Source organism: Macaca nemestrina, chromosome 5, assembly GCF_043159975.1.
Source record: "Macaca nemestrina isolate mMacNem1 chromosome 5, mMacNem.hap1, whole genome shotgun sequence".
NCBI classification, from domain to species: domain Eukaryota; kingdom Metazoa; phylum Chordata; class Mammalia; order Primates; family Cercopithecidae; genus Macaca; species Macaca nemestrina.
Window position 1 is genome coordinate 4,665,631 of NC_092129.1, and position 71,037 is coordinate 4,736,667.

Below are 71,037 nucleotides of genomic sequence, written 5' to 3' on the forward strand. Positions count from 1 at the left end.
GGCTGGGTGAAATGGCTCACGCCTATAATCCCAGCACTTTGGGAGGCCGAGGCGGGTGGATCACCCTGATGTCAGGAGTTCGAGATCAGCCTGGCCAACATGGCAAACCCTGTCTCTATTATAAATACAAAACGTTAGCTTGGTGTGGTGGAGGGCACCTGTAATCCCAGCCACGTGGGAGCTGAGGCAAAATAATTGCTTGAACATGGGAGGCAGAGGTTGCAGTGAGCCGAGATCCACACCACTACACACCAGCCTGGGTGACAGAGCAAGACTCCATCTCATAAATAAATAAATAAATAAATAAATAAATAAAAAGAAATAAAAAGAATATAGCAATCCTGAGACCAAAAAGTTTAAGAACCACTGTTCTAGACTATACACGAATCCTTGATGGGCCTGTTACACAATGTGCCTGGATGACAATGGAAGGACATGTTATCATCTCTTGGTGGTGTTTCCAAATTGTTAATAACATTTCTTTTTTCTTTTTTTTGAGATGGAGTCTTGTGCTGTCACCCAGGCGGGGGTGCGGTGGTGCGATCTCAGCTCACTGCAACCTCTGCCTCCCAGGTTCAAGTGATTCTCCTACTTTAGCCTTCTGAATAGCTGGGACTACAGGCGCACACCACCATGCCCAGCTAATTTTTGCATTTTTAGTAGAGACCAGATTTCACCATGTTGGCCAGGCTGGTCTTGAACTCGACCTCAAGTGATCTGCCTACCTCAGCCTCTCAAGGTGCTGGGATTATAGGCATGAGCCACTGCGCCTGGCCTATAGATAACATTTCTTAACAAATATTTTCTGGAACGTCTGTGTCATGGAAGAAATGTTGATAAGGACTTGGCATTGGACTGTGTCACTGTTTATGCATTAACTGGCTGTGTCTCCCTCAGCACACACTGAACTTCACAAAGCCTCAATCTTCTCCTTTGTGAAATGGGCATAAATACTTGTTTCATCCAGCCACAGGGTTGTCAGAAAACAAAACAAGATAACTAAAGTAAAATGTATTCTAATAAAAAAATTGCTACTTAAATGTAAGTTGATTTTTAAAGCATCTATAGGAGGGTATCCAGGGACAAACTGCTTTTGGCTGAGTGGATAAAGGGATACAAAAATAATAAATGAACAAATGATACTAAAACAATGAATGCCTACCCTAGTCACAGCACAGGGGTGTGTAAGAATTATAAGACACAGCTGTGTTCTGAGGAGTTTATAATTTGTTGAAGAGAGTGATAAATCAGTATATGAGAGTATATTTTCAATGGCTTTAGCCTTCAAGGAAAATAAAAGTTCAGATAAATAACTGAAGGCCTTAGATGAAAGGGGCCAAGTTTCAAGAAAAAGATGAAATATGAGTTGCATTTTGACAAATGAAGAGGATGTGAAGGGCAGAAGGAGCAGAAACTACCAGCAGAGATGCTAAGATGAAAGGTTAGTGTACCAGTAGAGACAGTCAGACTGGGGAAAAGCCTAATATCTAGTATTCTGAGCCATGCGCCCTGGCTGGCTTTGGTTCTGGTGCATTTTCTATTCCTGTTGCTTGTCTGGTGCAGAGCAACCTTCAGTCTCTTCCCCTGTACCTCCCTTTAATGTTCTTTCCCCTGATGCTTCTGTTTGATGTTGATATTAACAGACATGTACAGAAAGTTAACACTATGATGAGCCAATTAGCCATCCCACACACATACTTATTAGGACAATAATGAAAGCCAAAAGATGATGACATCTGGTTTACTTCAAGCTAGTGAAGACAAGTCATAAGCCATCATTTTAATCTGGTCCGGGTAAACAATTTGTGGTTTAACTAGTTTCCCAAGCCAAAATCAGCTCCAAGGGTACAAGTAAATTACTTTAATGACTAACTATATTTTGAAGAAGGAACAAGATAGTATTTAGACTAAATAGACTCTACTTTTTAATCTGTGGCCAAATGCTTGAAAGAGATTAAAGGAAAATGCAAAGATAAATCAATACAAGGAAACAAAATAAAATAAGAAACAAAATAAGAAAGCTCTTTTATTCCTAAACCTGATTTTTAAACATTAATATGGACTTGTGATGTATTTTCTTTAAAACAAACATAAATCAAGGCTGGGCACGGTGGCTCACCCCTATAATCCCAGCACTTTGGGAGGCCAAGGCAGGTGGATCCCCTGAGGTCAGGAGTTCGAGACCAGTGGAGACAGGGTTTCACCCTGTCTCCCGGGAGGCGGAAGTTGCAGTGAGCTGGGATCGTGCCACTGCACTCCAGTCTAGGCAACAGAATGAGACTCCATCTCAAAAAAAAAAAAAAAAAAAGGAACCAAAAAAAAGAAAAAAACCCATAAATATAACAAATGAGCAAACAAAATTTATTTCCTAGCTCTATCTGCTGAAAAGAGTTAGAAACAAGGACCAACCCAGTGGCAATAAGCACCCCTTGGACCAGGACTATTACCTCTAAATACAAATTTCAACTAAAAAGAATGAGGGTTCCTTTTAACAAAATAAGGCAGGAGTAGCAATATGTGTATTAACTGATATGAAATTTGAGGCTAAGCATATGACAGTACAAAACAGGACTTTAATGACAAAAAGATGAATTTTATAAAGAAAATCAAAAGAAACTGTATCAAGAAAAATAAAATTTTATAAAGAATGTCAGCCGGGCGTGGTGGCTCACACCTGTAATCCCAGCACTTTGGGAGGCCAAGGTGGGCAGATCACGAGGTCAGGAGATCGAGACCATCCTGGCTCACACGGTGAAATCTCATCTCTACTAAAAATTTTTTTAAAAATTAGCCGAGCGTGGTGGCAGGTGCCTGTAGTCCCAGCTACTCGGGAGGCTGAGGCAGGAGAATGGCGTGAACCTGGGAGGCAGAGCTTGCAGTGAGCTGAGATTGCGCCACTGCACTCCAGCCTGGGTGACAGAGTGAGACTCTGTCTTTAAAAAAAAAAAGAAAAAAAAAGAATGTCATGGCCAGGCACAGAGACTCATGCTTGTGATCCTTTGGGAGGCTGAGGCGGGTGGATTGCTTCAGCTCAGGAATTTGAAACCAGCCTGGACAACAAACTGAGATCGTATCTTTATTTTGTTTTGAAAGGCGCAGAGAGGCAAGTTGTATTGAAAAAGCAAGACCTATCTGAGTGCTGACTTCAAAAGACTCATCTCATACTTAATGACACCCATAGGCTCAAAGTAAAGGATTGGATAAATATTTATTATGCAAATGGAAAACAAAACAAAAAAAAGCCAGGGTCACTATTCTTATATCAGATAAAACAGACTTTAAACCAACAAAAGTAGAAAAGGACAAAGAAGGGCATTAAATAATGAAAAAGATTTCAATTAAACAAGAAGACTTAACTATCCTAAATATATATGCACCCAACATTGGAGCACCCAGATTCATAAAACAAGTACTTCTAGACCTATGAAAAGACCTAGACAGATATACAATAGTAGTGGAGGTTTTACACACCCCAGTGACAGCATTAGAAAGGTCATTGAGGCAGAAAACTAACAAAGAAATTCTGGACTTAAATTGGACACAACCAACTGGACCTAACTGACACCTACAGAACACTCCACTGATCAACCACGGAATATACATTCTTCTCATCTGCACAAAGAACATACACCAAAATCAATCACTAGCTTAGCCATAAAGCAAGTCTCAATAAATTCAAAAAATCAAGATCATACCAACCACAATCTTGGGCCACAGTAGAATAAAATAGAAATCAACACCAAGAAGATCTCTGAAAACCACACAATTACATGGAAATTAAAAAACTTACTCCTGAATGACTTTTGGGCAAACAATAAAGTTAAGGCAGAAATTTAAAAAATATTTTAAATAAATGAAACAAAGACATAACATACCAAAAATCTCTGGAATGCAGCCAAAGCAGTGTTAAGAGGAAAGTTTATAGCACTAAACGCCTACCTCAAAAAGTTAGAAAGATCTCAAATTAACCATCTAACATAATTCCTAGAAGAATTAGAAAAACAAGAACAAACTAAACCTAACACTAACAGAAGAAAATAACTAAAATCAGAGCAGAACTAAACCAAATTGAGACCCAAAAATCCATACACAGAATCAAAAAAACCAATAATTGGTTATTTGAAAAGATAAACAAGACTGACAGACTGGCCAGGCGCGGTGGCTCAAGCCTGTAATCCTAGCACTTTGGGAGGCCGAGACGGGTGGATCACGAGGTCAGGAGATCGAGACCATCCTGGCTAACACAGTGAAACCCCGTCTCTACTAAAAAAATACAAAAAACTAGCCGGGCGAGGTGGTGGGCGCCTGTAGTCCCAGCTACTCGGGAGGCTGAGGCAGGAGAATGGCGCAAACCCGGGAGGCGGAGCTTTCAGTGAGCTGAGATCCGGCCACTGCACTCCAGCCTGGGCGACAGCACGAGACTCCCTCTCAAAAAAAAAAAAAAAAAAAAAAAAAAAAAAAAAAAAAAAGACTGACAGACCACTAGCTAGAGGAACAAAGAAAATGAGAGAGATTCAAATAAGCACCATTAGAAATGACAAAGGTAACATTGCATCCAATACTACAGAAATAAAAAAGGTCCTCAGAGACTATTATCAACAACTCTATGCACACAAACTAGAAAATCTAGAGGAAACGGATAAATTTCTGGAAGCACACAACCTCCCAAGATTGAACCAGGAAGAAATGGAAACCCTGAATAGAACAATATCAAGTTCCAAAATTGAATCAGTAATAAAAAACCTACCAAACAAAAAAAGCCCTGGTCCAGATGGATTCACAGATGAATTCTACCAGGTGTTCAAAGAAGAGCTAATACCAATCCTACTGAAATGATTCCAAAAAATCAAGCAGGAGAAACTCCTCCCTAATTCATCCTACAAAGCCAGAATCACCCTAATACAACAAAAGAAGTGAAAACCACAGGCTAATATCCCTGATGAACACAGACAGAAAAATCCTCAACAAAATACTAGCAAACCAAATCCAGCAGCAACATACATAAATCAACAAAAGTAATACATCACATAAAGAGAACTAAAGACAAAAACCACATGATCATCTCAATAGACATGGAAAAAGCTTTCAATAAAATCCAACATCCTTTCATGATAAAAGCCCAACAAACTAGGCCTCAAAGGAACATACTTCAAAATACGAGCCATCTATGACAAACTGATAGCCAACACACTAAATGGGAAAAAGTCAGAAGCATTCGCCCTGAGAACCAGAACAAGAGAAAGATGCCCACCGTCACCTCTCCTATTTAACGTAGTCTTGGAAGGGCTAGCCAGAGCAATCAGTCAAGAGAAATAAAAGGCATCCAAACAGGAAAAGAAGAAATCAAACTATCTCTCTTCACTGATAATATGATTCTATACCTAGAGAACCATAAAGACTCAATCAAAAGGCTCCTGGAACTGATAAATGACTTCAGTGAAGTTTCAGGATACAAAATCAAGATACAAAAATTAGTAGCATTTCCATATACTAATAATGTACAAACCGAGAGCCAAATCAAGAATGCAATTCCAGGGCCAGGTGTGGTGGCTCACACCTGTAATCCCAGCACTGTGGGAGGCTGAGGTGGCCAGATCACTTCAGGTCAGGAGTTCGAGACCAGCCTGGCCAACATGATGAAAAGCTGTCTCTACTAAAAATACATTAGCCTGGTGTAGTGCCAGGCACCTGTAATCCCAGCTACTCAGGAGGTTGAGGTGAGAGAATGGCTTGAATTCAGGAGGTGGAGGCTGCAGTGAGCCGAGATGATGCAACTGCACTCAAGCCTGGGCAACAGAGTAAGACTCTGTCTCAAGAAAAAAAAAAAAAAAAAAAAAAAAAAGGCCAGTTGCAGTGGCTCACATCTGTAATCCCAGCACTTTGGGAGGCCGAGGTGGGCGGATCACCTGAGGTCAGGAGTTCGAGACTGGCCTGCAACATGGTGAAACCCCGTCTCTACTAAAAAGTACAAAAATTAGCCAGGCGTGGTGGTGGGTGCCTGTAATCCCAGCTACTCAGGAGGCTGAGGCAGGAGAATTGCTTGAACTTGGGAGGCTGAGGTTGCAGTGAGCCGAGATTGTACCATTGCACGCCAGCCTGGGCAACAAGAGCAAGACTCCATCTCAGAAAGAAAAAACAAACAAACAAAAAGAATGCAAGTCCATTTATGATAGCCACAAAAACAATAAAATATCCAGGAATACATCTAACCAAGGAGGTGAAAGATTTCTACAAGGCAAACTATAAAACTCTGCTGAAAGAAATCATAGATGAGGCTGGGTGTGGTGGCTCATTCCTGTAATCCCAGCACTTTGGGAGGCCAAGATGGGCAGATTATGAGGTCAAGAGATTGATATCATCCTGGCCAACATGGTGAAACCCCAACTCTACTAAAAATACAAAAATTAGCTAGGCATGGTGGTGCGCACCTGTAATCCCAGCTATTCAGAAGGCTAAGGCAGGAGAATCGCTTGAACCTGGGAGGTAGAGGCTGCAGTGAGCTGAGATCGTGCCACTGCACTGCAGCCTGTGAGACTCCATCTCAAAAAAAAAAAAAAGAAATTATAGATGACACAAACAAAGAGTAAAGCATTTGATGCTCATGGATTGGAAGAATCACTATTGTTAAAATGGCCATAGTGCCCAAAGTAATCTATAGACTTAATGCTATTCTTATCAAACTTCCAACATCATTTTTTCACAGAATTAGAAAAAAACTATCCTAAAATTAATATGGAACCAAAAGGAGCCTGCATAGCTAAAGCAATCCTAAGCAAAAAGAACAAAGCTAGAGCTATCATACTATCCAACTTCAAACAATACTATAAGTCTACAGTAGGCCAGGCTTGGTGGCTCACGCCTGTAATCCCAGCACTTTGGGAGGCTGACTGGGGCGGATCACAAGGTCAAGAGATCGAGACCATCTGGCCAACATGGTAAAACTCCGTCTCTACTAAAAATATAAAAAATTAGCCAGGTGTGGTGGCATGCGACTGTAGTCCCAGTTACTCAGGAGGCTGAGGGAGGAGGCGGAGGTTGCGGTGAACCAAGATCGCACCACTGCACTCCAGCCTGGGCAACAGAGTAAGATTCTATCTCAAAAGAAAAAAAAAAAGACTACAGTAAACAAAACAGCATGGTACTGGTACAAAAATAGACACATAGACCAATGGAACAGAGTAAAGAACCCAGAAATGAAGCCGAATACCACATACTTACAGTCATCTGATCTTCCACAAAGTTGACAAAAATAAGCAATAGGAAAAGGACTCCCTATTCAAAAAATAGTGCTGGGATAGCTGGCTAACCATATGCAGAAGAACGAAACTAGACTCCTATCTTTCACCAAAAGTTAACTCAAGATGGTTTAAAGATTTAAAAGACCTCATACTATAAGAATCCTGTAAGAAAACCTAGGACTCACCATTCTGGACATTGACCTTTGGAAAGAATTTATGACCAAGTCCTCAAAAGCAATTGCAGCAAAAATGAAAGTTGACAAATGAGATCTAATTAAAGAGCTTCTGCACAGCAAAAGAAACTATCAACAGAGTGAACAATCTACAGAATGGGAGAAAATATTTGCAAACTATGCCTCTGACAAAGGTCTAATATCCCGAATCTACCATAAAATTAAATAATTTAACAAGCAAAAAACAAATAATCTCATTAAAAAGTGGGCAAAAGACCTGAATAGATACTTCTCAAAAGAAGAGATACAAACAGCCAACAAACATATGAAAAAATGCTCAATATCTGTGATTGTTAGGGAAACGCAAATCAAAACCACAACACCAACCAGAATGGCTATGATTAAAAGTCAAAAACCCTAGCTATGGCAACATGGTGAGGCCTCCATCTCTACAAAAAAAAAAAAATTTTTTTTTTTTGAGACGGAGTTTTGCTCTTGTTGCCCAGGCTGGAGTGCAATGGTGCAATCTCGGCTCACCAAAACCTCCGCCTCCCGGGTTCAGGCGATTCTCCTGACTCAGCCTCCCAAGTAGCTGGGATTACAGGCACACACCACCATGCCCAGCAAATTTTGTATTTTTAGTAGAGATGGGGTTTCTCCATGTTGGTCAGGCTGGTCTCGAACTCCCAACCTCAGGTGATCTGTCTGCCTCGGCCTCCCAAAGTGCTGGGATTACAGGCATGAGACACCTCGCCCGGCCTACAAAATTTTTTTAAAAATTAGCCAGGTGCTGTGGTATGTACCTGTGGTTCCAACTACTTGGGAGGCCCAGGTAGGATAATTACTTGAGTGCAGGAGATCAAGGCTACAGGCGGCAATGTTCACGACATTACGCTCCAGCCTGGGTGACAGAGTGAGACCCTGTCTCAAAAAAAAAAAAAAAAAAAAGTCAAAAAACAACAGATGTTGGCAAGGCTGTGGAGAAAAAGGAACATTTCTACATTGTTGGTGGGAATGTAAATTAGTTCAGTTACCGTGGAAAGCAGTTTGGAGACTTCTCAATGAATTTTAAAAAGAACTACCATGCTCAGGTGCGGTGACTCACACCAGTAATCCCAGAACTTTGGGAGGCTGGGGCTGGTGGATCACCTGAGCTCAGGAGTTCGAGACCAGCCTGATCAACATGGTGAAACCCCATCTCTACTAAAAAATACAAAAATTAGCCGGGCAAGGTGGCAGGTGCCTGTAATCCCAGCTACTTGGGAGGCTGAGGCATGAGAATTGCTTGAACCTGGGAGGAGGAGGTTGCAGTGAGCCAAGATCATGCCATTGCACTCTAGACTGAGTGACAGAGCAAGACTTCATCTTAAAAAAAAACAAACAACAACCAAAGAAACTACCATTCCACCCAGAAAAAATCCTGTTACTGGCTATCTATCCAAAAGAAAACAAATCATTCTACCAAAAAGATACATGTACTCTCATGTTCATCACAGCACTATTCACAATAGCAGAGACGTGGGATCAACTTAGGTGTCCATCCACGGTAGACTGGATAAAGAAAGTGTGGTATGTACATACCATAGAATACTACACAGCCATAATGAAAGAATGAAATCATGTCCTTTGCGGCAACATGGATGCAGCTGGATTATTCTAAGCAAATTAATGCAAGAACAGGAAACCAAATACCATACCAAAAAGTGGGAGCTAGGCTGGGCGTGGTGGCTCACGCCTGTAATCCCAGCACTTTGGGAGGCCAAGGCAGGTGGATCACCTGAGGTCAGGAGTTTGAGACCAGCCTGACCAATATGGTGAAACCCCATCTCTACTAAAAACACAAAAATTAGCTAGGCATGGTGGCCCACGCCTGTAATCTCAGTTTAGGCAGGAGGATAAGACAGGAGAATTGCTTGAATCCGGGAGGTGGAGGTTGCACTGAGCTGAGTTTGGGCCACTGCACTCCAGCCTGGATGACAGAGCAAGACTCCATGTCAAAAAAATAAATAAGTAAGCGGGAGCTAAACCCTGGGCACCTTGTTGACAAGGTGGCAACAGCAGACACTGGAGACTATTATAGAAGGGAGGCAGGGAGCAGAGCAAGAGTTGAAAAACTAACTATAGGGTACTACGCTCACTACCCAGGTGACAGGATGAACATACCCCAAACCTCAGCATCATGCAGTATACCTGTGTAACAAACCTGCACAGGTACCCCCAAATTTAAAATAAAAGCTGAAAGTTTAAAAAAAATACTTATTAAATATCTATTAAATTAACTGTTTTGTTTTGTTTTTGAGAGGGAGTCTTGCTCTGTCACCCAGGCCGGAGTACAGTGACAACATCTCGGTTTACTGCAACCTCCACCTTCTGGGTTTAAGCAATTCTCCTGCCTCAGCCTCTTGAGTAGCTGGGATTACAGGCACCTGGCACCATGCCTGGCTAATATTTTTTTATTTTTAGTAGAGACTGGGTTTAATCCTGTTGGCAAGGCTGGTGTTGACCTTCTGACCTCAGGTGATCTGCCTGCCTCGGCCTCCCAAAGTGCTGGGATTACAGGCGTGAGCCACGGAGCCCAGCCAAAATTAAATGTTAATGTAATTTTAAACCATTATTTGTAATGCAGAAGGGCTTATCTAAAGCAAAACATCTCAGTTACGTAGTAAAATCTCAGAAGTCTAAAATGCCTTGCTTACCTTTTTAAGATAAATAATTATAAAACAGCTCAAGTTAAGGAAGGAGACCACTACTACTCCTGCTGCCCTCCTCCCCCTACCTTGCCTAGTTCACAAGACAAAAGAGAGAAAGCAAAAAGTTAGAAAGAAACAAAAGTAAGATAAATAGCCAGACAACCTAGGCACCACCACCCGGCCCTAGGAGTTAAACAAAGTAATAATAATAACACCAACCCCTGACCTAAACTACTTGTGTTATCTGTAAATCCCAGACACTGTATGAAAAAAGCGTTGTAAAACTTTTTGTTCTGTTAGCTGATGCACATAGTCCCCAGTCACGTGTTTCCCACGCTTGCTCGATTTATCACAACCCTTTCATGTGGACCCCTTAAAGTTGTAAGCCTTTAAAAAGGTCAAGAATTTCTTTTTCGGAGAGCTCGGCTCTTTAGATGCGAGTCTGCCCATGCTTCCGGCCGAATAAAAAACCTCTTCCTTCTTTAATCCGGTGTCTGAGGAGTTTTGTCTGCGTCTCGTCCTGCTACAAAACAAGCAGCCTAATATCCACATGTGTATGAATACATGTGTGTATGTGTGTGCGTAAGTTCATGGGTCTTTATCTTTTCCTTTTTCAGAGTAAATATGCTTTGAAAATTTGACATCCATGATTAAATGTAATACGTTGCTTTGCTTCACATTTCATAGTAGCATGCTATTTGATCTGATTTATTCTTATTGTCCAGTTCCAAAAAGTTTTTTTCCCTGTGATTCCAATTAGTTAAGTCACACTTGAAGAACAAATTATATTGTGAGAAACACGTGATCGGTCTTTTCTGTTTCTCTCCTGTCCTCCTTTTGTCATAGCCACAGCTCAGAATAAAAGAGTTCCACAAAATGTGTACCACAGTGGCCAGGCTGGCATGGTAAGGCCAGATGTGCTGGGACACCCTGACCAACATGGTCAGACTCCGTCTCTACTAAAAATACAAAAATTAGCTGGGCGTGGTGGCACATGCCTGAATGCCCAGCTACTCCAGAGGCTGGCACAGGAGAACTGTTTGAGCCTGGGAGACAGAGGTTGCAGTGAGCTGTGATTGTGCCACTGACTGCGCTTCAGCCTGGCTGACAGAGTGAGACTCTGTCTCAAAAAAAAAAAAAAGAAGAAGAAGAGAAAGGGCAGGGAAACACTCAGCAGTTGGCCTCACTTTCTCAGTAAATAAGTAATTCAGAATGCAAAGGAGTTTTTAAGGTGAGATTCTTTCAAGTGTGACAAAGCTCTTTCGAACTTGAGAATCCTAAACTGTGTAGCTGTGCCATTGCTCTGCCATTGGAATGGCCAGCACCAGATATGGGCTGTTCCTACAGCCTGGGTTCCAGAGTGAAAAAGACTGGGGACCACAGTGGCGTCTGACCCACAGCCAGCATGGAATGTGAGCAAATGAATGATAAATGATCAACTTCTGTTGAAGTGAGACACTGAGATTTGGGGGCGGTGTATTATTGTAGCATAACCCAGCAAAAGCTGGCATGGAAACAGGAAACCTGGAGCTAAAGCCGAGAAGAGTTTTGTGGTGAAAGTATCTCGGTCTCTTCAGAATTAACAAGGATTTAAGGATGTCTGTTCACAGACATGGATGTTGCCATCCTGTCCCCCTCCCCTCTCCTGAGGACATGTTTCTACACAAGCCAGCAGCATCTTTTAAATCTCATAGTTTTACCCATTTACACTATGTTGTGGGAGCCAATGTAATTCCCATTCTGGCCCCTGCCCACCTGCTTGATGCTGGAGCCCTCTTTGTTTCTGTAAAGCTGGGCGGCTTCCAGAGAAAATCCAGCCCTTACAGCCGCTGCCTCTCCCCTATGTAGGGTTCTGTTTAGGATCCTGGTAGGTGGACAAGTAGTCAAGACAGATGACAGATGCTCCAGGTTCACACCCAAGTTTTGGGGGGTTGAGAGCTTTTCCATTTGGATGTCCTTCTTCAAGAACAAGAAGGTAAAATTGTGGATACGGAATGAGATCTGGGGTCTTGGTGGGGCCCAGGCCAGCGAGGGGCTGAAGTTCCTCATTAGCTTCCCATGCAGGGGTGGGGGAGTAGGAGCGGGCAGTACAGGAGGAGGTGACAGGAACTCTCAGGGGTAGGGAGAGCTGTGTCGAAAATAAACAAGGAAGTGCAACAGGAAATGACTGAGTGGCTCCTTCAGGCTGGGTAGGACGCTGCTGAATTTATCTGAGCCCTATGATCCGATTAAAAATCCCGAGAGTTCTGGAAAATGGCTTCCTGCGAGAGACCCCCTTCTTCCCCACATGACATAGATAAGAGTGATAAGAGTGACGGATGCGGCCGGTTGCTGTCTCCAAAAAAAAAAAAAAAAAAGAGTGACAGATGCTCCCTCACTCCACCCCCGCACCCATTACTTAGGACAAAGGCAGACACAGATCCTCCAATTCCCATTCTTCGCCTCATCAATGATGAGCTGATCAATAGGAATAACACACTTGCTAAGCAAACTTGGTGAGGCTCCTCTCTTCCCCCGAGGCTGAGCCTCATCTTAGCCTGAGTCAGTCCCTCCTGAGAGAACAGGCTGGTCACGGGGTCAACCTTCTCTGACCTAATGTCCTATGAAGGTAGGTTCTCATCCCACTTCTCCATTCCCAGTTGGTTCTTTCTCTCTCTTTGTTTTGTTTCTTCCTGTTTTCTTTCTTTCATTCTTTTTTTTTTTTTTTTTTTTTTTGACGGAGTCTCACTCTGTCACCCAGGCTGGAGTGCAGCCCAGGCTGGCGCGATCTCGGCTCACTGCAACCTCTGCCTCCCGGGTTCAAGTGATTCTCCTGCCTCAGCCTCGGGAGTAGCTGGGATTACAGTCACATGCCACTCTGCCCAGCTAATTTTTGTATTTTTAGTAGAGACTAAAGGCCCCCAGGCCCCTGCAATAATGCTCCTCATAACGCCGCTCCTCCCTGAATCCAGATTTGCTTTATATCTGGCAGTGGTCACAACAGCCCCCCTTGACAAGGGGATGTTTAAACAGATTGGACTGTGATTTAAGGGAAAATGAGGATTCTGGGAAGTACTTTTGTTTTAAGAAAATTATTTTTTAGTTTAAAAGAAAAGAGAAAAAGAACTGTGGCTTGTGTCTATATCCTTGAGAGGAAGGAATGAAAAGAGCCAGAAAGAAGTCATTAAGGAAAAGGAGAACGAGAATAACACCATGACCTGTCGGAGGTCCTGGAGGAGCTAAGGAGGTGTCGGCCGTCCCCCATCTGTTCCAGAGGTGGCATTTTTTTGAGGACCAACTGTCCCCCATCCACTGTGCTCAGTGGCGGGGACTCAAGGTGGGCAAAATAGACATGGGTCTCGCCTTGCAGCCTAGAGGGAAAGACAGATATTAACTGAATAATTATTTAAATATTTTGTTTCAAATAATGGTGATGTATGCAGGCAAGGTCCAGGCCTGTGGGAGAGCTGGCTACAGGCCCACCTGCTATTTAGACAGTTACCAGTGGCAGAGGACTCCGAGGAAGCTGCAGTTTACTTGACATGTAAATAGGAATGGCCTTAACTAGCCGTGGGTGTGCGGGCGGGGAAGGGAGAGAGGAGAAACATCTGCAGAGACACTTCCGGGTGCACAGCCCGTGGGCGGGGCGGGGGTGCGGGGAAACCCGCGCCTTTGAAGGGCTGGGAAGGCCAGGGTGTGGGGGGAGGAGTCCGGGCCTCTGGGACTGGGCCTGGCTGCGCCAAGGTGGGGCTGCCATGAAGTCTCCTTCATCCGTGGGGGGTGGCCCGTCCCTCTAGGAGGGGATCCCTCACAAGATGACTTCCCAGGTCGCGCCCCGAGGCGGCTCTTTGCGGACCCCACAGAGATGCCTTCCGGGCTCCTGGGGCCCGCGGGGAGGGGCAGGTGACGCCCAGGGCTGGGTGAGGGCCAGGCCCTTCTAGGAATGTTGGTGCTCCCAGCACCTAGCACCGGGAGACCGGAGAGGTTTCCAGGGGAGTGGCCCGAGTAGGTCCCTTCCTAATTCTGGAGCCGTCCCTCGGGCTGCTCAGTGGTGCGCCGAGGAGGCCGGAGGCTGCGGGAAGCCTGGGCGGCCAAGCACCGCCTGCAGTCAGGAGGTCCCGGGCAGTTTGCAGGGCGCAGTTTTTGAGAGCGGGTGCGGCTTGCGGGCCGCAGATGATGGCTGTCCCTGGAGCGCCGGGTGACCCTGGGGCCCGCACGCCCACTTGCTGGCGGGGGTGGCGCAGACACGGGCTGTCCCCCCGAGGGCGGTCCTCACGGGTGGTCCAGGCTAGCTCCGACCCGGGAGTGGGAGAGTGGCGCAGAGCTGCGTGGGAAGGCGCGGGGTGCCTGCGTGGCGAAGGAACACAGCTGCCTGACACGCCCGCAAGGCCCGCGGACCTGCTCTGACCTCTGCCTCTCCCGGCCAGCCGCGGGGCGGGGCGGGGCGTGAACGCCTGGAGGGGAAGGGGCGTTCTGGGGGGCGTGTCCGCCGGCGGGGGCGTGTCGTACTGGGGGCGTGGCTCTCTGCTCCGGTGCAGGCCAACAGGGCGTCCTCGGCTGGGCTGGGCTGGGCTGGACGCAACTGACCGTGGTCGTGGGCGGACGGTGGCTGCAGCGCGGAGGAGCTGGGGTCGCGGTGGGCCCGGGACGTGCGCGCTTGGTGCACGAACCTGAAGGGGAGCTCCAAGGGGCCTGGGTCGCCAGGGCTGCTGCTGCAATTCTCAGAGCCCGGCGAGGGGCCCGCGAGTCACTGGCTCAGGCCGTCCCAGGGCCCCGGGCGCACCCGGTGGCCGCTGCTCAGCGGAGGGAGCGCGGCGGTGCGGGGTCTCGGAGACAGCTTTTCTCCCGGAAGCATTCCTCGGGCCGCAGGCGGAAAGTGGGGGCCGGAGCGGCAGCAGGCCGCGTCCTCTCCGCAGGTCGGCACCATGCGACCTGCAGCCCTACGCGGGGCCCTGCTGGGCTGCCTCTACCTGGCGTTGCTTTGCCTGGGCGGTGCGGACAAGCGCCTGCGGTGAGTTACCTTGCGAGGTAAAGTGGGGAGCGTTGGAGCCGGGCCCTAGAGCTTTCCACGGGGTGCAGGCTGCTACTCTCGGGGTCGGCGCTCGCTGAGCCCCGGGCAGCGACTGGGGAGGGCAGGGAGAGCCGAGCACGCTCCGGGGTGACCCCTGGGAAGGAGTGGGTTGGGGGGAACCCTGAGCACGCTCCGGGGTAACTCCTGGGAAGAAGTGGGTTGCGGGGGGGAGCCCTGAGCACTCCCCGGGGTGACCCCTGGGAAGGAGTAGGGGGTAGGGTGAGGTTCTGGGTACACTCCGGCCTGGAGCAGGACTGGAAACTGGTCCCACAGACAGCTCCCAGCCTAGAACGCGACAGAGCAGGTGGCAGGCTTGGTGGAGCACGGTTCCTGCACTCGAAGTTCTCCCAGAGGTCGAAGTCGTGGAGGGGACGCTTAATTTTAGCTTCCACTGCAGCGGGTGGTGAAACGACTGTTCTTCCTCTTTTTGAGTGGCCTGTTCTGAATCCCTTACCCTGGCTCTCCCTCCCTATTTGTGTGTGTGTGTGTCTGTGTGTGTGTGTGCGCGCGCGGGGGTGGGGGCGGGCAGCCGCCCAGATTAATTAGGGGTAAACAGGCGTTGCTGCAAAGAATTCCAACTTTAATTCTGTGGAAGACACCAATATTTGAATACCATAGTTTTTTCCTTCTATTTGGGTAATGATCGGATTAATAAAATGATTTCTTACTTACATAGAAGTTGTTGAAAAGGTGGGTTTTACTTGTTATTTATTTATTATTATTTTTGAGACAGAGTCTTGCTCTGTCACTCAGGCTGGAGTACAGTGGCGTGATCTCAGCTCACTGCAACCTCCGCCTCCCGGATTCAAGCGATTCTCCTGCCTCAGCCTCCAAATAGGTGGGATTACAGGCACACACCACCGCCTGGCTAAGTTTTGTATTTTGTATTTAAGAACTTCTGACCTCAGGTGATCCGCCCGCCTCGGCCTCCCAAAGTGCCGGGATTACAGGCATGAGTCCCCGCACCTGGCCAGGGTTTTACTTTTTAAACACCTTAGATTTTTTTTTTAATCTTATACATTAAAAGGTAGCATTATATTTCAATGTTCCAGAAAATGTATTTTCTGAAAAAGAGCTACATTTATGTCCTTATTTATTGGCCATGAGGTTCAGAGCCTCTCATTGGGGAAGTCTGTGGCGTGCTGACCGGTGCTGGCTGAGTGGGAACTGCTAGTTCACAGCCAGGTGTGGGACGTTGCAGCTCTTTGCTTTGCAGTTTCCTCTTTTGTAAAGTAGAAATAGTAACAGTCTGCCTCACAGAGTTGGCTTCAGGAGAAATCAGTTAAGGTACAGAATGTACTTGGAATGATGTTAGCATAAAACAGGCTGTCATATGTGGATCCCCCATCCCACCCCATAATTCATGCAGCTGATATAATCGGACAACCTTGAGCAGGCAAGATTTGCCAGAATGTGGTTGATTCAGACCACCAGGGCTTCACAGATCAGCGGGTATTTTCCCAAGTTCTAACTGGGTTTGAGACCTTGGTGATTTTTCTTTCTTCTTAGACTTACTTTAGCTTCTCCATTACTTTCTCCATGAATAGGGGAGGGGGCGTGTGTGTGGGAGGGGGTCTCCTGCACTCACACCACTCTTTGCCTGGTTGTACATGGAGATTTTGTTACAAATGTCTGAATCTTGGTAGTTTTGTTGTAAGCATATTGATAGTCTCATCTTCCTGGGCGTTGCTAAGCTTTCCAGCCTCAGTTTCCATCTATGTAAAATAAGGTTTTTGCAGCCAAGGGTAAAAAAGTCTTTAACGCTTTTCCCAGCTTTAATTCTCACCCTGCAGCTCATCCTTTTTTTTTTTTTTTTTTTTTTTTTTTTTGAGACAAGGTCTGGCTCTGTCGCCCAGGTTGGAGTGCAGTGATGTAATCTGGGTTCACTGCAACTTTCACCTCCTGGGCTCAAGCTATCCTCTTGCCTTAGCGCCTTCCAAGTAGCTGGGACTACAGGTTCATGCCACCACACCTGGCTAATTTTTGTAGAGACAGGGTTTCACCATATTGCCCAGGCTGGTCTTGAACTCCTGAGCTCAAGCAATCCGCCCGCCTCCGCCTCCCAAAGTGCTGGGATTATAGGTGTGAGCCACCGTGCTTGAACCCTTTTTTCCTTTTGTACTGAGAGCTTGCATAATTAGTTCCAACGTACAACTAAGTTTTCATACCATCTTAATTGTAAATTTTATACAAGTTCAATAGGACTCAATTATTCACAAAAGCTAACGTGTAACAACTTGATCTTTTTACTTGGAATCTTCTCTTCTAAAATTTGATTTATCCTGAAGTGTCTGCTTGACTTATATTCCTGTGTTGCTGCTGGCTTTTTCCATGTGCATTTTTTGCAAGCTGCACTTTTTACTTCAGTCTCATTGTTAAGTCTTGCAGATCTGGCTAGAGGCCTCCTGCCATGAATAAGCTGAAGCTCCACAGTGGCTTCTGTGAGGTCTTAGAGTCAGATGAGTTTCAGTGTTCAGGTTTGTGATCTAGTGTGGCCCCGTGTTCTGGGTAACACATGTGATGCAGTGCTGTGTGCATACCATGTCCTGGATAACATTCAGGATGCAGTGCACATACTGTGTTCAAGTTAACAGTCCTGGTGGCATCTGAAGTAGCACCCTAAAATCAAAGGACACATCCTGCAGAGAAGCAAGTGAAATCTAAAAACTGAGTCAGGGTAGTGACGATAAATAGCATTATGCTAGTTCAGGTTATGTTTTGTTGCCGAGTGAATTACAAAAAACTGCCAGGTTTCAAGCTTTTATGGGTTTCACGAATGCAGGGGAGGGATGGTGGGTCTGCGTTTCTCTTGAGCATCCTTAGGAGAAAGGTGCTTCGTGGCTCAGTGGCTTCCCTTCAGTGAGGACCTCCCTGGCTACCCTCCTAGCTTGCCCTGCCTCTGCTTCCCTTCCTCTCCCCTCCTCCCCTTCTCCTATTCATGTTCACTGCCACTCAGCACTGGACACCACCACGTGTGCCTTCTTAGTGTAGGGGTTTACCGCCTTCCTCACAGGAGTGTGCGCAGCAGCAGGGCAGGCAGTGTTCCTCGTCCCACAGGCACTCAATGCTGAATGAATGAATGAAGGGATGGATGGGTGGATGAATTTTTTCTGTAACTTTAAAAAAGTTCTTGAAAAATAAGTTTCTTGTGTTTTAACAGTGACAACCATGAGTGGAAAAAGCTGATTATGGTTCAGCACTGGCCTGAGACAGTATGCGAGGTGAGTGTTTCTGCCTTGACGGGCCCTGGGGCCGGGGGAGCCCTGTGAAGAGGGGTTTGCGTGCATGTGCCCGTCCAGGGCACCCACGCTGCTGGTGCAGGAGGTGGGCACTGCTCTGGTGGGTGGGCGGTGTCTCCTGCAGAGACTGCCCCCAGGAGGGCTGTGTGTGAGCTTCCCAGGGCTGCTGTAACAAAGTGCCACAAGCTGGGTGGGTAAGAGCCTCAGGAATTTATTCTCACAGTTCTGAAAGGGGAAGTCTCAACCTAGGGGTCAGAAGGGTTGGTTCCTCCTGGAGGGCTCTGAGAGAGTTTGTTCTGTTTCTCTGCTAGCTTCTAGTAAGGACCCGTGGTCCTCTGCGTTCCTGGGTGACCCATCACCCCAATCTCTGCCTCTCCTTCACAGTGTGCTCTCCACTTTGTGTCTCTGTGTCTCTTCTGATGAAGACACCAGTAATTGGATTTAGGGCCCACCCTAATCTGGTATCACCTCATCTTAACTTGATGACATCTGCAAAGACCCTGTGTCTGTGTCCACACATGTTCACACATCATGTCCACACATGTTCACACATCATGTTCACACATCATGTTCACACATCATGTTCACACATCATGTTCACAGATGGGAGGAGGGGTTAGGACGGGGATATATCTTTTGGGAGGACACAGTTCAACCCACAGCAAGTCTCAGCTGGACTCCTCCCTCTGTGGGTGGCAAGCCACCAAGGTGCCAAGGCAAGAGACCGAGGGCACAAGCTGTTCCAGTATAATAAAGAAAATATATAAAACAAGAAGAGCTATACTATAAATAGATTATAGATATGATGATATATGAATATTATTAATCATCAGTTTGTAGCATTACTCTTTATTCCAATATTATAAAAATCCTTTTTTTTTTTTTTTTTTTTTGAGACGGAGTCTCGCTCTGTCGCCCAGGCTGGAGTGCAATGGCCGGATCTCAGCTCACTGCAAGCTCCGCCTCCCGGGTTCCCGCCATTCTCCTGCCTCAGCCTCCTGAGTAGTTGGGACTACAGGCGGCCGCCACCTCGCCTGGCTAGTTTTTGTATTTTTTAGTAGAGACGGGGTTTCACCGTGTTAGCCAGGATGGTCTCGATCTCCTGACCTCGTGATCTGCCCGTCTCGGCCTCCCAAAGTGCTGGGATTACAGGCTTGAGCCACCGCGCCCGGCCAATAATAATCCTTGCTCTACAATTATAACCTAGGAAAAACCAGGCCATACAGAGATAGGAGCTGAAGGGGCACGGTGAGAAGTGACCAGAAGACAAGTGTGAGCCTCTGTCGTGCCCATACATGGCCACTAGATGGCTCCTTGGTCTAGCGGTAACGCCAGTGCCTGGGAAGGAAACCCTTACTTAGCAGACCTTGGTCTAGCCGTAGCGTCAGTGCCTAGGGAAGGCACCCATTACTTAGCAGACTGGGAAAGGGAGTCTCCCTTTCCCCGGGGGACTTAGAGAAGACTCTGCTCCACCACCTCTTGTGGAAGGCCTGACATCAGTCAGGCCTGCCCACAACCATCCGAAGGCCTAACCATCTCCCCATGATGCTGTGCTTCAGCGGTCACACCCCTGTTTCACTTTCATGTTCCATCCTGTACACCTGGCTCTCCCTTCTAAATAGCAGTAGCAGAATTAGTGAAAGCACTAAAAGTCTTTGAAGACGAAATAATGGCGTAAGGTGTCCTCTCTCTCTCTCTCTCAAACAGGGAAGGGCCCCCCTGTCCAGTGGACACGTGACTCACATGACCTTATCAATCATTGGAGATGACTCACACTCCTTACCCTGCCTCTTTTGCCTTGTATCCAATAAATAACAGCTCAGCCAGGCATTCGGGACCACTGCTGGTCTCCACGTCTTGGTGGTAGTGGTTCCCCGGGCCCAGCTGTCTTTTCTTCTATCTTTTTGTCTTGTGTCTTTATTTCTACAATCTCTCACCTCTGCACATGAGGAGAAAAACCCACAGACCCTGTAGGGCTGGTCCCTACATCCCTCCATGTATTGGACATTATTGAACATCTTATTAACATGTCCTGTGAGTGAAGAGGACCCAAGAGCATCCCTGCCTCCTTTTGCTGTGCTTGGCACCCATGGCACCCACGGCCCTCCAGGCTGGCCCCTCTTCATCTGGCTCTGTTTTGCTCCATGCCCCACATCCCTTCAATGTCCCATCAGTGTCCAGGCCCTTCTCCTTGGAGCACCCAGAGCCAGGACGCTGCCTGGATCTGCCCCTCAGGGCCTGCCCTGCTCAGTGTATCAAGCCGACCCTGGTGTGCCTCGCACACTTCTACGGTGTTTCATCGTATTGCTGAGCTAGCTCCACATTCTGCCAGGAGCACGCAGGTTTTATGTTTTGCCTCTAGCACTGAGTGTTAATGATTTTCTCTTCTACTTCCTCACTGATTTTTCTGATGACAAATGAAAATGAAATTTTGCTTATCTGGCTCAAATTATGCTCTTGCTCATTTCTATACATGAGATTGCCCCGTTTTCAGTTTTGCGGACTTAACATTGCGCTCCTGGTGCTGTTTCCTTGCCTTGGGGTAGGGGCAGTGGACAGGAGGAGCCGGAAGCTGCTTGGCACCAACTTTCAGTTGTTGGGAGTGTGGCTGGCGTTCTGAGATATAGTGAGGGATTCCTGGAGTCCTTGGTTCCTACAGAAGGAAGGACCACCAAGGACCATGGAGGAGGAGCTTGAACTTAAGCACTGTCTTTGACCCACACTGAAGGATCTGCCTCCAGGGCCTGAGACCCAGCTGCTCTGCATTCCGGGAGGCACTTACATGACAAAATGTGGGTGTGTCCCTGCACACTAATGTAAATATGCATGGAGGCACATCTTTGCCTTGAGGCTTTAGAAAAAGATTTTTTAAAAATCTGTAGCAAAATGTCCTTGTTAGGGAGTGTATTTCCTACCAGGCAGCCATGGTGAAGGGTTCTGTTTCAGCCCAGGTGTCCTCCTAGGCAGTGAGGGCCGTCCCTGGTGCCCTGTCTGATGAGATGCTTGTGTCAAAGGTGCTTGGTCTGTCTGGGGTTCCCAGTGTCCTGGGCTCTCCCACAGCTCCACGCAGGCAGGCCTGGGAACCGAGTGCTGTGCAGAGCCCTCAGAGCCCCGTGTGGTGCAGGCTTTGCTCTCCGCAGTGCCCCCAGGAAAGGAGCCCAGCTTCTGGCTTTGAACTGGGTTCCCTGAGGGATGGGGTTGGGCGGCAGAGGTGAAGTTACAGGTTTTGGCCTCTGACCCTCTTCCTCTAGCACTGAGCAGTAAGGACTTTCTGTTCTACTTCCTCAACTGATTTTTCTGTTGACAAATGAAAATGCAGTTTCGCTTATCTGGCTCAAATTATGCCCTTGATCATTTCTTTTTTTTTTTTTTTTTTTTTTTTTTTTGAGAAGGAGTCTCGGTCTATCGCCCAGGCTGGAGTGCAATGGTGCGATCTCGGCTCACTGCAACCGCCGCCTCCTGGGTTCAAGCCATTCTCCTGCCTCAGCCTCCTAAGTAGCTGGAACTATAGGAGCCCACCACCATGCCCAACTAATTTTTGTATTTTTAGTAGAGACAGGGTTTCATTATGTCAGCGAGGCTGGTCTTGAACTCCTGACCTCAAGTGATCCACCTGCCTTGGCCTTTTAAAGTGCTAGGATTATAGGCCTGCGCCATTGCGCCCAGCCCAGTCATGCTCATTTCTAATACTAGAGATTGCTCTGTTTCCAGGCATTTTGCCGCTCAGGCGTTCAGTAGCTGACACCTCTCAGCTGAACCAGACTCCCCCTCCTTTCCAGATCGACCGTGAGCTGAAGCTGCCTCCCACAAAAGGCAAATTCGGGGAAAGCGCTGGGCGGGATGGACCCTGGTGCCCGGGCGGGTCCTCTGGGCTCAGACTTATGCTTTCCTTTGCTGCCCCCACTGTGTTGGGCCAGGCATGCCCTGTGCTTCATCTGCTTCCGTAGCCCACATATATTTCCAGATGACTGTTTTGGAAAAACTCCATTTTAGCTAAACAATTTGAAAGTACTTAAAAAATGCTAAGCTGAGATTTTTTTTCTCTATTGTTTTATCTTTATGATGGTGATTAAGGATATACTCCTTACCTTTTTATTTTTCTGGCTCCAAATTTTTTGATACTTATTATTTCACTAATCTATTTAGACTTGGTACCTGAACAAGTATTAGTTTAGCAGGATACTCTCAGCCTTTTGTCCTTAAACATGTATTTTCGGGTGTGTGTTAAGTAAATTATCTCTGGGCAAATGAGAGTGTTCCCATCAGATTGGCTTAACAAAAACAGCTTTTTTTTTTTTTTTTTTTAAGATGGAGTCTCACTCTGTCGCCAGCCTGGAGTGCAGTGGCACAATCTCGGCTCACTGCAAGCTCCGCCTTCCTGGTTCAAACGATTCTCCTGCCTCAGCCTCCTGAGTAGCTGGGATTACAGGCGCGTGCCACCATGCCCAGCTAATTTTTGTACTTTTAGTAGAGACAGGATTTCACAGGTTGGCCAGGATGGTCTCGATCTCCTGACTTCGTGATCTGCCCAACACCTCCCAAAGTGCTGAGATTACAGGCATGAGCCACCGTACCCAGTCTTTTTTTTTTTCGAGACACAGTTTTGTTCTTGTCACCTAGGCTGGAGTGCAATGGCGTGATCTCGGTTCACTGAGTTCAAGCAGTTCTCCTGCCTCAGCCTCCAGAGTAACAGGGACGACAAGCGCCTGCCACCACACCCGGCCAATTTTGTGTTTTCAGTAGAGATGAGGTTTCACCACGTTGGCCAGGCTGGTCTAGAACTCCTGACCTCAGTTGAACCACCCGCCTTGGCCTCCCAAACAAAGTGTTGGGATTACAGGCGTGAACCACTGTGCTCGGCTCATAAAAGCACCTGTTTCTGTTAAGTCAAATATTTGAGGAATGGCTTAACAAAAATGGCTGTTTCTATTAAGTCAGTTGTTTGAGGATTGGCTTAGAACATCCAGCCCTAGAGTAGCTTCCTCATGGATGTGTTGTTGTAAGCAATTTATTATGAACTAACACTGGTTTTAGCTTGTGTTATTAGCACAGTACCTGTATCTCATTGGCATATGTTGCAACTAGTTGCTAAATGTATTTTAATAGGGTTCTAAGTGTATTTTAATAAAGAACCAATCATTTTCTTTTTATATTTTCTCCCTAGAAAATTCAAAACGACTGTAGAGACCCTCCGGATTACTGGACAATACATGGACTATGGCAAGTGTCTCACACAATTAAATCTTAGGCAGAAGAGGCTCTCTGACTGGGAACCCTAGCTTGAATGTATTTATTCTTGTTTATTTTTAGGAGTTTATCCAATAGACCAGATTCTTTTTTTTTTTTTTTTTTTTTTGAGACGGAGTCTCGCTCTGTCGCCCAGGCTGGAGTGCAGTGCCGCAATCTTGGCTCACTGCAAGCTCCGCCTCCCGGGTTCACGCCATTCTCCTGCCTCAGCCTCCTGAGTAGCTGGGACTACAGGCGCCCGCCACTGCGCCCAGCTAATTTTTTCTATTTTTAGTAGAGACGGGGTTTCACCATGGTCTCGATCTCCTGACCTTGTGATCTGCCCGCCTCGGCCTTCCAAAGTGCTGGGATTACAGGCGTGAGCCACCGCGCCCGGCCCAGATTCTTATTTAAAAATATCTTTAGTCTTTCTAGCAGAACACTGATTCTCTTGTTCTTTAATTCTGTCTTCATATAACAATAACACTTTTTTTTTTTTTTTGAGATGGAGTCTTACTCTGTTGCCCAGGCTGGAGTACAGTGGCACGATCTCGGCTCACTGCAATCTCCGCCTCCCAGGTTCAAGTGATTCTCCTGCTCCAGCCTCCCAAGTAGCTGGAATTACAGGTGTGCCCCACCACACCCAGCTAATTTTTGTATTTTTTAGTAGAGACAGGATTTCACCATGTTTGTCAGGCTGGTCTTGAACTCCTGACCTCAGGTGATCCGCCTGCCTTGGCCTCCCAAAGTGCTGGGATTATATGTGTGAGCCACTGCGCCCGGCCAGTAACACTTTTTAAAATAGTGTTTACAGATTCTCGGTACATGTTAGGGTCACTACATTTTAATTTTCTCATTTTGTTCTTCTCTTGGGATTCATTATAAATAACTGCATGAAAATACATAAATGTGTGTATCTCTCTTGTACACATTTCGGAGACACTCAAATTTATTTTTCTGGTTTTGTCTGCCTTTAGTTAATTCTTTTCTATTTAACATGGACATACTTGTGACGTTGAACTGGGCGCATGAATCGCCCCATCTGAAGGACCGGTTTTGTCCTGCTGCCTCGATGCCGGGATTGAAAAGGGCCCTTTTAGCTTTATTGGTGCCTCCTGATTCCTTAGGAAGAGGGATTGGTGGAAAACAAGTTAAATTGGAATTTAGCTACTGGGGTTTCACTTTCTTCTCAGGCTGCTCAGATGACCTTGACTTCCTGTCTCTGGGGCTCCTGGCTTTCCTAGACTTTGCATGGTGTCCTCTCCCCTGCTGTTGCCAACTGCACTGGTTGTGTCTCTGCTCGTCATGGCCGTTTCATTTCTGAGGCTGGAATGAAGCTTTGCAATGCCGTCCAGTCCAGTGCATGGAATCAGGCGGGTTTCAGATGCTGGTCCAGCTGTTGACCCTGAAGACACTCTCCTCCCTCCCTGGCCTCTTTGGGGCTCTGAGGGGTCGGGGTCTTAGGAAGTTGGTGACCTTGCGGAGTAAGCAGCACTCAAGAGTCAGAGTTGATATGACCAGAATTAGATGTGTGAGGATGGAGTTAAAGTTCTAGACAGTGTAAGTGCGTTTGCTACTAAAAATGAAATGAAAATCCTGCTAGCTGATCTTCTGTCATACGCTAGGTACTTTCTGACAAACATGTTACATTTGTCATCTCCTGAAGTCCTCCTCACCATTGAAAGGAACAGACTCTCACTGTTCTCATGCTGGATCTGTGGCATGGAGATTGGCCAGGGGTCAGCTGACTTAGGTCCCAGTGCTAGGGAACAGCAGAGGTTGCTATCAACCCAGTCAGGGCTGACCCCAGAGCCCCCGCTCCTGGGTGCTACTAGGCCATCCATTGCGCTTCCTTTACTAAGCAGCAGCCTGTTTACATTACTCCTGGATGCTCTTAACACAATTTCTTTTCTCTTCTAAAGAAATCTGAACTCTGACTACTCTTACCTGCGTCGTCTTTCTTAAGCGTCCTGCATGGGATAAGGAATTCCCAATTAGAATTTCTCTTTTTATGCTTTGCAGACTTTAATGAAAGTGTTTTCTAAGGTCATGTAGAAGCCACCCCAACCAAGACTCATATTTCTTATTTTCTCTTTTAAATTTGAATTTCCAGGCCTGATAAAAGTGAAGGATGTAATAGATCGTGGCCCTTCAATTTAGAAGAGATTAAGGTATTGATTTTTAATTATATTTCTACTGCAGAGTGTTGACCTAGATTAACTCTTTTCTTCACACGTGTATCTTCAAAGTCATCTTTAAAATTATGGGGTCATGAATGTATTCACCAGGATTGAGCCCTTGGTGCTGTTTCAGTAAGTATTGCTATCTCAACCCCACAAATTACACCAACTGACCTTTCCCCTCTCCTTCCCTCCCCTCCCCTGCCTTGTACCCAAGCCACTGCATGAGGGGCCTGAGCAAGGGGCTCCAACCAGAGCAAGCCCTGACACTCCCCCGTGCCAACCTTGTGCAGATCCTGACGCTCGCCTGCCAGCCCTACCTCGTCCCAGGTCCCAGGACTCCTGGGTCGGATGGCTCACGTGGGAATCCGGTTGGTGTGCTATATTGCCAGGCATTTCCAGACAGCTGAGGCTCAGAGAGCACAGGCCTGGGGCTGTCCTATCTGGTGGACGGGTTTCTGAGCAGGGTGGACATGCTGGGCCTTTCCAGTACAAGAGCTTGATTAAAGAAAGCTCACAGGGTGGGAATTTATTAGAGATACTAGCAGAGGCATTCCTTTGAGATACCCGTACCTCATATGGCATACGGAGTCTTCACTCGTACGCACGCCCTCATCTTTCCTTAGGGGTGCCAGCAGTTCCTGTGTGTAACCAGTATATGTCAGGGTAACTGGTCCTGGACCCAGGGAGGCAGTGGTAACTGGGGCCTTCTTTAAAATATGCAGTAGAGGCCGGGCGCGGTGGCTCAAGCCTGTAATCCCAGCACTTTGGGAGGCCGAGACGGGCGGATCACAAGGTCAGGAGATCGAGACCATCCTGGCTAACACGGCGAAACCCCGTCTCTACTAAAAACACAAAAAATTAGCCGGGCGAGGTGGCGGCGCCTGTGGTCCCAGCTACTCGGGAGGCTGAGGCAGGAGAATGGCGTGAACCCGGGAGGCGGAGCTTGCAGTGAGCTGAGATCTGGCCACTGCACTCCAGCCTGGGGGACAGAGCGAGACTCCGTCTCAAAAAAAAAAAAAAAAAAAAAATGCAGTAGAATGGAAGGATTTGTGGAAGTTGTGGGTCCTTCCTAGGAATGCTACATTTCCCAAGGTCATTAGTTGCAAATCCATCACGAGTTCTTTTTTTTTTTTTTTTTTTTTTTTGAGTTAGAGTTTCGCTCTTGTTGCCCAGGCTGGAGTGCAATGGCACAATCTTGGCTTACAGCAACCTCCGCCTCCCAGATTCAAGTGATTCTCCTGCCTCAGCCTCCTGAGTAGCTAGAATTACAGGCATGTGCCACCACACCCAGCTAATTTTGTATTCTTAGTAGAGACAGGGTTTCTCCATGTTGGTCAGGCTGGTCTCGAACTCCCAATCTCAGGTGATCTACCCACCTTGGCCTCCCAAAGTGCTGGGATTACAGGTGTGAGCCACCGCACCCAGCCCACAAATTCTAATCCGTATGGAATTGTTTTCTTTTTCCTCCCCATGAAGACCTTCAGTGGGATAAGCCAAGAGGCTGGGGACTGCCATGAGACTTAGAAGGGACACCCCAGAGCCTGGTGCTGTCTCTAGCTCCTCACGAAGACTCTCCTCCTCTCCTCCAGGACCCACTGCAGGGAATGGGCTCTGGGGAGGCTTGATGAAGAGGCCACTTCAGGATATGTTGAGTTTGAAGTGCCCTTGAGACCTCCAGGTGGTGACATAGAGGATCTTCAGGGTCAGAGGAAAGGTGGCTTTAGGCATAATTAGCATGAGGATGGTGAATCAAAATGACAGGTGTAGGGATGTACATGGGTCTGTGGACATGGGTGGATGAGGGGCCAGGGCTGACAGGTGTGGGTGTGGGTGGGTGAGGGTGCAGGACTGACGGGTGTGGACCTGGGTAGGTGAGGGAGCAGGGCTGACAGGTGTGGGTGTGGGTAGGTGAGGGAGCAGGGCCGACAGGTGTGGGTGTGGGTGGGTGAAGGGGCAGGGCTGACAGGTGTGGGTATGGATGGGTGAGGGGGCAGGGCTGACAGGTGTGGATGTGGGTGGGTGAAGGGGCAGGGCTGATAAGTGTGGACATGGGCAGGTGAGGGGGCAGGGCTGACAGATGTGGGTGTGGGTGGGTGAGGGGGCAGGGCTGACAGGTGTGGGTATGGATGGGTGAGGGGGCAGGGCTGACAGGTGTGGGTGTGGGTGGGTGAAAGGGCAGGGCTGACGGGTGTGGGTAGGTGAGGGGGCAGGGCTGACAGGTGTGGAGGTGGGTGGGTGAGGGGGCAGGGCTGACAGGTGTGGGTGTGGGTGGGTGAGGGGGCAGGACTGACGGGTGTGGACCTGGGTAGGTGAGGGAGCAGGGCTGATAGGTGTGGATGTGGGTGGGTGAAGGGGCAGGGCTGATAAGTGTGGACATGGGTAGGTGAGGGGGCAGGGCTGACAGATGTGGGTGGGCTAAGGGGACAGCACTGACAGGTGTGGGCCTGGTGGGCAGAGGGGCAGTGCTGGTGGAACCCCGTGATAACAGCCAGGTGAAAAGGGGCATGTGTGCCTGCAACCGGGAAAGGCGGAAACTCAGGAGAGGAGAGATTGTGCAGAGGCCCCATGGGACTGCATATCCCCGGGGCATCCAGGACAGGAAGGCTGAAACACCTTTTGGGTGGGGTCGGCGGGTCATGGGTCTGTGGTGGCCTGAGCCGCCGCTCCTCAGAGTAGTCCTGGCTTCCTCGTTGTGTAGCGGTAGGTCCAACTTTGCATTGTCCCAAACGGAAGTAACCCAGTTTGCACAATCATCGTGGCCTAGATCATCCCGAGGGCTGATGGGGCTGAAGCCAGCATGGTGGGGCAGGAGAGGTGGGGTGGGGGCTGCAGGGGGTCAGAGCTGCGCCCACACGGGCAGGGGCTGTGGGGTGGGGGCCGCATTACAAATGGGCTGAGGAAAAAACCCTTATATAGGGTGCTGGAAAACAGGAGAAAGGGAAGAAAAATGAAGTTATCTGAAGTTTGTTATTGGGTTTTTTTGGTGTAGAGGGTGTGTAGAAATTGAAAAGTAAACTCCAGTTCTGTTGAATTTAGCATGACCGGCGCAGTGTGGAACCCAGGCTGCCCAGCTCACACAAGCTCTTCTCTGGGAAAAGAAGAGCTTGTCCTTTGTTTGTTTGTTTTAATTGATGGTTTATTGTTTGTTTTTTAAGACGGAGTCTCACTCTGTCACCAGGCTGGAGTGCCCTGGCTCGATCTCGGCTCACTGCAATCTCTGAGTCCCTGGTTCAGGTGATTCTCCTGCCTCAGCCTCCCGAGTAGCTGGGATTACAGGCATGTGCCACCATACCCAGCTAATTTTTGTGTTTTTGGTAGAGACGGGGTTTCACCAGGTTGACCAGGATGATCTTGATCTCCTGACTTCCTGATCCGCCTGCATCAGCCTCCCAAGGTGCTGGGATTACAGGCGTGAGCCACCGCGTCCGGCTGATGTTGTTTTTAGAACAGTTTTAGGTTTACAGAAAAATTGGATGGAGATTATAGACAGTTCACTCCCTTCCCCCTCAAATCTCCCAATCATTAACATCTTCTATAGTGTGTTACATTTGTTACAATTAATGAACTGATACTGATACTTTATTATTAAATAAAGTTTAGCGTTAACATTAGGGTTTAGTCCTGTGTTGTGCAGTTGTGTGGCTTTGGACAAATGCAGGAGAACAAGTCCCACCCAGTGCAGTGCAGAGCAGCCCCGGCCTCAGACCCCCTGAGCCATACCTCCGTTTCTTTCCTCCCCTTGAACCCTTAGCAACCGCAAATCTCATTTCTGTCTCTTAAGACTCCCTTTTCCAAATTGTCACATCATCGGAATCATACAGTATGGAGCCTCTGCAGATTGGCCTCTTTCACTAGCAATATATGTTTACAGTTCCTCCAATGGCTTTTCATGGCTTGATAGTTCATTGGTTTTTGTTGCTGCGAATATTCCATTGTTTGGATGTACACTTTATCCCTTCACCTGTAAGAGCTTGTATTTTCGTGTGCAGTTTTATGATTACTCAAATTGCACTTGTAGCTATATCTTAAACACTTTGTACAAAATAAGTATAGGGTTATTTTACTCACCCCAGTATTGTTAATTAGCAGAGCTCAATTCTTTGAATGTGTCAGTTTATCAAATTTACCTTCTGGGTTTGGAGTTGATTATTAAGATCCTGCATAGACTTCTTTTATTTATTTTTTTATTTTAATGCATAGGATCTTTTGCCAGAAATGAAGGCATACTGGCCTGATGTAATTCACTCGTTTCCCAATCGCAGCCACTTCTGGTAAGTCCCAGCCTCTGATTGCTGTCTTGATTGCTGTCTGAGCGGGTGTGGGGAGCGTGATGAATCGCTCTAAGTGGAAACTGTGTGGGAAGCAAGATAACAGAATTTGTCTTATGGGGCTGAGCAGTTTGAACAACCTTTTATGAGATATGATTCTGTTATGGCATTTTTGGTGCCTTTCTCCAATGTATAAAAAAATGAAAGCAAGTGGAATTTACCTTATAAGCCTGTTTTCTAACCTATGTGATATTTATTACTTTGCTTGAAAACTTTTCTCAGCCAGTCACAATGGCTCATGCCTGTAATCCTGGCACTTTGGGAGGCTGAGGTGGGTGGATTGCTTGAGTCCAGGAGTTCGAGACCAGCCTGGTAATATGACAAAATGCCGTCTCTACCCAAAATTTAAAAAGTCAGGCAGATGTAGTATTGTGTGTCTGTGGTCCCAGGAGCTCAAGGTTGCAATGAGCTGTGATCAGCTGGGGTGATAATCAGCCTGGGTGACGGGGGGGGTGAGACCCTGTCTCAAAAAAAAAAAAAAAAAATACGAATTTTCCCTTCTGAGGCTCAACAAAGTCAAATGCTTGCATATCTAAGAATTAGTCTATATCAGACAGGAGAGAATATTTCTTAAGGAAATTGTGCTCCTGTCTTGAAGTACATGAAGAAAAAAGAGAACAGTCACAGTGGTTCACACCTGTAATCCCAGCACTCTGGAAGGCCAAGGCAGGTGGATCACTTGAGGTCAGGAGTTCAAGACCAGCCTGGCTAACGTGGCAAAACTCCATCTCTACTAAAAATACAAAATTTAGCTGGGCATGGTGGCGTACACTTGTAATCCCAGCTACTTGGGAGTCTGAGGCAAGAAAATCAATTGAACTCAGTAGGTGGAGGTTGCAGTGAGCCGAGATCACGCCACTGTACTCCAGCCCAGGTGACAGGGCAAGATTCCATCTCAAAAAAAAAAGATGTCTTCTAAGATGATGATCTCATGCCTATGACTTAGGGAAGAGAGAAAGTGAGACTTAGCACGTGAGACTGAGAGTTCAGTCGGGGTGAAGTGCCTTTAAGTTCAGCCGAAGCTGAGCCTAAGACCTAAATGCCACATTGAATTCAAGGTAGCTTTTAAAATCATGGCTTTTTTAATAACATGAAGTGAATTCCTTTTATTAAGATTATGTTAACTGAAGGTAATTATTTTCTCCCACTTCAATGTTGCAATTTATAATTCAGATTACAACCCATCAAATTTTAGGTAGGAAGGTTAACCTAGTAATATTTTTGTGTGTAATTTTCAGGAAAGTTAAAAGTTAAGTTTAGAAGAAAGCTTTTTAAAACAAAATGAAATGGAAGTGATGTCTGTCTTCCTGGTTCATCGGTGTGGCAGTGAAGTGGCCTTAGGATTCACGGACCCTCAATCTGTGCCTTGAATCGCCCTTGAGTACAGAGAACCACTCTTAATGAAAATTCGGATGGTGAATGGTTCAGGTCTCAGTCACCTGTTCTGCACAGCCTGTGTTCCAGAAAATTATTTCAAAATAATGGCCATGATAAGTTGAAATGGAAGAAGATAGGAAAAAAAATTGTATGTCACTTCACAGTGTACTTCAGATGAGTGTATGGTAACTGAGTTATATGAAAGAGAATTTTTCCAGTTGTTACAATGTTCCATGATAGAGTCTGTCAGACTAGCCAAATGGCTGAAAATAAATCAGCAAACATGCAAAGGCCTTCAGTGAGCTGGATCTTGAGCATTTAATCAAAACAGTGTGGGCAAAGTATGCATTTATTTTTGTGCTCTGATAAAGGCAAGATGACTTACTTTAAATTTTCAAGCTGATAGTTGAATTACACACTTTAAAAAACTGTCTGGTTCTAAATGAAAAGGATAAATCTCACACACAAATTAATATTTATATTTTTGAGTGCTCCTAAATACAAAAGATCAGGGAGGAGCTCCTGTCTGGGCTGTGTCACCCAGTCCAGTGCCTATCACTCAGGTCACCTGACTAACTCCATGGGGGTTGGCCTCTGGCTTCTCCACCTCTGCTCCTTGGGCAGAGGAAGGTGTCACAGCACTGCTGTGGAATGTGTCTTTGGGCATAACCGGCCCCAAGGATTGGCTGCCTCTTGTGGCCCAGCGGGCCAGGTGACAGTGGGTGGGTGAGCTCGGGACATCCGCTCCTGGCTGCATCTACGCTTGGTGGGTGAGTCAGGGTGTCTCTCAGCATAGAGGGCAACACGCTGAGTCACTTCGCATTGGTGACTGACCGTTTTGATGCTTAAAAAAGGTCCAGTTCCAAATGAAGTGTGAGTGAATGTCGTTGAGCTCCGTGAATATCAGTCTATTTCCAACATCTGTTGAGTTAAGCTTGCTCCAAGAATAATGATGGCTGACATTTGCAGTTTATTGTGAGCAAGGAACTGTTTTCATTCGTGTGGAAGGGCTCGGCACACCTCATCTCACCTGCAGAATTACCTCTGTTTTATAGCAACTAAGTCACCTGGAATTCAGGTTACATTTCTATTAGTTTAAAATAATCTCTCTTTTTCTACCCCATAGGACATAACAAGTTATCAGGTAATTCGCTCTGGAAAGTCTTCTAGATGAAGATAGTTACTCATCCACTTTTATCTTTCCTGTTTTCAACTTTTCATTGTTTTCTGCGACTTAAGTCGATAGGAATTATTTAAAACTAGTATTTTGGATGAATTTTGCCAATGAATTAATGCACATTTAGATTGTATTTTTAAGACTGCATATAAGTGCTTTATAAGTGGTTGCATGAATGTTATTTATTAAAACATCATGAATTCATCACTAATGAAGCTGAGGAAATCTGATTCCCATTTTGTCTTTTCATGCTAATGATGATAAACATCTGAATGACACGCTGGTCATTGTGAAGGTGGCTGTCAGTCTCGTTAGCAGTTGATTGGACGGCAGCCCAGTGCAGTGGGAAGGGTGCTGACCTTGGACTTGAGAGTGGCCTTCAAGGGCAGGCTCTGAGTGACCTTTCAGCAAGTCCCCTGGCCCTTCTGGGCTTCCGTTCCCTGTCTCTAAACTAGCAGTGATATTTTCGCCTTGCAGAGTTTTGAGAACCAAATGAAGAACGTGAAAGATTTTTGTAAGCCTGTAATCTGCAGTAAAATATCAGAAATCATTGTCGGTGACCACATGTTTCTGGAATACAAATTGCTGTTGATGTGCAGCCCTTTGGTTATGGGCTGTTCAGTTGTTCTTATTGTCCTCTATGTAGAATGGATGCTTGAACTATCATTTGTAGCAGCTGAAATGGAAAATGGGCCTGAGGTGTTTCCTGGTAATTAGCTGTCCTGCCTTTCCGTGGCTGGTTGCTTAGAAATGACAGTTTGTGCCACTCTGCGAAATTCCCTGGCTGCGAATCACCCACTCGCTGCAGGAGACCACACGCTGCTTTGTGAATCAGTAGGGGGTTAGGGCAGCATCGTGTTCTTTTTTCTCAGCTTTGATTTGTTGTTAATTGAGCAAGCTGTAATTGTAGACGTGAACTGAAACTGATTATTTCATCGTGGGGGATTGAAATAATCGCCTATGTTGCATATAAGGAATTTTATCCTTCCTACTTTGTAAAAGAAATGACATGCCTACTGCACGGGAATAGTCTGTGCTAAGAGAAAACATGCTTGAGCATTTTTATTAGGAATCAGTTTCATCACCTTTTTTTTTTTTGAGACGGAATTTCTCTCTTGCCCAGGCTATAGTGCAATGGCATGATCTCGGCTCACTGCAACCTCTGTCTCCCCGGTTCAAGCGAATCTCCTCCTCAGCCTCCTAAGTAGCTGAGATTTCAGGCACCTGCTACCACACTCGGCTCATTTTTTTGTATTTTTAGTAGAGATGGGTTTCACCATGTTGGTCAGGCTGGTCTCAAACTCCTGATCTCAGGTGATCCACCCCCTTCAGCCTCCCAAACTGTTGGGATTACAGGTCTGAGCCATTGCGCCCAACCTGTTTCATTCCTTTTTTTTTTTTTTTTTGAGATGGAGTCTCTGTTTGTCGCCCAGGCTGGAGTGCAGTGGCCGGATCTCAGCTCACTGCAAGCTCCGCCTCCCGAGTTTACGCCATTCTCCTGCCTCAGCCTCCCGAGCAGCTGGGACTACAGGCGCCCGCCACCACACCCGGCTAGTTTTTTGTACTTTTTAGTAGAGACGGGGTTTCACCGTGTTAGCCAGGATGGTCTCGATCTCCTGACCTCGTGATCCGCCCGTTTCGGCCTCCCAAAGTGCTGGGATTACAGGATTGAGCCACCGCGCCTCATTACTTTTAAGTGGAGATTTTTTTCTAATCCTCACAGGAAGCATGAGTGGGAAAAGCATGGGACCTGTGCCGCCCAGGTGGACGCGCTCAACTCCCAGAAGAAGTACTTTGGCAGAAGCCTGGAACTCTACAGGGAGCTGGACCTCAACAGGTGGGTGCGCCCTTCCCCCTGCTGCTCTTCCCAGTGGGGATCCCTGCTGTCTCCCAAGCCTGACGGCTGGATCCAGGGGAGTGAGTGTAGACCACGCTGCCCTCCAGCAGCTTCTGCATGTGCACTGTTTGGCCAGTGAGATCATTCCTGAGGAATGTTCTGTGCCTACCGAGCCTTTCCGGATCATTCTACACCACGATCACACAGAGTGGGTGCAGAGTATTGGGATGCCTGTCTGGGCACCATCTCATCATCAGAGTCCGCCGTAGGGAAAATGAGAACTCCAACCAGCGCGTGCCTTTCTCAGCCATGATTCCTGATAAAGGATGGTGCATTAACAGGTCGTTTCCTTTTCCCTAGAAAGACGGAACCTCAGGAAGTCTGTGGGTCTTTGTCACAGAGCTCCTGGAACAAGCAGGCAGGAAAGAGATGTTGGCCAGGGCTCTTTAAACCCCAGAAATGATCCAAACCTGCCTGAATCGTCCCTGCCTGCCCTCACCTCAGTTCTCGAGAAGGGGAATATGTTGTCACCACTTGAACCAGTGAACTTGTAAAACAAAGTGCCTCCCGAGGGCCACGCCCAGCCCACTCACTGTCCAAATCTGGTCGCTAGAGATCCAGGGTGTGCCCTTACCTCTCCGTCTGGACGTTTCAGTATGTCAGTGTCTTAGCTGTTCTCACTGACCTCCATCATAAGAGGTCATAATAAACCAGTGAAGTGCTAAAAAAACATGACAGGCGATTGCACAGCCTCTGCGTTGCTGCTTTTGCAATTTACGCAGCTTGTTTTAGAGCAATTCTCCTTCAAATCAGAATAATACCAGGAGCCTTTGCTAATCAGCTGTATTTAAGGTTTCTGAATTAAATCTGCTTAAAAGATGAATAAACCTCCATTGCTTATCTAGACATGTGCTTTACCTCAATGCACAAAATTGTCTCACACAGATGGTCTCCTGTGTCATCTGATGAAACGCGGTCTAACAGCTGCGACTTGGGTGGGATAGAGCTCAGGCGCTGATAGAAGAGGGGCTTGGCACGGTTAGCGGGGACCAAGATTACATCAAATAATGCCCTGTGAATAAGCTTTTTTAAAAATCACTTCCCAGAGCGCACGGCTTTAGGTGGGCCTTTTCATCCTGGTTCTGACACTAACTAGTTGTACAATTTGTGTATCTGACCTCTAGATCTTCTTTCCATGCTGTAAAATAAATAGATAGGTTGCCATCAACCCTGCAGTCTCTTCTAGCTCTTAAAATCTGCACTACCAAGTACATACGCTAAGAAATGTAAACAGACCTCTACACTTTGATTTGTATATAGTTTGTGTATATAATTTGCTCTATATAATTTAATCTTAGGTTTTTAATAGAGGAAGCATTGCTTTCTTGCAGTAAGAGCAATATTTTAGGAAACATTTTCTCACCCAAAAAATGTAGCTAATTAGCTGTTCAAAAGTCATTGTGGGCCGAGTGTGGTGGCTCATGCATATAATCCCAGCACTTTGGGAGGCTGAGGTGAGTAGATCACCTGAGGTGAGTTCAAAACCAGCTTGGCCAACATGGTGAAATCCCATCTCTACTGAAAATACAAAAATTAGCCGGGTGTGGTGGTGCATGCCTGTAATCCCAGCTACTCGGGAGGCTGAAGCAGGAGAACGGCTTGAACCCAGGAGACATAGGTTGCAGTGAGCTGAGATCGTGCTATGGCACTACAGCCTGTGCAAACAAGAGTAAAACTGTCTCAAAAAAAAAAAAAAGTCATTATGACGGTTAACCAAGAGAGTGTCTTAGGTAGCTCCTGGAGCACAGGAGACTTACAATTAAAAAGAAAGTCTGTCATTGCTGAAAGACTGGAAGGGTAGGAACCACTTTGGAGATAACAAGAGAGATGCCCTCTGTTTCAAAATATGGGTCTTACGGTCCCGACCCTGCCGCAGAGTGCTGGTGCTTTCCAGGCTGACTCCATAAACCAGTTCATTTAATCAAACAGAGAAAGGAGGAGAAATGGATACTGCCGAAAATTTTAAAATCAGTTTTCTAAATAATTCACCTCTGTATCCAACAAATAGCTTATTAAGTGGCTCCTACTTACACTTGTTGAAACTCAGTAGCTTTCCTGCTATGGTTTGGATGTGGTTGGTTTATCCTCACCAAATCTCATGTTGAAATTTGATCACCAGTGTGGACGTGGGAGGTGTCTGAGTTGTGGGGAAGGATCCCTCATGAATAGATTAATGCCCTCTTGCAGGGGTGAGCGAGTTCCCACTCAGTGCCCCAAAGAGCTGGTTGTTGACAGGAGCCTGGCACCGCCCCCACCCCCTGGCTTCCTCTCTGGCCATGTGATCTCTGTACACACCAGCTCCCCTTTGCCTTCTGCCATGAGCGGAAGCTTCCTGAGGCCCTTGCCAGAAGCAGAATCTGGTTCCATGCTTCTTGGACAGCCTGCAGTCCCGTGAGCCAAATAAACCTCTCTTTTAAATAAATTACCAAGCCTCAGGTGTTCCTGTATAGCAACACTGGACAGACTAAGACACGCACACACGAGACACGTGCAAAACTCTTAAGTCCTGGAGTCCCTGTGGGGATTCAGCAGGGCCCAGTGCTGCCCCACCATTGATGTAGATGGGGATGATGGGTCCTGTATTCATTCATTCATTCATTCAGTAAATGTTCACCGAGGGCCTGCGAGGGCAAAGCACTACTGAGAGTATGTTTGCTAGAACCTATAAAGAACAATTACAGGAAAATTATATTCTTAGTTTCTGCAAGGGAAATCTATAATTCTTAGTGCCTTAATTTTAATCTAAAAATAAAATTAAGTCAAAATTTAAGACCCCTCATTTTTCCTCGTAAACTGGTATCACAAATTATCTTTTTCTCATAGGTTGGCTTTTCAAATTATCATAAACTGTAACAGGCCGGGCACAGTGGCTCATGCCTGTAATCCCAACACTTTGGGAGGCCAAGGCGGGTGGATCATGAGGTCAGGAGTTCACGACCAGCCTGGCCAACATGGTGAAACCCCATCTCTACTAGAAATACAAAAATTAGCTGGGCATGGTGGTGCACCTAATCCTAGCTACTCAGGAGGCTGAGGCAGGAGAATCTCTTGAAACCAAGAGGCAGAGGTTGCAGTGAGCCGAGATCACACCACTGCAGTCCAGCCTGGGCCACAGAGCAAGACTCTGTGTCAAAAAAAATAAAATACAATACAAAACTGTAACATTTTTTTCTTCACTTCATAGTATGAAGGCAGCAAACCTGAAAAACCACAAATCATCTTGAAGCAAAGTTCTCAGGGTTCCCATAGACTCAGATGAGCTGATGGCACGTCCTAGAGTACCCACAGATAAAGACCTGGGATGAGTGCCAAGCTCATCGCAACTCAGCAGAAAGCATGGTGCTGGGCTAGGTGCTGCATTCCCCTACATCTTTCTCTCTTTGCCTTACTCCCTTGATCACCCAGGTCAGGAGCATGGTACCCAATAGACATGTAACACGAGCCACAGATGTCATTTAAAATGTTCTAGTAGCATCATTAAAAGGAGCAAAAAGAAACAGTTTAAATTAATTTCAAAAATATTTTATTAAACTCAATATTCAAAAATAGGATCATTGAAACTTAGGATAAATATCAAAAAATTCATGAGCTAGTTTACATTTTTTTTTTTTTTTTTTTGCTGCAAAGTCTGAAACCTGTTATTCATACAACACCAACAGCTAGGGTATGCGAGGTCCTGTGGGTTTGGGCCATGTCTGGGGCTGAAAGGACCCTGGCCTGGCATCTCAGTCCTTGTTCCAGGAACTCTGTGGCCAAGACAGTCTGACAATCAGTTAGTGCCCACAGAGGCTGTCAAAGTCCTTGTGTCCACTCTGTGATCATGATCTAGAATTTTCTACAAAGGCTTGAATATGGGGAACTAGGATATTCTTCTGGAATGATTCAGAATTTTTACAGTGTACCTTTATAATTTAATAAGTCAATTCTGTATATAGTAGTTTGGTAGGATTCTGTGTAGCAGTGCTTTAGGAGGCGATTGAAAGCTATAGGGACTTAACATATGGTTGTGTATTGCTTAGTGATGGGGTATAAAATTGTCATTATGTGAATATCTTGGAGTGCACTTACTTAGCTGATACAGCCCACGACACACCTATGCTTTGTGGTATAGTCTGTTGCTGTGAGGCTACAAACCTGTACAGCGTGTGACTGTACCGAGTACTGTAGGCACCTGTATGTAACACAGTGGTAAGAATTTGTGTATCTAAACATATCTCAACATAGAAAAGGCACAGTAGAAATAGGATCATATGGGACCGCCCTCGTACCTGCAGCCCGTCACCGACTGAATGTCGAAATGTGGCGCATGACTGTGTTTGAAGATTTGACCAAATGCAGTTTACCAGGATAAGCCTGGAATCCAATTTCATTTGCTATCTTTTAAAGCAGGTGTGGCAAATGGGTGGTGCTCTGTGTGCCACCTCCACTTGGTGGTGGCCCCTGTGATCCCATGCTCAGAAGGAGTCAGGAACTGGAAAGGGTGTCTGGAGCAGTTAGTGTGTGTGCTGAGGGGTGGGAAGGTGGGGATTGGGAACCATCTATTTGCTGTCCATGTTGACACATTTGTTGCATAAAGTCATAGAAAAAAAGCACTTTCCTTTAAGAGTGTCTTAATTTTTGCCATGAAATGTGATATCTGAAAAGAACAAGAAAGGAAAATGGACCTTCATTATACAGCTAACTTTTTTTTTTCTTTTTGAGATACAGCTAACTTTTTTAAATTTAAATTTTAGTGTGCTCCTAAAATTGGGGATAAAACCATCCATCAATTACTACCAAGTAAGTCTTGCTTTTGCTTCTTTTCTCAAGTGTATCTCCTGGGGAACTCCAGCAGGGCCATTTCAGCCTCTGAGTCAGTGGACTGTAAAGTGACCCAATGCAAACTCCCTTCCTACTTAACCATTATCATTTAAACAGATTTTATTTGCATTTTATTTTTCTGTGCATGTTGCGTATGAACTGAAGGCTTCTTAGACCAGTGATTTGGAAGCACAGATTCACGGCTCCTTTTGTGAGAAGCGTGTGCCCCAGGGTCTGGCAGAGCAGGTGGAGTCTGCAGTTTGAAGAGTCACATTCACTTTTGTAACATAGTCTTATGTTTGTGGTTTGTTTTATGATTAAAAAAAAAAAAAACAAACTATAGACATTTAAGCATGACAAGATGTTATTAGCTGGTAAGCATATACAAAAAGTTGTTTTTGGCCAGGTGTGGTGTAAATCCCAGGACCTTGGGAGGCTGAGGCTGGAGGATTGCTTGTGGCTAGAAGTTCGACACCAGCCTGGGCAACAGAATGAGACCTCTACAAAGAAGTAAAAGCAACTGAGCATGATAGTATGTGTCTGTGGTCTCAGCTATTCAGGAGGCTGAGGTCAGAGGATTGCTTGAGCCCAGGAATTTGAGGCTGCAGTGAGCCATGATCGCCCCACTGCACTCCAGTCTGGGTGACAGCCAGATCACGTCTCTTAAAAGGAAAGAAAAAGTAGTTGTTTTCCACTCTTGGTTGCCTGTTTTTGTCAACAAAATTGTAATCCTTTATTACCTGGGGATGCTTGTGCTCCCATGATGTAGCTGCCGTAGAGACCCATGTGTTACTCACAAAGCCTGGGATATTTACGACGTGGACCTTTACGGAAAATGTTTGCAGACTCTTGCCTTAGAGAAATGTATCGGATTCTTTGAGATAGTTTTCGTATTTATCTCATGTTGTAGATTTAGAAAAAGGTTGAAAGTCACTGATTTTAGCAGTTCTGGGGTGATGGCTGTATGTTGAACAATTATTTTGGTGCCTTGACAGTTGGAGAAATAAACTGGCAACAGTGTCTTTGCTCTCAGTGGTGTCTGCTTACCTGTGCAGCCATTTTTCCAGGGTGTGGGGAGGAGTGGACTTGAGGAGGGAGTCTGCCAGCCCTTTGCAGACTCCCCCACAACCCCAGCCCCGGGAAGCCGTAAGATGATTGCTTGCAGGTCCCTCACAGTCCTCACCCGGACTCATGTGCGAATAGATGAGGGGAATGTGCCTGCCATGTTTGCCCAGAACTTGGCGTTCAGGGAACTGATTCCAGTGGTGGTAAAAGCCACAGCGACCACACACTTGCTGAGCTGCTTCCAGGTGCTAATGGCGTTTGATTGGGCATCAGAAACAGCACGGTGGATACTCAGAATTCTGTCCTTTGAAAGGAGTTTGATTTATCGTCAGGAGAGACTTTCTGCTTTTACATCCAGCATCCAGCCACTTGTCCACTCATCTGTTTTATGGGAAAATCAGGACTGTGGGAAAACCCAGGAGAGTTGCTGACCCAGACATTTCCTGGGAAATACGTTGCTGAGATGGAGGCCTGCAGCCTGCCCAGGCCCTGGGGGGAGTGGCTCAGTGGAGCAGAGCTGGGGGCTGGAAGATATGAGACCAGTTGCCACTTGAGGGGGATCGAGGGAGAGCAGGAAGTTTGGGAAGAGGCCAGGTGGGAGCCACAGACGTGAGGACCTCATCCTCCAGCAGCGCTGAGCTCTGAGCAGGCTGGGGTGTTTGCTTGTTGCTGTGGTTGCCTGGTGCTGGGGAGAGACTAGGGACAGAGACCCTCCAAGTAGGCCACATGGTAGGGGAGTCTTGGCCCATGGCCATGCAGCTGGAGAAGAAGTGATAGTGTGAAGGAGGCCAAGGCGTTGGGGCAGGAATGGCAGCCAGTAGCCAGGCAGTCAGTGGAGCAGGTGCTCAGGAGGTCACAGGAGAGCTTTCTGGAAGGAGTGGACAGTGTCTGCGCAGACAGGCAGGCAAGGGGCAAAAGGCATCTGCTGGAGCTGGTGACCCCAGCTCGGTGCCCCCCAAAGCCAGAGCACGAGGCTTAGAGGATGCAGGTGTCCTCCTAGGAGGTTTGACTCAGAAGGCACGAGGCAGAAGCAGTGGGAGAGGATTCCCTCAGTAGAGCGGGGAGGAGGCCTCTCGTCCGAGAGGAGGTTGGAGCACACGGGGGTCTAGGTTTGCAGTTTTGGGACTGGTACCTGAGGGCTCCCAGGGCCTGCCTTCTGTGAAGGAGAATGTGTCCGCCGTGGGAAGTGGGTCGGGAGAGAGGGAGACTTCAGAGTGGGCAGGGCTGAGAAAACTTTGTGGGCCATGAAAGGCAGAGTAGGAGTTGGTGGATGAGGGTGGCTGTGGCAGGTGGCATTTCAGGTGAGACAGCTTGGGAGGGAGTGTGGGGCCCGGAAAGACACTGGGAGGAGGAGAGCTCCGCTCTCCAGAGAAACAGGAGTAGAGAGAAAACAGAGCTGCAGTGAGTAGCTTGTGGTCTGGGGATGAAGCCCAGGATGACAGCATCCTCTGCTTTGCTGGTGGGAATGGGAGCTTCATTCTCACACCTGTGCTGGGTTCTGTCCCTGCCAGCCGGGGTAGAGCCAGGACCCTGCCACTGTTGCGCTTGGGATAGCCCAGAACTGTCAGATCTTTTCTGTTGAAGTTTAATGTTTAATACACTTGTATTTAATATCAGGTTGCAGATTTTAAAGATGCCCTCGCCAGAGTATATGGAGTGATACCCAAAATCCAGTGCCTTCCGCCAAGCCAGGTTAGACAGTTATGTTGTGTCTTCCTTTTTTTCTCAAGAAGACAGGTTCTAGTTTCCTGATGGCTTTGTCTTCACCATACAGTTCCCATGGGCAGACTTGTATTTGTGCATTTGTGTCTGTATATGTGGGCATGTGCTGTGTGTGTGCGTGAGTGTGTACATGCATGTGTACATGTGCTGTGTGCACCTTTGTGAGTGTGTACATGCATGTGTACATGTGCTGTGTGCACCTTTGTGAGTGTGTACATGCATGTGGGCATGTGCTGTGTGCACCTTTGTGAGTGTGTACATGCATGTGTACATGTGCTGTGTGCACCTTTGTGAGTGTGTACATGCATGTGGGCATGTGCTGTGTGCACCTTTGTGAGTGTGTACATGCATGTGGGCATGTGCTGTGTGCACCTTTGTGAGTGTGTACATGCATGTGTACATGTGCTGTGTGCACCTTTGTGAGTGTGTACATGCATGTGGGCATGTGCTGTGTGCACCTTTGTGAGTGTGTACATGCATGTGTACATGTGCTGTGTGCACCTTTGTGTGTACATGCATGTGGGCATGTGCTGTGTGCACCTTTGTGAGTGTGTACATGCATGTGTACATGTGCTGTGTGCACCTTTGTGAGTGTGTACATGCATGTGGGCATGTGCTGTGTGCACCTTTGTGAGTGTGTACATGCATGTGTGCATGTGCTGTGTGTGTGCGTGTGTACATGCATGTGTACATGTGCTGTGTGCACCTTTGTGAGTGTGTACATGCATGTGTGCATGTGCTGTGTGTGTGCGTGAGTGTGTACATGCATGTGTGCATGTGCTGTGTGCACCTTTGTGTGTACATGCATGTGTGCATGTGCTGTGTGTGTGCGTGAGTGTGTACATGCATGTGTGCATGTGCTGTGTGCACCTTTGTGAGTGTGTACATGCATGTGTACATGTGCTGTGCACCTTTGTGAGTGTGTACATGCATGTGTGCATGTGCTGTGTGTGTGTGTGCGCATGTATGGGCATGTTCTGCATGTGTGCACAGGCCTGCGCATCTGTGTATGTGGGTGTGCATGTGTGTCTGTGGGAGCATGTGCGGTGTGTGAGCAGGCGCGTGGTTCCTTGACAGCATGTGAGGACAGGGTTGTCTTCTTGCTTATCTTTAACAAGAATACACCTGTTCTTTTAGCAATAGGGTACTGTTGCCCTTTTGGCCTACAAAAGTCGTTTTTTCCTCCTAATATCTTTTTTTTTTTTTTTTTTTTTTTTTTTTGAGACGGAGTCTCGCTCTGTCGCCCAGGCTGGAGTGCCGTGGCCGGATCTCAGCTCACTGCAAGCTCCGCCTCCCGGGTTTACGCCATTCTCCCGCCTCAGCCTCCCGAGTAGCTGGGACTACAGGCGCCCGCCACCTCGCCCGGCTAGTTTTTTGTATTTTTTAGTGGAGACGGGGTTTCACTGTGTTAGCCAGGATGGTCTCGATCTCCTGACCTCGTGATCCACCCGTCTCGGCCTCCCAAAGTGCTGGGATTACAGGCTTGAGCCACCGCGCCTGGCCTCCTCCTAATATCTTAATAGGTATGTTGAGTGCTGTTGTATCTGTGTCTTTGTTAATTTTCTCTAAGATAAAAGCAGAGGCTTTTCACCGGGGCTGCCAGGCTGGCCTCTGGTGGTGACCAGGAGATCCAAGCCCCAAGCCCAGCTCCACTGCCAACAGGCAAGTCGCCTAGAGCCACCCACTCCAATTTAGTGCATGTCAGCCTTCTGCTAAATGAAGGGGTCTGTTCTTGGAAACTCGAACCTGTGGTGTGGAGCCTCTGCTTTTGTTATCTTCAAGTTCTGAAAGTTCATGATCATAAGACCTTGATGATAATCCAAGATCTGAATTCTAAAGTGTCTTTCATCGTTTATTTTTAGGATGAAGAAGTACAGACAGTTGGTCAGATAGAACTGTGCCTCACTAAGCAAGACCAGCAGCTGCAAAACTGCACTGAGCCGGGGGAGCAGCTGTCCCCCAAGCAGAAAGCCTGGCTGGCAGATGGGGACACCGAGAGCCGGGGTCTGAGGGTCTGTGAAGATGGCCCAGTCTTCTATCCCCCACCTAAAAAGATAAAGCACTGATGCCCCCGTTTTGGAAATATTCTGTTTTAAAAAGCAAGAGAAATTCACAAACTGCAGCTTTCTAAAAAACAACTCCAAAGTGAAGTTTCGTGTGTGCTTTTTCACAGCAAGCCTTTCGGTTTGCTTTGCTGTTTCCCTTCCATGCCTGTGAATTGGATGTTGTGGTCCACGTAGAGTGAGTGTGTGCAGCATACATGGGGAGAGAGGAACTGTCCCACGCCTCAGTGGCTGTTTTGTCCTTTGGATAAAGCTCACAGATTTTTTTTTTCTTCTTGATTAAGCTCTGCAGTGCCCTGGTAAATCAGGCAGGCATACTTGGAATTTGGACAGATGCCGCCAATTCAGGGGACTCTCTTGCTTGAGTTTACCCCTCAGAGCCTGTTGCCTTCTTGGCGCAGGGACCCCGTCCAGACGAAGAGCTCTGCGCATGGCAGGCGCCCATGCCGATGCCTGGTGGGCCCGGGCGGTGTCTGTAGCTCAGATTGGGTCTGTTCCATGTGGCCAGAGCCCCAGGACATCGTTCCTTAGCCAGCTGCTCCCTTGTTGCAATCCTTGTGTGGTCACGGGTGTGTCCTGGAACGGTGACTTTGCCACTCCTGCCCTAGGAGATTTGGGTGTATTCACAGAGCAGCCAGCCCCTGTCTCCATCAGAGCAGTCTCTTCCGGGTTACTGGAAGGGCAGTTTCTGTCAGGCCTCACTTCCTTCTTATCAGAGGGTCCCTGCACTGACACGTATTTAGAAATGTACATGGAGCCCCCAGCAAAATGTGCCTCCGTCGTATGTTCCAGAACCAGAAGTGCCCTTTCCTTCTAGATATGTGATGACATGGCTCTCGTCAGGCAGACTGCTGTGCCCACGGTCTCGGCCTGCCGTGCAGGGATTTCGCTCGTGGAGTGAGGCGTCTGGGGGCTGTGCAGTGGGAACTTTCCATGTGTTGTTAAGACGACCTGTTGGCATTGTCTTCTCCCAGGTCTCCTGGCCTCTTCTCTCTTTAAATCCTTTTCTCTCTTTGTCTTAATCATGCTAACATCCTATTTATGTTTTATGCAACACACATTTACAATAGAACTTACACTGTGCCAGGCATTGTGTTCAACATGTGAAATATTTAATCCCAAGAATAACCATATTGTCAACATAATTTACCAAAAAAGCCAGCTGTATCAATGCGTGTGAATATTTGGCTTTACTTGCCCATTTAAAGAAGAGATTTTCAAACTGGCTCAAAGCAAAACCTCGCTTCATGGTGTCTACAAGACAATCTGAAATGCAGAATGTTCAGAGAGAGACAAAGGTTTACCAGGCAGATGGGATAGTGAGAAAGCAGGTGTTGGCAGTCCTGATCCTAGACTAAGTGGCCTCTGTGTCCCCCGCAGGCATTAAAGGAGACGCAGGATGGCCCTCTGCCCCTCCGGAAATGAGCTCTGTGGTAAGAGCCGGTTCCCTGAGACAGGCAGCACCCAGCCAGGCCTGACAGCTTCTTCAGACGGACAGAGGGAGATGATCAGGGATTTCATGGAAGCAGTCCCTTTATTTTGCCTCCTCTATAATAGAGGGAGGAGCTCAGCCCTCTTCTGCATGCTGGGGGAAGGCTACTGGAGCCCAAGGGTCCAGGGTCCCCACGTTGTCATTGTCCCTCAGCCCTTCTCTGAGCTCATTTCTGTCTCCAGTGTTTTTCTGCGGCGTGGCAGGGCAGGATTTGTTTCTGTCGGGAACTGGTGATTTGTGTTTGGATGCCTGTGAAAGGGACAAGGTCTGATTTGTTTTGCACCTGGAAGGGCATTATTCCTGCATTTGCTCTGTGTCCTTGGGCAGTGGGTGTACTTCAGGGTGTGGACCCTTAAGCCTCAGAGTCCTTTAAATGATGTCAATTCTTTTTTTGAGTCATTTTGCAAACACGGCTCAAGGCTCGGGTTTTATCTTCGTTATTCCCAGATGAGCTGGTGGATTTGAACAGCCTTCCTATTCAAATTGCATTTATTTTATAGCCTTGGGGGGGTCAAGGAAAGCAGCTCCTCAGAGGCTGTCTGCAATCGGCTGCCTTTGCAGTTTTTAAACAAGTCATTCTTTTTTTTAAGTAGTGTGTATTTATTATATTAGTCTGAGCATTTGAGAGCGGACTGGGATGCCAACAGGGTTACATCCTGGTGGGAGGCATGGGTTGCGGAGTAAAACATCGTATGCCGAGTGCTGGTTTCCTGCCATCGTCACATCAGCTAAATGGAAGAAAGCACTGATGAGGTGCTGGAGGGTTCAAAACACCAGCACAAGCAAATGCTTAGATCTCTTAATATTCCTTTTTTGGCCTAGAGCTTAGTAGCAGGTAGAACATAAGCGTTTGATAACCTGCATCAGATCACTTAAGTATAAGGCACTCATGAGCCGCAGGAGACGGGAGAAGGGGAAGACTCTGCGTTTAAGGTTCGTTGATGGAGATCAGATCCAAGCACATGTTTTTACATCATTAAACAAGTAGGTCATGTGCATTTTCCAGATTCAACTCGGAAAGATGCAACTCTGACCACATGGTTCTCGCTGTTAACACTGGGCAGAGGTGACTGAGAAAGGGCTCCCGTGTGAGCAGGGTCTGAGGCTTGTATGTGTGGAAGGAGGAGCAGGCAGGGCTCTAGGATCAGAGCTGGGAGTACGAGGGGGGCAGAGGAGCAGGCACATCTCAGGACGGAGAGCAGCCAGTAGGGGCAGCTGGCCTGGGTCTCAGCCAGAGGAAGCTTCTGCCTGGAGCATCTGCAGCACCGTGGAAAAGAGGAGCCGTGAACTAGGCCCAGGGATGAGTGGAACTTACAGTGGAAAAAGACACCACAGATAAAAGTGAGAGAAGAAAACCAGGTTCCCATGAAACTCCTCCAGACCAGCCCCTTCTCAGCAGGGCTGTTGCTGTACCCGAGAGCATTTCTCTTGCCCTGTGAGGGGACAATGCTTTGTCACCTAGAAAGCAATGCTTCTCTCCAAGCTAGTAGTGGAAGGTCATTATGTGCTTGAATTACTAACACTAGCAGTTGTATCATATTCAGAACTAGGTATCTTCTTTCTTTCTTTTTTTTTTTTTTTTTTTTTTTTGAGATGGAGTCTCGCTCTGTCACCCAGGCTGGAGTGCAGTGGCACGATCTCAGCTCACTGCAACCTCTGCCTCCTGGGTTCAAGCAATTCTCCTGCCTCAGCCTCCCGAGTAGCTGGGACTACAGGCGCACGCCACCATGCTCAGCTATTTTTTGTATTTTTAGTAGAGTCGGGGTTTCATTGTTGACCAGGCTGGTCTGGAAATCCTGACCTCGAGTCATCTGCCTGCCTCAGCCTCCCAGAGTGCTAGGATTACAGGTGTGAGCTATCGCGCCTGGCCTAGGTATCTTATCTTTCCACTGAAACTTTCGCCTCCATCTCAGTGAAAAACATCACCATCCACTTATTCCAGGTAAAAACCTCAAAGTGAACTGGCAACTTAAAAAAAATTTTTTTTTGCCTAAATTGTGAAAGTATTCTGAATTATATTCAGTTTCTCCTTCTCATTATTGACTTAGTTCAGAGCCTCAGTTTCCCATCTGGGCCACACATTGACTGCCACCCCACCTGACTGTCATTCTGGATGCTAGTACCGTGTTTGTGTCACTCTCCATAATCAACCATGGCTCTCTGCTCCCAGATCACACCTCCAGCCCCAGTATGGCAGCTCAGGGACCTTCCCTCAACCCCACCTGCCTTGTCACCAGTGCCTCCACCCACTCCCCCACAGCCCATGAGGGCTCTGCTTAGCACTTCCTCGTGCCTGGATTCTCCCGCGCAGTTTGGGTGACCTGGAGTGTCTTCTACTCATTTAGTTTAGCATGTTCCATTGGATGTCAACACCCAGCTCCACATTTGGCCGTTAAGAGATCTCTGCAGTCCTAGGCGGCTCTGGGCTTCCACATCCAGGGACCAGGGCCTCCCCTCTTCCAGCTCTTGTTGCGTTACAATGAAGGTGCCAGCTGGATGGCACAGGGAAGGGCTGTACAGTGTAGGTGCAGACAATGTGGCATAGGTGAGGACTGGACAGCAGAGGCAGTGGCTGCATGATGGAGATGAGGGCTGGACGGGGGAGGTGAGGGCTGGGCAGTGTAGATGAGGCCTGGGTGGCAGAGGTGAGGGCTGTGCCATGCAGGTGAGGACTGGGTGACAGGAATGATGCCTGGATGGAGGGGGTGAGAGCTGGGTGGCATGAGTGAGGGCTAGATGGCATGGGTGAGGGCTAAGTGGCACAGATGAGGCCTGAGCAGTGGAGGCGTTGACTGCACATTGCAGGTGTGGACTGGACAGCAAGGGTGATGCCTGGACAGCAGAGGTGAGGGCTGGGCAGTGGAGGTGGGGATTGGCCAGTGGAGGTGGGGGCTGGGCAGTGGAGGTGGGGATTGGCCAGTGGAGGTGGGGGCCGGGCAGTGGAGGTGGGGATTGGTCAGTGGAGGTGGGGGCCGGGCAGTGGAGGTGGGGGCCGGGCAGTGGAGGTGGGGGCCGGGCAGTGGAGGTGAGGGCCGGGCAGTGGAGGTGGAGGCCGGGCAGTGGAGGTGGGGGCCGGGCAGTGGAGGTGGGGGCCGGGCAGTGGAGGTGGGGGCCGGGCAGTGGAGGTGAGGGCCGGGCAGTGGAGGTGGGGATTGGGCAGTGGAGGTGAGGGTCGGGCAGTGGAGGTGAGGGCCGGGCAGTGGAGGTGAGGGCCGGGCAGTGGAGGTGAGGGCTGGGCAGTGGAGGTGGGGGCTGGGCAGTGGAGGTGGGGATTGGGCAGTGGAGGTGAGGGCTGGGCAGTGGAGGTGAGGGCTGGGCAGTGGAGGTGAGGGCCGGACAGTTGAGGTGGGGGCCGGGCAGTGGAGGTGAGGGCTGGACAGTGGAGGTGAGGGCTGGACAGTTGAGGTGAGGGCTGGGCAGTGGAGGTGAGGGCCGGGCAGTGGAGGTGGGGGCCGGGCAGTGGAGGTGGGGATTGGGCAGTGGAGGTGAGGGCCGGGCAGTGGAGGTGGGGGCCGGGCAGTGGAGGTGAGGGCCGGGCAGTGGAGGTGAGGGCCGGGCAGTGGAGGTGGGGGCCGGGCAGTGGAGGTGAGGGTCGGGCAGTGGAAGTAGGGATTGGGCAGTGGAGGTGAGGGCTGGGCAGTGGAGGTGAGGGCTGGGCAGTGGAGCTGGGGGCTGGGCAGTGGAGGTGGGGGCTGGGCAGTGGAGGTGGGGGCTGGGCAGTGGAGGTGGGGATTGGGCAGTGGAGGTGAGGGCTGGGCAGTGGAGGTGAGGGCTGGGCAGTGGAGGTGAGGGCTGGACAGTGGAGGTGAGGGCTGGACAGTTGAGGTGAGGGCTGGGCAGTGGAGGTGAGGGCTGGGCCGCAGGAGTGAGGGCTGGATGGCATAGATGAGGCCTAGCAGCAGAGGTGAAGGCTGTGCCGTTCCAGTTTTGGGCTAGATGGCAGGGAGAATGCCTGGATGACTAGGTGGAGTCCTGGGTGGGAGAAGTGAGGTCTGGACACTGTGGGTGAGGGCTGGATGGTATAGATGAGGCCTGCGCAGTGGAGGTGAGGCCTGTACATCTCCTGCCATTAAACCAAGAGCTGTTTATGGATTCCACACTTTTTTCGACACTTCCTATGAGCCGCCTCTCTCTTTGGCACTGCGACATGGCCATGACAGGGATCTCTTTCCTCTTGGAGCCCACTCTAGCACAGGGCGGCAGACAGCACAAGAAAAGAGGAGCGCAGCTGGTGCGTTTGATGGTGGCAGGTTGGAGGGAGGGAGGAGGTCAGGGTTATGAAGGTGGCCAGGGAACCCTTCCTCGGAACCTGAAGAAAGGGAGGCAGCAGCCGCAGGGAAGGACCTGTGGGCCCTAATGGCCGTGTCACGCTGCAAAGGCCCAGACTTTGTCCACCTCGCTTCTGTGCTCTCTGAGTGCACCCGTGTCTGAGGCACATCAGCTGTAAGCCAGCGTTCTCTAGTGACGGAGTGAATAAATGAGTAAAATAGAAAGCAGAGGCCAGGCGCGGTGGCTCACGCCTGTAATCCCAGCACTTTGGGAGGCCAAGGCAGGTGGATCACAAAGTCAGGAGTTCAAGACCAGCCTGGACAATATGGTGAAACTCTGTCTTTACTAAAAATACAAAAATTAGCCGGGCGTGGTGGCGGGCGCCTGTAATCCCAGCTACTCGGGAGGCTGAGGCAGGAGAATGGCGTGAAACTGGGAGGCGGAGCTTGCAGTGAGCTGAGATCGCACCACTGCACTCTAGGCTGGGCAATAAACACACTCCGTCTCAAAAAAAAAAAAAAAAGAAGAAGAAAAGAAAAAAAGAGAATGCAGCACCCGTCCCAGCGGAAGATGCCTGCTGTTGGCTTCTCGCCACGCCCAGATGAGGAAAACACGCAGATGGCCTGTTTTCACTTTTTGTTTCTGTGAACTTTGGATCAGGAATAAAAATAATTTAATCCAGGTCCTAAGGCAACTGAGAATTGTAATGTAAAATATTTTCGGAATTCAACTATACTGGCTAGATCTATCACTGCAGAAGGCTGAAAAAGACTCAGAAGTTAAAATACTACTTTTCCTCACAAGCTCTAGCTCCTGAAATGAAATTACCAGGATAGAATCACAGATACAAAGTCAGTATTTGCACGTCTATGGAAGATAAGTCCATTGCATTGCTTATGGGATAAGCTACGTTTCCCATAGAAAAGGGAGTAGTGAGGGTTTTCTTATCTGAAGCAAAATCTCTGACAGATGATGAGAAATGCTGCAGTTTTATGTCATTGTTTTCTGATAAGAATTCTATTTTTTTTTTTTTCTGAGTGACTGTAATGAGCCTTCTATTTATTTTAGACAAAAAGGACAGAATTAGCATTTTAGGCTCAGATGATAGAAAGTTTGAGATGGACCGGGCACAGTGGCTCACGCCTGTAATCCTAGCACCTTAGGAGGCCGAGGTGGGCGGATCACTTGAGGTCAGGAGTTCAAGACCACCCTGGACAACATGATGAAACCCTGTCTCTACTAAAAATACATTAGCCAAGTGTGGTGGTGGGTGCCTGTAATCCCAGCTACTCAGGAGGCTGAGGTGAGAGGATGGCTTGAACCCAGGAGGTGAAGGCTGCAGTAAGCCGAGACTGTACTCAAGCCTGGGCAACAGAGTAAGACTCTCAAAAAAAAAAAAAAGGCCGGGCCCAGTGGCTCACGCCTGTAATCCCAGCCCTTTGAGAGGCTGGAGTTGCAGGGAGCCGAGATTGTGCCACTGCACTCCACCCTCCAGCCTGGGCGACAGAGTGAGACTCTGTCTCCAAAAAAAAAAAAGTTTGAGTTGGATAAAGTTGAGATCCATTAAATGCTGTAATGACTTTATGCTGATGTGCTTTTCACATTTCAGACCTGTGCATTCTTATGCATTTACATTCCCTTTATTTGAGGGAGCAAAAATTACACGATAACCTTTTCTTACCTGCTTTTAACACTGAAAAAAAGTCTGCAGAGTGGCAGTGGCCCATTTTTACCAGCGAAGACATTGAACCTGGCGTGTACAGCTTTGGTGGCTGGTACCTGTCACCATCTGCTCTGCTGTCTTGATGACCATATGTCTTGGGCTGCACCCTGAGATGTGGGCTCCTCGTGCTGCCCCAGTACTCAACATAGCTACTTGGGTATAGTAGGTGTTTTGAAAATATTTAACCTGAATTGAGGAAAGAGAGTCAGCAGTGGCCCAAAGATAACAACATATATCAAAAGCCATGCACTGGTTAAATTTAGAAGATTCAGCCAGTCACCAAGATGCTCCCAATATTCAGGGGCTTGATACCTCATTAATCAAAACTGAAATGTCACCCGATTGGTTTTTCTCTGAATGTTTTAGAACAGAATAGACCCAACTATGGGAAGAGATATTTGAGTGGCCTCTATTCGGGTTGATTCGAGTTTCCCCCAGGTTAATCATTCCACTTAAGTCAATGAGTGAAATTTTGTACGTCTGAGAATCTAGCCTTGATTCCTGGAAATCAAGTGGTTTTTGTGATGGGGGGTCAGTGGGATGCAACTTGCTCATGATGAGAGATGAGGTATAAGATATTATCAGGCAAACGCCAATGAAACAGGATTTACTACAACTCGGAGCACTGCACTTTTCGAGTGTGTCAGTGAGTAATCCATAATCACATTTATAGATACTTCTTTCACATTTATAATAATGTCCCCAACATAAACATGTAAACACGATCAACATATATGCTTAGCAGTTACGATCCTTATAGTTAGAAATTAAAAAAGGAAGCTGTCTTTAAAAACAGAATTAATTGACTCAGGTAATTGAAAATTTCAGTTTGTCCACCTAAATGACAAACAGGCTCTCTAAAAGAAAATGGTATTTATTTGGGCATAGGGCATTGCAATAACCATGTGGCCTATCTTCTTATTTCATATAACTTTCCCAGAGAAATTTATCCAGGTACAGCATGTGGTATTAACAATAGTACAGACATTTTAAAATTTAACCAGTAGATACTAAGGATTTCTTGGGTCAGGTTATGTCAAGTTATAATAGAAGTTAGTAATTGTGAAATTTCAATTATACCATTGTCCTGCCAAGTGAAAAACGTGGATATTAAGAGAGATAAGTCTCATATGATATGGAGTCTCATTCTGATGTCATGGGAAAAGCTGTCCACAGCATGAAAAACATCAACTTATCCAAGTTTGCTGTTGGAGTGTCACTGGGTTATAGCATTGAGCAGTTTGGTGAACTTACTGCATGGCTCATACATTAGACTTTAAGAACAAAGCAGTTTCCATTTTTAGTAATTCTGTGGAGGACAGTGAGATGGGAGGAAATCTGAAAGAATTCAGATCTAGTTTAGCCTATAGATAACAAGAACTTTCAAACAATGAATGGGGCTACAGTCTAATAGCAGGTTTATGACAGTCTTTTAGAAACACAAATTTTTCTCTCTGCATTGATCACATAGGAACCTCAGGTTTAAAAGCCTCTTGAGGCCAGAAAGCCAACCCAATGCAGACTTCAGGTTTTCCTTACAGCCTTAAGGTTCCTGGGCCTGCCAGGAAGTGATATATTTTCCTCAGTCACTTAAAACTGGGAACTCTTGAAGACAGACATTCTACACACATTCTTGAATATGAAATTTGGTCAAAGCCTTGGTAATATAATCAAAGTTTACAATTTTATCCTGCTATAAAGATAACAGGTTTTTATGGAACTTAGGCACACTGTCATAAAAAGAAAGAATATGAATAGTTACCAAATTTTGGAGGAATCAAGTAGGAAGAAAAAGCAAATGCTTTCACCTTTATTCACAAAAGTATACTTTACCAAACTGCTGTAGACTATAGATAGCTTAAGATAGAACAGTTTCTTAAATCTGGTGAACAAAACATTTAAGTAAAGAACTCAAAATGTTTTAAACAAAAGTTATAAAAACGTGGTCAGTTACTTAATTTTATGTAATTAATTTTTTGTTTTGCTTGATCTTGATTAGCAGTTCCATGAATGCTTCAGTTTTTGGTTAGAGTTCTGAAAATTGTTATTTAGCCCATTGATCTTAAGGTTTTCAGAAATCTGTGTTCAAGAGTGCTTGTTAGGGTCCTTTCCATAAAAACAATTTTAGACTATAGCTAATTGCAAATGCTTTTAGAGAAAAATTCAAACAGTAACTGTGGATGATAAAAGCTTACACTAGCTATGGGTGAAAATCATATGACAGTTCACAATTGACAAGAAAGTTTATTTCTTTCTATTGTGGCATCTTAAGAGAACACCCAGAATCATGAATGGCAGCATCACATCAAGACCATCGGACTTTCATAAATTCTACATAACTTTTAGAATACATCAACAATATTCATGTAAATATAACTTAAAAGAAGGTTTAGCAACCAAAACTATGACTGATAACATACTAGATCTCTAGAAATGTATATAGTTTTTGAAACATTCATATCAGTACCACTCCCATAAATGTAACTGAAAGAATATCCAATATCACTTATCATTTGATTATGTTTCCCATACAATTTACTAAATAAGTCTAATCATCTAATATCTCTATAAGATGAGAGATACATTCTTTCAGGCTCCCCAGGGACCTAACTGGAAACCCAAAGTTAATTCTAGGTCAAAAGACTCACGTTAGAATTTTGATCCCAGGGAAACCTGTCATATATGTGAAAAGGTTTAAAATGCTTGCTCAAAACAATCATAGGTCACTGTGCAATAATAGTCATTTAACAAGAGTGATAATCAAAAGACTTTGAGAGCAATACAGAAAGTTACATGGATGTGAAAACCTTAACTTTTTCAAAGCTCAGTTTCCCTTAGTAATCAAAAACCTGAGAAAGACAACACAGAAAATTATCTTGATAAAACATAAATTCTTTTAGGCCAGTTACCAAAAAGGCAACGAAAAACCTCTTACAGTGTGAGTGTTCTCCTTGCGGAAAGCTTGTTTAGATAACCTGGAAGCCAGACCTTTTGAAAATGATACTTGAATTTAACTGAACACAGGAAGAATGTGTGTCCAAGCTATAAGTGTACCCCATGTTATAGGGAAGAAACAAGAAAACTCAGGCAGGGGAATACATGGTTCTTAGTGAAAATAAAAGTATGTGTAGATTCTTGGTTGCATGGAACCATTCAGGCACAAGAAAAGCCAAGAGCACAGAATCAAGTTATATTGGAAGGCAACATTACTTTCCGAGGCTTTCAAGATAAATATTTCAGTGTCACGTTATAATAGCAGATATAGAACTGGAGGAAAAAGTACAGGAGTGACAAAGATTGAAGCAGAAGATTATCATCACGGTCTTCTCAAAGAGAAACAGCTGAAGGCCATGGTTTGTGACCTGCAAATAATGTGCTGTGAGATACAGCAAAAGCTGAGCTTCTGAGATAGGAATCGGAGAAGGTTTAAGAAGAAAATTCTTCCATAAGAAAGAAAACTTCATTCTGAATGAAAAAGATGGCATTTCTAACCTGTAACTAGAGAAATTAAAAGAATCTCAGTAAGAAATGTGGCAGAAAGAGAAACCCTCTGCAATTTAGAAGATAACTTGAAGAAACCGATTTCAAAGGTAAAAATTAAAACCTCCTTACAGTTTTACTAAGAATAAATCAATATTTTTTTTTTCTTTTTTTTTTTGAGACAGAGTCTCGCTCTGTCACCCAGGCTGAAGTGCAGTAGTGTGATCTCGGCTCACTGAAAGTTCCACCTCTCGGGTTCAAGCAATTCTCTGCCTCAGCCTCTTGGGTAGCTGGGATTACAAGTTCCTGCCACCACGCACAGCTAACTTTTTTGTATTTTTAGTAGAGATGAGGTTTCACCATCTTGGCCAGGCTGGTCTTGAACCCCTGACATTGTGATTCACCCACCTCGGCCTGCCAAAGTGTTGGGATTACAGGTGTGAGCCACCGCACCTGGCCGAGCAAATCAATATTTCAAGAAAACCCTGTTCTGACATATGGGATCAAATTTTTAGTTTTCTATTAGTGTATTTTTATATCAAAGCTCAAACTTCAGAAAGAATTATAATTTCCTTCTAATTATAGCCAACTTAATACTATGAAATTTCCTCATAAATTCATCCTTCATTAACCTTTATTTACCTGCTTAGAACTTTTACAGAATGTTTAGACTTTCTGCTTTGTCCTATACTTTCTTTTTTAAAAAAACCAACCAGTCATTTTATTTTAGTACAAAAAATCATCACACAAGATTCTCATACAAAATTATTATCTTGTCTTTTCAACCTTTCTAACCAAAAGTACATCTTCATACTCATAACTTTCTTTACATCTCTCCTGCTTACTGATTTCCTTGTATCTTGTTTCTGTTTTCTTTCTAATTCCATATGTTAAAACCTTTAACCTTCAAATTAGACAAAATTATTCTTTAAGTAACACATGTTTAATGCCTTTTTAAAATGGCTTTTATTATTAAAACATCTTAGGTACACTTTATGTACAGTTTATAATTATTAATTAGAATTTTAACTCTTAATAACCTTAATTTTTAGCAAGTAATTTTAAACTGTCACATGCTGGTAGTTTATAGATAAGAACCATTTTATAATTTTAAAAAATGTTTCTCCACAACATAAATTTTATGTACATTAATAGAACCAAATATATTTAGTCATAAAATTTAAGAAGCAAAGAACAAACATTTATGTTCAGAAATTTCTCAGTTTTAACTTCATTTGGAAATAACCCAGATATTTAATGAATATTAATTTAATTTAGCTTTAATATTTCAAATTACATGAAAAGTTAATTTATAAATGTGTATCCCATTTACACTTAACTAATTTATCTATTTTGAACAATATACCTAGATTACTTGTGAAAACCAAGATATTAGATAAGGCTAGTTATTTCATTTTTCTTATTGTTGTTAACTATTTTTATAGCCTAAAGAATATCACATGTTCACCTAAATAAGAATCTCAAAATTAAGTAGGTGAATATTTTGCAAATAACTCAGAAGACACAGCTATTTATATTAAACCAACAATATTAAATTAGTCTTATCAAACAGTTGGACAAAGATCATCTTGTTGTTGGCTGGGTTTATGGTTTTACAACCTGTATGTTAAACCTCGATACCTTAAAATATCTTGTTAGAGAGAGAGACTTAAAACTGACCGATAAACTCAGGCAAAAATGTATTTTGACAATTCTTAAGATATTTTTATTTTTCCAACAATTTTAGAGCCAGTTTATTAAAGATTTACTTAAGTCATATGAACTAAAAGTGAATTAGTGTATATTTCATATGAGTGCTTTTTTATCTAAGACAATCTGAATAAAATTTAAGAGATTTCTGGCTGAACATGCCAGTTTTTGCCATGGAAACACAACATACAATATAATACATGTACATATGCACAAACACACAAATTCACACACAGAAACAAAGCTCTGATAGCTTTCATTTTAGAATTTTAGTCATAATACTGTAAAGCATACAAACTCATTTGTTTATAAAAGACAGTTGGATCCAAATTGTATTTCTGACAAAATTGGGACCTGTTCACATGACTACACTTTGTTTGCCCAGATAGGTAAATACAACAAAAGCTGTGTACCAGAATTTTGAGTAAAACAGTTTGGTTTTTAAAAAGAATGAAAACACCTCTTTTAATCCTTTTTTTCAGTTTCAAATGACGTTAAGGTTACATTTTCAATGTTTATATTTTAGCTAAATTATATAAGAAGATCTCCAAGTGGCCTTGGATTTTAGTAACAATTTACCTTTTTGCTGGTCTGTTTTGCTTGACTAGTCATTGTGGGTGGGGAAGCATTACAGTACATTATGTTTTGGCTTCACCCCTATGTGGCAGACAAAGCAATTTTTATGCCAGATAGAAATGTCTTATTCCTCTGAGCTCAGGAGTTCGACTTGTTTTATTTGAAAGCCTAATCTTTATATCTTTATAAACATTTATCTAGTTCTTTTAGTTTTATATTAGCCAGTCCTTCAATTAATTATTAATTATCCTAAGCAATTGTTAGGCAAGCCCAAATTTACATGAAAAGAGTTGACCCTTAGGTCTAGTTTCTTGGTTACCATTGAGCTCTTGTTATTTGTAAAGCTATTAATTTGAATGACTTTTAGGACGTTTTGTAAAAATATTGGCGGAATGCAATAAGCAGTGAATTTTATCTGAACACCAGTAGAAAAGTCAGCAGATTCAAAGTAGGCAGAAAAAAATTGAAAGAGAAAGTTAGAGAACTTAGAAGGCACTACATGTTAACTCTATAGTTTCAGGGGTGTTTTTAGAGAGTTTCAATAAAGACCATTTCAGTCTCTGAATTTTCCTTGATGTAATTGGGCAATCAGTTTAAAAATATGCACAAGAATGAGCCATGATATCTCAGAAAACTTAGCATGCCTTTATGTTTGAGAATCCCATTCCATTTCTTATTAATCTCTGAAGAAAACAAGATCCTATAAATCTTGTCAGAAGTTTGGACTGATGTTTTAGACAGCAGCAACCACCCTGATGGCTTTTAGCCATTTAAATGTTTATTTTTTGCTCTCAGACTATACTCAAGAGTGTTCATTTTAACCCAGGGATGATGATCAAACAAATTATTCAACTAGGTGCATAGAACAAACGTAAGTTCACCAGAAAATACATACCTCATAGATAGAATATAAATTCTGTGGAAACCAGGGTACTCAAATCAGAAAGATTCTTGTTTTTATACCAGAAATGACTTGCCAGAAAAGACAAAAAGTCTTTTATCATCTCCAGGAAGGATGTAAGATCCTTTATTAAGACAGCCTTGTAACCAAACAAAATCCTGAATAATATAAAAAATTCTCTACCAAAAAGAGTGAGGCTTGTCCTGAGAGAAAGTGCACCAGGGCAGAGAAAGTGAGCCCTGGAAGCAGAGCATTCAACAGGCTCAAGTGAGTAGTCCACACCAAGTCCAATAATCACTGGTGCTTTCTGATGGTCTTTTTCAAGGTCCCACTTCTGACACCATTTATGTCATCCTAAATAACACATAGACATGGGCGCTCTAAAGAAAAATGATGGCCAGGCGTGGTGGTTCACGCCTGTAATCTCTTCACTTTGGCAGGCCGAGGCAGGTGGATCACGAGGTCAGGAGATCGAGACCATCCTGGCTAACACAGTGAAACCCCGTCTCTACTAAAAATACAAAAAATTAGCTGGGCGTGGTGGTGGGCACCTGTAGTGCCAGCTACTCGGGAGGCTGAGGCAGAAGAATGGCGTGAGCCTGGGAGGCAGAGGTTGCAGTGAGTTGAGATCACACCACTGAACTCCAGCCTCGGGGACAGAGCAAGACTCAGTCTCAAAAAAAAAAGAAAAAAGAGAAAAATGATATTTATTTGAAGATGGACATTGCAACGGGAATACATGTGCCATAGTAAACTATGGGCATATTTGGGGAACTAAAAGAAGACAAAGGTTTTTAAAGGAAAAATGCAGGAGAATGACATAATTGTTTTGTGATAATTATCCTTGGCTACAAGGATCAATAATAAAGATGATGCTATTCTGAGACTGGAAAGGCAGTTGCTGGGCAGATGTCCTCACAGAAGCACTTTTTGTGTAAGTTTGGGATGGCTCTGTGCAAGGTTGTGTTTTTAGTAACCTTTTGTGACAGTTTTGTTACCAGGCATGCAAGCATGAGAACCCCTTCTTCATATCCTTCCCCAGATCAATTTGTCAGGGTTCTGTTTTTGTTTTTGTTATTTTACACAAGTGACTTCATTTTGATTCTGAAAACTTTCACAAAGTACAGTTTGATCAGGGGTCCAGGTTAATTGTTTCCCAGGTCGCTGGGCTCTGTCCTGCTTTATATTATGGCTTTTCTCTTAGCTTGTCTTCCATGTGAAACAAAATGGTAGGAGCCATGCCGGGACTCCAATCCATCTGGGGGAAAGTTCCCATTTATTTTCTTTGTAATGCAAAGAAACTTTCCCCAAAACCAAGTCTCTGAAATAATTTTCTCTTTCATTTTTTTCTATATAGGATTTATGAGGACAAGTGGTCCCTTTCTTGTAGGCACTATTAAGAGCTGGAGATTCTAACAGAATAAGTCATTTTCCATCTTATGCATAATTGTAATATATAATAAGTGCAAAAGTGCATATGCTGGGCATTTTACATATATGTTCCTATTTAATTGTCACAACAGCTCTGCAAAGTATAGTCCCTGCCATTTTAATGAAGCATCAAAAATAGTCATGTTAAACAATTTGTCTAGGGACACAGTGATGGTAAGTGGCATTTTTAAAAAAGCATTTGAACTGTTAAAATCACTAGTTGAGCACACTTTCAATCACAACACAGATTTTGATTTATCTTTGTGGAAGGAGTCAATGATGCTGAATGAACAGGCTGTGCATTTAAATCATGCAGCCTTTTTGCCAGCCTCTGTCAGTGTGTTGCGCAAATAGTTGGTGCTGTGTGATTGCTTGCTGAATTGAATTGAAGACGTCATTTCATTCCAGGCCATTGTAAACAGCTGCTAGTTGCTGGCATCCTCCAATTTTCTTTGTGAGTTTGAGACTGAAGCTTGAGATGTGAACTTGAATGCCTTTTTATGATCCTCTCCTTTGGGTCCTAGCTCATGCAAAGAAAAAGAGAGTTTGGGGAGAGCCCCAGTGGAGCAGGGCTTCTACAGCAGAGCTGCACTCACAGAGGCAGGGCTGACCTGGGCGAACTGAAGATGGAGGTCAGCAGGAGTCACCCTTGCTGCAGCTTGGTGAACACAAGTAGGGCCCCATGGGCCATGTATCAGTGAGGTAAGGGACTTCAAGGTCACCATACCACTTTTTCAAACAACATAGGACCTGTAGACCCTCAGAAAAGCAGAGACAGGCACAAGCCTTGAGGGACGGAGTGGCTCTCTAAACCTAGACTTTAGACAAAGCACCCCGAATGTGCAAGGTGTAACATACAGAAATGTACATTTGCACATGCAGGACTGTGATGTCTCTGGGCTCTGTCTTGTGCCCATCTTGAATGGGGACTGTAGCTGCCAGCACACATTGAACAGTGATGCTGAGAATGCAAGAAGATACGGATTCTTCTACTTCCTGTCCTTGTGCTGTTCTCTGGGGACTCTTCACTGGTGAAGAATGCAATCACCGAGTAATTTTTTTATTGGGCAAATTGGGCTTACAATGACATCTTTTTCTCCATAGTTCTTCCAAGAGAGCAGGCAGGTGGCAACCAGGACTTGTAATGGGTGTTTGCTAAGCACATCCCGCATGGAACCAGCATATCACCCTGTATTACTGAGTCCTGATAAATGAAACTGGAACAAAGTAGACTTCTGTGCTGAACACCTGAAGCATTTGTGTTCTGAGGATAAGAGCCCTGAAGACGATGTGAGACTTTCTTTTAAGCAAAATAGCTTCCTGATTGTGTCCTATTTGTCTCAAGTTCAATTTTTAAAATCTGAGTTATACCAGATATGGACAGGATCTTTGATAAAGGGAAACTAAACCCAACAACAAATTGAATTGGGTTTGGAAAAGCATGTATGAAATTCAGCCACTCCTCCGAATCTCATCTCTCTTCACCACAGATCGTTGGGGGCTGCACGTTGCTCATTGCTGTTGTTGAGAATTAGTTTTTTCATCAATAGTCCATATTTCTAAATTGGAAAATATGGATGGGCCGGTTACGGTGGCTCACACCTGTAATCCTAGCACTTTGGGAGGCTGAGGCGGGCAGATCACTTGAGGCCAGAGGTTCAAAACCAGCCTGGCCAACGTGGTGAAACTCCGTCTCTACTCAAAATACAAAAAAATTAGCAAGGCATGGTGGCGTGTGCCTGTAATCCCAGCTACTTGGGAGGCTGAGGCAGGAGAATCACTTGAACCTGGGAGGCAGAGGTTGCAGTGAGCCGAGATCGCACCAGTGCACTCCAGTCTGGGTGACAGAGACTGGAGTTGAGAGAGAGGGAGAGAAGGAAGGAAGGAAGGAAGGAAGGAAGGAAGGAAGGAAGGAAGGAAGGAAGGAAGGAAGGAAGGAAGGAAGGAAGGAAGGAAGGAAGGAGAGAAAGAAAATATGGATGATGACTTTCTAAGATGATCACCAGGAGGTGGATGGCAACTTGTTTTTACTCAGGCACTATGACTTGTTCAATATAAAATTAGGAGCTCTTCCCTCTTCTTCTCTGAATGCTGTTGCTGGTGATGCTGTCACTTCTCTCCGCCCCTGGCATACAGTGTGGTGATCAAAATCAGATGTGCAGAGGAGTAGAAACAATGGGTTATCAACACACGGACGGCAGAATCAGGGTGTGTTATGAAGTTCACCTTGCTCTTTCATGATCCCTTTTGTCTTTTCCTGTCGGATGGGATACCTGTTCCTTTATCAGTGAGTTTCTCTAGTTAACAATCTTTCTAAGAAAGGGTTGGTCAATCTCTTAAGAATGTGGTATGTCTTCTACTTATTTTAATGTCAACAGACTGGTTGCTAATTTTTACACTGAGGTCAGGCGAGTTGCTTCTTTTGTGTTATCTTTTCTGCTGCTGTGAGTCAGTAGACAATTTCTGATACATGGTAATGCAGGAAGTGGTGACATGGATATTGGGAACATATAATTGCATTTACATTTGGCCATATCTGTGAAGTTTAGGCAGTTTAACACATTTGCATTAAAATAATGAAATTATAACATAAAAATATAGCCCAGAAAAATTGAAAAATTGTTCTACTTTCTTTCAGATTTTCTGTTCAACATAGTGGCTAATTTCATGCATCAACTTGGCTGGGTTCAGGGTGCCCAGATATTTGGTTGACATTATTCTGCCTGTTTCTGTGAGGATGCTCTTGGATGAGATGAGCACTCAAGTAAGTGGAGTTGAGTGGAGCAGATAGCCCTCCCTAGTGTGGATGGGCTCATCCTGTCAACGGAGGCCTGAATACAACAAGACTCACCTCCCCCGAACAAGAGAGAATTCTCCAGCACACAGCCTTTGGGCTTAACTACAGATTTTGGACTTGCCAGCCTTAGTAATCACATGAGCCAATTCCTTCAAATAGATTGATCTCCCTCCACACACACATCCTATTGGTTCTGTTTCTCTGGAGAACCCTGACTAATCCATCCACTGTGAGTCAACTTCGTCTGTTCGGTGCACGCAGGCGCCCACACACCTGACCTCCCTGGGCTCTCTCTGAGCTGTTCCTGGTGTTCTCCTTTTGGGGGGAAGATGAAGAAATAACATATGGTTTCATGCAGGGCTTCCTGGATGGCTTCCATTCCCAGGAAAGAACAAGTATGCACAGACACAGATTTCACTACCAACGTGAACAGAATCGGTGGAAACAGTCAAAATTCGGAACCAAAGGGTATTGTGACAAGTAGGCCTCGCTCCCAGCCCCATCCCTTAGTCAGGTGAAGCCTTTCCCTAGATGTTTGGACACCTGATTCCGTATTTCTTTTTCTTTTAAAAAGATTTAAGTTTACAGGAAATTTGCAAGAATGGCGCCAAGAATTGTTTTCCCCCTGAAACATTTGAGAACAAGTTGTTGATATGACGCACATCACCCCTAGATACTTAGGGCACGTTTTCTATAGAGGATGTTCTCTTACACCTCACAACATAACCACCTGGATCAAGAAATGGGCCCTGACACATCCCTGTCACCCCATCCATAGGCCTCATTTCACTGTCACCAATTGTCTCAACAATTTCCTTTTGAGCAAAAGCATCCACCCAGGACGCACAGGTGTTTGGTTGTTGGGTCCCATGGTCTCCTGCAGTCTGGAATGCTCCCTGGGGTTTCTTGACTTTTGTGAAGATTGCAGGCGGTTATTCTGTAAACTGTTCTCAGCTTAGCTTTGCCTGGTGTTTCCTTGGGGCACGTTTCTGGGGTGAGCAGTGGGGCTTCTCCTTGTGGCATCCTGTTAGATGGCGTGTGATCCTCACAAGACTCACTGGGGCTGGGTCCGTCAGCTTCTCCACTGTTAGGTTTGCATTTCTTCTTTGTAATTAATAGGACTCAGAAGTTATGTAAATGTTCCATTGCTGATTTATGAATTTAAGTTGATATGAAGTTAAGGAAGTTAAGGATTCCTGTTTCATTCTGTGAGTTAAAACCCATTGCTTTCATTATGGCTTAAAAAGGTCTCATTTGGCCAGTGAGAGACCCTCAACCTGGTGTCTGGGTCATCTTCTCACCTCCAGGCCATTGTTTGAGCCTTTCTTTACTCTTGGGCAGTACAGTGCTTTCTAGCTCATATGCTTCCCAAAGCTGGAGCCAGCCATACCTCCCAGGAGAGAAGTACTGCTCTCTACACACATGGATGTCTGCATTCATACCTGCATTGATCCACATATACTGCAAGCCATGGATTCATACCAATGCTTTTAATTCTAGCCTAATACTGCAGAGATCATTCTAGTTTTTTTTTCTGTCCATATTTGTAACTTTCTCTAATATTGATAAACCTGGCTCCCATTGTCTTTACTTATTTTATCAATCTATGTGTGTGTTACCAAGCTGTGCTGCTATTCACCCTGCAGATGGGGGTGACACCTTCCCCTCAGCGCTGACATGCCCTGCTGGGCCTCTGCCATCCTCCATTGTCAGTTCCTCACTCCACTGGGGCCTAACACCCTAGAACGAAGAAGGGAGGAAGGGAAGAAAGAGGGAAGGATATTACCACACTTCAAAGCATTATATGTTTTCATTTTTACAATCTGTAAACTCCATTCATGTGCACATTTATGTATTAAAATTCTCACCAAAGAAGTTAAATGCAAGCACAAGACCAAAGAGAGGAGGATGTGTGTTGTGCTCTAACAGCTAATGCACAGACCATTGCATCCCTGTCATCTGCTGTGTGAGTCCCTGTGGAGGACGGGGAAGAGCCTGATTCTCAGTGCAGTGTTAAGACAGGAGGCTGCCCTGGGTATTATCTGCCTAAGGCTGGCCTCCAAGGCTGCAGCATTCATCCTGAGAGGCTTTGTTCCTGGCGTGCTGGGGGACTGACGGGTCCCCTACTCTGTTGACCTACAGTGCTATTTCTAGTTCCGTTTATCCCATATTTTTGTGATGCTGTGATAACATCTTTTCACAACAATTTGTTTTCTTCTCTCTCCTGCTTCCCATGCTGGCTGTGGCAGGGAGAACAGGGGCACTTCTGTGGAACGTGTCTGCCCTGGCAGGAGGGAAGGCATCTGCTGGGAGCCTCCAGAAGCCGCACTGCAAGCAGCTGAGCTGAGCTGAGCAGAGCAGAGCAGAGCAGAGCTTGTCAACCAGAGGAGGGAGGAAACAGTTCAAGGGAAAGGCTAAGTGAGCAGGCAGTGTTCCCTCTGCAACCGCCAGGCATGACAGAATGTCCTTGAGCACAAGAGAGAGAAATCACATTGCTGCACTAACATTTGTGCTTCAAAGAGCTCACGCGATGCTGTGCAAAGCTATAGCTATTTGCCCAGGTCCTGATAAAGTTCTGTGCCCATGGATGAGGACAGAATCTTGTATTCAGCATCCTACTTCCCCGGTGTCGTCTCACAGAGCAATCTTCACTCAGAGTTTCTATGGTGGATGTGATATTGCAGAGTGTTTGCTTTTCTCCCCTAAGGCTTACCATAGAAGGCCCCTTGAATAGGAGACAGAGGAAGCAGAAATGTGGCATGATGGGTGTTTAGTACATGGCACGTCTGCTGTGTGCACGCCATCTTATGTTGGTTTCACCCCAAATAAGATCCCAGTGAGGAGACACTGATTCCTTTGTGAGTCATTGGAGAATCTGCCACATGCCTGAGGTTCCACAGGTCCATGGCCAGGCAGACACTCAGACCTAGGCCTCTGGCCCCAGCCAGCTCTCCCTGACTGTCGCATCTTCCATAAACTGCTTGTTGAACCAAGGACAGACACAAAAGCAGGCACCAACACTGCCCAGTCCCCATCCTCTTGCCTTCATTATCTTACGAGGGTTTCTCTTGTGCTCTGCATGGGAGATATGCTGGGCCAAAATGAAACAGAGGAAATCCCAGATGAGCACAATGCAGCTAAGTTTTGTACTTCATAGAAAAACCACATGAATCAATAATATTCAAGGGCTATTTTAAAATTAATAATATTCAGTCCATTGCTGATGAGCAGTTGAGGATGCTGCTTACTTAATGTCTGACAGCTGAGAAAGCCATTGAGAGTGGGGAGAAAGGAACTGGTGTCTTGCCCTGGAGTGTGGGTTAGGGGACAGAGTGGGGGTCCTCAGTGTAGAGGAACATTCAGAAAATTCCCAAATAAAAGTGGCTTTTATTCTACATGTTTTAGCTTAAGAAAGATATCCACCTTGATTCGAAGGTTGACTATGAGGAATGATTGGCAAAATGCAAGATGGATTAAATTAAGATATACTCAGAAAGCCAGTGTATTAGGATTCACTAGCCAGTAATAAAGACATTCAGGCAGATTTTCATCTAATCCAGGTGGTAAGAGAGCAAGAGAAGCACGAACAGGGCCCCATTTCATGAATTCACCACTATGTGGAAGTCAGCCCTGTGTCTGCTGAAGCCTGCTGCTCAGAGAGCTAAGCTGGCGGGAGGAATTGGTGGGGAGAGCGGGGCTGGGCAGGGAGGTGAGCTGGCATTGAGGAGTTGGTGGGGAGAGTGGGTTGGGCCTTCAGGGTGGGTGGACGGTGGCAGCAATGACATCAGCTGGTAATGACCGGGGCATGCAGCAGCGGCGGGTGGAGATGGTGGGGTGGCAGTGCAACTTGTGAACAGGAGTGGGCAGCGTAGGAAAGGGGTACAAGGCCTCAAGGAATATGTTAAGGTGCAGGAAGTGGAGAAGGAAGAAGCATTGGCAAAACCTGCAGCAATTGCTTAGGGGCAGGGAACTGGTGGTCAGAGGAGAGAGAGTGGGGAAAGAAGCCAGAGGACTCAGGCCTGAAAGCACGTGAGGCACGAAAAGGCAAACACGGCCCGGTGCCGGCGGGAACGAAGGCCCGCTGCAGAAATTTGGCATTTGTCCCTTGCGCTGCTGAATGGGAGGACAGAGTGTGACTGCAGGCTGCGGGGCTGCAGGGCCACGGGTGTTCTGCTGGGGATGATGGGAAGGCAGTGGGAAAGGCCCGAAGAGATCCTGGGAGTCCTAGCTGGTTCCTGGATGGAAATTCCCTATATGTCCTAAAGGGAAAAGTGCAGGAGCTCCGGAGGGGTGAGTGCTCCACACATGGAGTTGTGCTCCGGAGGGGTGTGTGTTCCCACACACGGAGCTGTCCTCTGGAAGGCAGTGTGCTCCCACACATGGAGTTGTGTTCTGGACTAGTGTGTGCTCCATACACAGAGTTGTGCTGTGCTTCCACGGTGCGGGCAGCATGTGTGTGGGTGTGTGGTGGTATAACTCATGGTGTGGGAGATCTCCCAGGAGTGTGGTCCTCCTGCTGTTCCTGGCAACTCTTGCATTTCCCATTGAGTCACCTTTATTTCATTCATTGGCTCACTTGTTTATTCAGCAACTATTTGCAGAGTTCCTGCTCTGGGGGAGGAGCAGTGAGCCAGGGGTTGGGAATACCCAATGGGAGGAATGTGGTCCCTGCTGCTTCCTGCCTTTCAGAGAGGACACACGCCTCCCATGGCTCTCGAAGGGGATGCACACAGTGCCGTGAGCACTGGCGCTGTGTGGAGCACAGGGAGACCCAGCACCACCCAGATCCCCCATCCCTCTTCAGGTAGGCCTGGCACCACCCAGTCCCCCCATCCTTCTTCAGGTAAACCCAGCACCACCCAGCCCCTCCAGACCTGGCACAACCCAGCCCCCCATCCCTCTCCAGATACCCGGAACCACCCAGCCCCTCCATCCCTCTTCAGGGAGACCTAGTACCACCCAACCCCATCCCTCTTCAGGGAGACCCGGTACCACCCAGCTTCCACATCCCTCTTCAGGGAGACCTAGTACCACCCAGCTTCCGCATCCGTCTTCAGGGAGACCCAGAACCACCCAGCCCCTCCATCCCTCTTCAGGGAGACCCGGTACCACCCAACCCCATCCCTCTTCAGGGAGACCTAGTACCACCCAGCTTCCACATCCCTCTTCAGGGAGACTTAGTACTACCCAGCCCCCCATCCCTCTTCAGGGAGACCTAGTATCACCCAGTCCCCCATCCCTCTTCAGGGAGATCTAGTATCACCCAGTCCCCCATCCCTCTTCAGGGAGACCTAGTATCACCCAGTCCCCCATCCCTCTTCAGACAGACCCAGAACCACCCAGCCCCTCCATCCCTCTTCAGGTAAGCCCGGTACCACCCAGCTTCCCCATCCCTCTTCAGGGAGACCCGGAACCACCCAGCCCCTCCATCCCTCTTCAGGGAGACCCGGTACCACCCAGCTTCCCCATCCCTCTTCAGGGAGACCCGGAACCACCCAGCCCCTCCATCCCTCTTCAGGGAGACCCGGTACCACCCAGCTTCCACATCCCTCTTCAGGGAGACCCGGAACCACCCAGCCCCTCCATCCCTCTTCAGGGAGACCCGGTACCACCCAGCTTCCACATCCCTCTTCAGGGAGACCTAGTACCACCCAGCCCCCCATCCCTCTTCAGGGAGACCTAGTATCACCCAGTCCCCCATCCCTCTTCAGACAGACCCAGAACCACCCAGCCCCTCCATCCCTCTTCAGGGAGACCTAGTACCACCCAGCTTCCGCATCTGTCTTCAGGGAGACCCGGTACCACCCAGCCTCCGTATCCCTCTTCTCTCTGCTTCTCCATTCTATTTCATTTCTTGACCAGAGAATCTCCCCCTCCCACTGACTCTGTGTGGTTTCCAGAATGGAGAAAACGTAAATATCTCTATACAACCCCCCACCCCTGCTGCCCCAAATAATCTCAGGAGGTCAAGACCCCTGGATCTCCTTGCACCTCTGCTGTGGATTCCACGCAGAAGCCATGTGAGTGTGCAGGAGACATGGAGCCCGTTTGCGCCTCCATGGAAACCCAGCTCGCTTGGGCTGTGCTGGAGGCTGTGCCCCTCTCTGTTGGCTGCAGTCAAGGCTGTGAGCAAAAGGAGGGAGGCTGAAAGCCGGTAAAGTAGAATTGTATTTATAGTGATACAAAGCCACGTGCCACTCTTTCTACTCAGTGGTGGGAATGACAGCATAAGAGTTTAATGCCTACATCCAGTTAGGATCAGGCTGGAATTTGGGTGTTTGGTTCCCCATGTTTTAACTCACATTCCTTTAATTGGGTCATAGTCCTGCCCTTGCTGTCATTTTTGCCAGCTGCATGGTTCCCTCTGAGCTGCAGAATCAGGTACATCAGAAGACCCAGGTGATGCTGGTGTTTACCTTCTTAGTTGGGAATTAGTTGGCAGTGGCTGCATGACTCTGATATTCATTTCAAATATAATCTGCAAGGAGCAAGGAAGAGACTGCAAGCAACACACCTTTTTCACCCTCAAATTACATCCCAGCTGAGACCGCTGCCTGGGATTTTCTCAGCATCCTTCCTGCCCCTCAGCAGGACATGCTGAGCTGTTCCGAGCCAATTTCACCTGTGTTAGGAGCCGTGGAGGGAAGTTAGGCAGAGCAGCAGCTTGACTAGCTCATTTGCCTCAGGTGACTCCTGCTGCCTTTCTCCTCTTCTCATGCGGCGGTGGCCAGCCAGCCCCTGCTGTCAGCACTTCTGAGCTAAGATCTCTCTGACTCCACAGGAACTGGCAGTGGGAATCCAAAAGTCACCATGGTGACGAGTCACTTAGGAGTGTGCTGTTTCCTGATCCTGCAGCAGCCATGGGGGTAGGCTGGGCAGGTGTGCTTCTACCCACTTTAAAGGCCACCCAAAGCTGCCCACTGGCCAGTGTTCCTCCAGTGTGGGCCTCGGCCCGCAGCACTGGCGTCCTCTGGGAGCTGTTTAGAAATGCACATGTGGGCCGTGTGCAGTCCTGCTGCTCAGAGTCTGCATGTTCACAGGGCCCAGGAGGCTGCTGCACATAGTGAAGTGTGAGGAGCCGGGTTGGGGTGGCCCACCCCATGCACAGAGCCAGGAAGTGCCATGGCCTGCACTACTCCACAAGACCTTCTGATAGAAAGTCCAGGCTTTCCCTGCTCTACGCCGACTCCCACCACAGTCTTATGGAGATCTAATATGAGGAACTAACTCCATTCACAGCTAAGGGGCTGAACCAAAGCAGTGGGGGCAGCAGTGGGGGATGGATGAGATCCTGTCTGGAAAATGGGACAGCATTAGGGAGGAGTGAGTCTATGCAAGGAAGGCTTAGAAATGTGCCCACACATGTCAGGGTCTCAAAGGCTCCGCAGTGGTCACTCCCTGAGAAGCCCCGGCCAGGTGAGAGGTGCCAGGGCACAGGTCAGGAAGCAGCTGAACCCCTGCCTGCTAGCCAAGCTCCGGTTCTCATCCACTGTGCCTTGGTCACACTCTTCTATCTGGATTCTACTGGTGTTCACATTCCTTTTGGACGTGGTGGAGTTCCAGTTCGGATCTGGCTGCCCATCATTGTGGTGGGAAGAGAGCTGCTGAACAGCAGGCGAGACCCCTTTGCCGAGGGGCGTTGCTGCACTGTTGTGGCAAGGCATGAACAGGAGGAGGAGACAAGGGTCAGAGTGCTAATGTCCCTTGGAGGGCAAGCTGGGGTGGGCCAAGAAAGGGGCCAGGGCAGAGCTTGAGGAATCTGCTGAAGGAATGGCCTGTTCAGGCTGACTCAGGTCGGCCCAGAACTCCCTTCATCACCCCAGGTCCTTTGAGATACAGAGGAGGCAAATGAGAGAGCAGCTTTGCAGCCTGCAAGAGGTCTCCTGGACCAGGCTTATCTAATTTCAGATCTAGGCTCCCGTTCACAGCCCTGCATGTCTCCATGCTGGTTAGGATGATGCTAGCCCTGTGATAAACACATCCCATCACTTCACTAGCTTCATGCACTGGAAGTTTATTTCTTACTCATGTCCCTTTTTCAGCAGTACCCCACATAATGAATCAGGACCCGAGGCTCGTCAGTGCTCCGTGGGGTGACTCAGGGTGCAAGGCTCCTCGGGTCCAGTGGCTCTGTCATCTCCCTTTCACCTTATTGCTGGGCTTCATCTTTTTTTGTGCCATGAACCCCTTCCAGTGGCCTGATGGTCTCAGAATAAGATTTTTTTAACACATAAAAGAAAGAACATAGGATAGCAAGGAATAGGATATGAAAATGTGTTTTGTACTGCCAGCAAAACACCAGTCCTGCTGAAGCTACTGTGCTTTTTTGCCTACACTCATAACTCACGGAACTACTAAATATGAGGTAGAGGTTAGTAAAAATAAAGATGTAATTGTTTTCCCATTGGAGGTCACAGGCCCCTGAATCTA

At 46.5% G+C, this 71,037-nt stretch overlaps 1 protein-coding gene and 1 long non-coding RNA gene across 4 annotated transcripts in view; one reads left to right on the top strand and one right to left on the bottom strand.

The window, feature by feature from the left end:
• Positions 1-14,634: 14,634 nt before the first annotated feature.
• LOC105487560 (ribonuclease T2) lies at positions 14,635-44,315 on the top strand. Of its 2 annotated transcripts, XM_011751023.3 has the most exons (9): positions 14,635-15,091; positions 18,312-18,372; positions 23,555-23,610; positions 25,730-25,787; positions 30,000-30,070; positions 34,405-34,518; positions 39,312-39,357; positions 42,061-42,135; positions 44,028-44,315. In XM_011751023.3, the coding sequence occupies exons 1-9, from the start codon at positions 15,006-15,008 to the stop codon at positions 44,229-44,231; spliced, it is 771 nt and encodes a 256-aa protein (XP_011749325.2). In that variant the 5' UTR covers positions 14,635-15,005; the 3' UTR covers positions 44,232-44,315. The 2 variants fall into 2 exon arrangements, with proteins under 2 accessions (XP_011749325.2, XP_011749326.2); XM_011751024.3 differs by lacking the exons at positions 14,635-15,091; positions 18,312-18,372; positions 23,555-23,610 and adding an exon at positions 26,014-26,167 and having other exon boundaries at positions 25,768-25,787.
• A 25,009-nt stretch (positions 44,316-69,324) lies between these two features.
• Positions 69,325-71,037, bottom strand: part of LOC105487555 (uncharacterized) — a 9,201-nt gene continuing 7,488 nt past the window's right edge. For both annotated transcript variants that reach the window (XR_011623240.1, XR_011623241.1), the window contains exon 3: positions 69,325-70,805. This is a non-coding gene — a long non-coding RNA (uncharacterized lncRNA). The remainder of the gene's footprint in view (positions 70,806-71,037) is intronic.

Excerpts from the sequence above, each read along its gene's own strand:
- LOC105487560 (XM_011751023.3), top strand. The coding sequence starts at position 15,006 with ATGCGACCTGCAGCCCTACGCGGGGCCCTGCTGGGCTGCCTCTACCTG. Across the intron at positions 18,373-23,554 it reads GGCCTGAGACAGTATGCGAG|AAAATTCAAAACGACTGTAG; the intron begins GTGAGTGTTTCT and ends TTTTCTCCCTAG. Across the intron at positions 39,358-42,060 it reads CATCCATCAATTACTACCAA|GTTGCAGATTTTAAAGATGC; the intron begins GTAAGTCTTGCT and ends ATTTAATATCAG.